The sequence below is a fragment of the Nicotiana attenuata genome, unplaced genomic scaffold (assembly GCF_001879085.1).
Source record: "Nicotiana attenuata strain UT unplaced genomic scaffold, NIATTr2, whole genome shotgun sequence".
In the NCBI taxonomy this organism is placed as follows: domain Eukaryota; kingdom Viridiplantae; phylum Streptophyta; class Magnoliopsida; order Solanales; family Solanaceae; genus Nicotiana; species Nicotiana attenuata.
This window is the reverse complement of record NW_017670248.1, coordinates 1,704,929-1,777,017: the sequence shown is the minus strand read 5'-3', so window position 1 is coordinate 1,777,017 and position 72,089 is coordinate 1,704,929. Positions and strand designations below refer to the sequence as shown.

Sequence of the window (72,089 nt, the reverse complement as noted above, 5' to 3'; positions counted from 1 at the left end):
CACTGTGTTCCTAAGGACAAGCAAATAAGAGTCATCATACTACCGCTCCCTCATACGCTCAAACAATAAAGACCGAGCGACCTACAAGCTAGAACACGACTGGGCTCAGAAATATCCAACCTCACGAACTGATTGGCCAAGGCCTGAACATCTAATGCAAGTGGTCTCTTACCGACTGAAATGTATGCAAGACCGCCTGTACTCACTGACTTCCTACTCAAAGCATCGGCCACCACATTGGCCTTCCCGGGATGATACAAGATGGTGATATCATAGTCTTTCAAATCGAGCTCTTTTTGTTTGAACAAGTACTGCAAACTCCAATGATCTGTGAATACCTCACATGACACACCGTAAAGATAGTGCCTCCAAACCTTCAACGCATGAACAATGGCTGCCAGTTCTAAGTCATGAACAGGGTAATTCTTCTCGTGAACCTTCACCTGCTGTGACCATATGCAATCACCCTGCCATCCTGCATCAATACCACACCAAGTCCAATACGACATGCATCACAATAGACCGTATAAGGTCTTGAACCTGTAGACAACACCAACCCCGACGCCGTAGTCAATGCGATCTTAAGCTTTCGAAAGCTCGCCTCACACTCGCCTGACCATCTGAACGGAGCACCCTTCTGGATCAACCTGGTCAACTGGGAATGAGAACCCCTCCACAAACCGACGGTAGTAACCCTCCAAACCCAAGAAACTCTGGATCTCTGTAGCTGAAGTAGGTCTAGTCCAGTTCTGAACTGCCTCAATCTTCTTAGGATCCACCTGAATACTCTCTACCGACACAACGTTCCCTCATAAAGCGACTGAGCTCAACCAAAACTCGTATTTTGAAAACTTAGCATATAACTGGATGTCTCTCAGAGTCTGAACAACGATCCGAATATGCTGCTCATGCTCCTCTCAACTGCGGGAGTAGATCAATATATCGTCAATAAACACAATCACAAAGGAGTCCAAATATGGCTTGAATACCTAGTTCATCAAATCCATAAATGTTGATGGGGCATTTGTCAACCCAAATGACATCACCAGAAACTCATAATGCCCATACCGAGTCCGAAAAGCTGTCTTAGGGATATCGGATGCCCTAATCCTCAACTGATGGTAGCCAGACCTCAAATCGATCTTTGAAAACACCTTGGCACCCTGAAGCTGATCAAATAAGTCATCAATCATTGGCAATGGATACTTGTTTTTTATGGTGACTTTGTTCAACTGCCGATAATCTATGCACATCCTCATCTATCCATCCTTCTTCTTCACAAACAACACGGGCACACCCTAGGGTGAGACACTAGGTCTAATAAAGCCCTTATAAGGCAAATCTTGCAACTGCTCCTTTAATTCTTTCAACTCTGGCGGGGCCATAAAGTATGGTGGAATAAAAATGGGCTGAGTGCCCTGAGTTAAATCAATACAGATGTAGATATCTCTATCGGGTGACATCCCCGGCAGGTCTGCAGGAAACACCTCTGGAAACTCACGAACAACCGGTACTGAATCCATGGAAGGAATCTCTTTACTAGAATCGCATAAGCCAAATAGGCTAGACACCCCTTCTCGACCATATGCCGAGCCTTCACATAAGAGATAACCCTGCTGGTAGAATGGCCAGGAGTTCCTCTCCACTCTAATAGAGGCAGCCCTGGCAAGGATAAGGTCATCGTCTTTGCGTGACAATCCAATATAACGTGAAAAGGTGACAGCCAATCCATACCCAAAATGACATCAAAATCGACCTATAGAGAAGTAGGAGATCTACACGAGTCTCAAGGCTCCCAATGGTAACCACACACGAACGATAAACACGATCTACAACAATAGCATCACCCACGGGTGTGGACACAGGGGTACTCAAAGAATCACAAGGTACAACAAAATATGAAGCAAAATAGGATGACACGTAAGAATAAGTAGATCCCGGATAAAATAGAACTGAGGCATCTCTACTGCAAACTAAAACCATACCTGTGATAATCGCGTCAGATGACCCAGCCTCAGTCTTGGAAAGGCATAGCGTCGGGGCTGGGCCTCAAAACTCTGAACTACATCTCAAGTGTGGGCCCTGGCTGGCTAGCCTCCACATCGAACAGCTTGATCTCCAACTCTAATGTCCTGACCTCCACCTCTAGCTGTTTGACACCTACCCCTAGCTGGTTGAACGGGCGGTGAAGTACCTGGTGCTGCAACCATGGCACGAGAACCCTGAAGCTGAGAACTGCTTGATGCTCGAGGGCAAAATCTAGCAATGTGCCTCGGATAACCACAAGTATAAGAAGACCTCAGTTGTTGTGACTGCTGACCCTGAAACTGACCCTGTTGGCCTGAGTAACCACCCTAAAAACTCTAGAGCGGAGGTGCACTAATAGGAGCTGGTGGTGCACTGTAGGCTAGCTGGTCAGAATAATTCATATGAGGGCCACGACCACCTGAAGCACCATGGAATTCCTGGAGTGCTGAATGAAACGGCATGGGAGGATGGCCCCTACCAAAAGTACCCCTGCCTCCAGATGAGGCACCACTGAATCCACCAGAATGATGAGGCCTCTTGTCAGACCCCTGACCTCCCCCTGTGCTAGAACCATCTCGACGCGCTTGGCAACATTGGCAGCCATCTGAAAAGAAATCTCACTCCCAGTCTCCTTGGCCATCTGCAACTTGATAGGATAAGCAAGTCCCCCAATAAACCTCCTCACTCTCTCTCTTTAGGTAGGAAGCAGAAGAATAGCATGACGGGCCAGGTCCACAAAGCGGGTCTTATACTGGGTGACAGACATAGTACCTTGCTAAAGACGCTCGAACTGCCTTCGATAGTCCTGTCTCAGTATTACAGGAAGGAACTTCTCGAGAAATATCTGAGAGAACTGGTCTCAAGTAAGAGCAGGCGACCCAAGTGGTCTGGTCGATACAAAGTCGTTCCACCATCTCTTGGCGGAACCCATCATCTGGAACACAACAAAATCGACCCCATTGGTCTCAACTATCCCCACATCCGCAGCACCTCATGGCAGCGGTCAAGGTAATCATGTGGGTCCTCAGAAAGCGCACCACTGAAGTGAACTAGGAAGAGCTTGGTAAACTTGTCCAATCTTAATAAGCCCTCAGAAGACATACCTGGTCCATCACCGACCTGTGTTGCAGCTACCGGCTAAACTACCCCAACGGGCTGAGCTGCTGGAGTCTGAAACTGTGGATCCATCTGCTCCGGAGTGCGAGTAGCGGGAGTCTGCGCTCCTCCCCCAGCCTGAGAGACGGCTGGTGCCATAGGGAATGTGCCAGCCTGTGCCACACTCTCCATAAGGCCCACTAAACGGACCAAAGCATCTTGAAGCACTAGGGTGGCGATGAACCCCTATGGGACCTGAGCTGGTCCAGGTGTCACAGTCTGGGCTAGAACCTCCTCATCGAACTCTACCTGAGGCTCCGCTGCTGGTGCTACTGCTCGAGCTCTAGGCTGAGCTCTGCCCCTACCTCGGCCTCGACCTCTGCCCCTCATAGGAGCCGCCACTAGGGGCTCTGGCTGCTGCTCAGCTGAAAATACAATACGTGTTCTTCCCATCTGCGAGAAAACGAGAGTAGAAGAGCTCAATTAGCAATGGGAGAACCAAAATCGCACGACAGAGAAGAATAAAAGTGAAATTTCTTCCTAAAACTTCATAGCCTCTAGAAGATAAGTACAGACGTCTCCGTACCGATTCTCCAAACTCTACTAAGCCTGCTCGTGAATTGTGAGACCTAGGCAACCTAGTGCTCTAATACCAACTTGTCACGACTAAGAATTTCCACCTCCAAGCCCACTTGGTCCAAACCCGAAATTCGGACCAAAACCCGAGTACCCATTCACCCCCGAGCCCGGTTATGTAATTTTCTTTGGAATCCAACCTTAATTTGAGGTTTAAATCCCTATTTTTCAAAAAACCCTAATTCTACCAAAAACCCGCCATTTCCAACATGAAAACTCTAGATTTTAGGTAGAAATCTTAGGACAAGTAGTGAAAGATTAAAAGAAACTAGTTTAGAATCACTTACCAATGATTTGGGGAAGAAAAGTTCTTGAAAAAATCGCCCCTAGGGTTTTCTTATTTTAAAAATTTGAAGAATGAGTGAAAATCCCATTTTTCTAACTATTTGAACAGTTGTAGGTATCGTATTTGCGACCTGGGGTTCACAAATGCGAACACCGCAAATGCGAAAGTCTTCGCAAATGCGAAGTATGACAGTGCCTGCTACCTTCGTAAATGCGAACCAGTATTCGCAAATGCGGACTACGAGGATCGCAAACGCGATCAAAACTTCGCAAATGCGAAGGTCCTCCCCCTTGCCCACTGCTCGCAAATGCGATGGCCTCTACGCAAATGCGAGGCTCGCATTTGCGAGCCAGACCTTACAAACGCGAAGTCTGCAGATCAGTTGGAGAAGCTGCCAAGTTTTCTAAGTTCAAAATATTCCGTAGCCTATTCGAAACTCACCCGAGCCACCGGTGCTCCAAACCAAACATGCACACAAGTCCTAAAACATCATACGAACTTGCTCGCGCGATCAAATCGCCAAAATAACATAGAACTACAAATTGAACACCAAATCTAATGAAATTTTCAAGAAAACTTTAGAACTTCTATTTTCCAACCGAACGTCCAAATCACGTCAAACTAACTCCGTTTCTCACCAAATTTCACAGACAAATCATAAATATAATAATGGACCTATATCGGGATTCGGAACCAAAATACGGACCCGGTATCAACAAGATCAAACATCAGTCAATTCTTAAAATCATTAAACTTTCAAACTTTTAATTTTTCATCAAAAACTCATAACTCGAGCTTGGGACCTTGGAATTCGATTTCGGGCATACACCCAGGTCCCATATTTCAATACGGACCCACCGGGACCGTCAAAGCACGGATCCGGGTTCGTTTATTCAAAGCGTTGACCGAAGTCAACTCAAATTAATTTTTAAGGCAAAAATGCTTATTGTTATCGATTTTTAACATATAAGCCTTCCGGAAAAACACCCGGACCACGCACGCAAGTCGAGAAAGGCTAAACCATTTAAGGCTTCGAAACACAGAATTGGGTTCTAAAACATGAGATGACCTATCGGTTCATCACAGTACACTTGTTCACTTAGAAAAAGATTTTGAATAATATAATCAGAAAGAAAATAGAACAAAGTATATTCCAATAATATTTTTTGTGTGCCCACAGTTGTTTGTGACTTTCCCTTTTATAGCTGTTTTGGGAATACAAATTTTTCCTTTGTCATAATAAGACAATTATGGGTAATTAATGACCTTAAATGTTACGTTATGCAATCATATACATTCAATACATATTCTCTAACATTTCTAGTTTTTAATACTCATTAAATGCTGTATCTGGGCTCTTTTTTGCTGTCAGATTCATTCCTTTGTCTCTTCTCGATCTTTGACCTTTGAATGTCTTGAATAGGTACGAGCGTTGAATTATTTGTATGACTGCTCGTGCCTTCTTCATTTAACTTGCTCGTATCTGTCGTTGCTCGTGTCTGTTGTTGCTCGTATCTGTTAACCAACCTTAATTCTTTGACTTCTTGATCAGTCTACGTGCTATGACACATCACCGTATATATAAATATAATTTTCCCCAATATAGATAGTCCCCCCACTTTCCATTTATTCATCAGTTTGAATATTTGGGAAGTGGAATTCATTAAAAGAGAATTTTTGTCACCATTAATGTTCTGACAGAGTTGACGCTTTAATTATCACTTCCATTTAATGCTTTAGACACGTGTCATCTTCTTATTGGTTCCACTATTTCAAACACTTTTTTAGGTTGTCTTTTGGGCTCCACTATTCATGAAGTATCAGTTACCATTATTGTGATCCTTCCATTAATGCGTTTTTACTTTTGACGGTCGCCCATCAGTATAAATTCAATTTTTCCTTTCACCTTTTACCACATAAAACTTTTTCCTTGAACACTTGAATTGTGCGAATCTCTGTTTACTTCTTTTTCTTCTTCATCATGTCTTCTTCGAACCCTAACCCTATGAGAGTTCCTATTTTAGACAATAATGCCCCTGTTAGACATAGAAGAGGTGGGAGACTTCGTAGCTTAGGATCCTCTCGTGGTGGTGGTTCTGCCATGCCTTCTCCTAGCCCTGGTTCTTCCTCTAGAACTAGAGGTTCTTTTACTTAAAAATCATCTTCTAAGATCAAGGAGGCCTCTGAACCATTACAGGAACCCTTGGTAGAAGAAATAGTCCCTAACGATTTATCTTTTCAGCATGATAGACAATCACTTCAGACCCAAATTTCTGGTTTGGATCGTGTTGATGCTTACCCCACTATGATTACAGAGATTTTAGCTCCCATAGTTCGCAAAGATTGTCACTGGAGTAATGATTTTCCCATTGTAATCCCCAATCCAAATCAAAGGATTACTTTATATATGACTGGATTCTCTTCCGTTTACACATACCCTTTTACTCTTGGGTTTAAACCAGCTATCGACCCAGTAATTCTCGATTTCTGTCGTTTCTTCAAAGTTTGTTTAGCACAGGTTGGCCCGCTTGTATGGAGGGATGTTGCTTGTTTAAGGCATCTGGCCAATTTAGCAAACGTTGATTTCACCTTCTCCCACCTAATTCATCTATACTCCCTTAGACTTTTTCGTAATGGCGTCTTTACCTTAGTGGCTAGGAGTAAGAGAGTTTTGGTAAGCCCAGAAGATGATAAGGATCGTGGCTGGTATGCCCAATTTGTTGCTGCTCCCACAGTTGGTGTAGTGGGTGAACAAAACGTTCCCTTCCCTGAGAAGTGGAATTTTGCACGTAAGTCTCTCATCTCTCCCGTACCTCTTTCTTTCGAATTTCTTTAACTTTGTTTCTTGTTTTTTAGCAACCATGGGAGTTGTGGAGAACATTCCCAATTTTCGTGGTTGGGTAGATAAATTGTTGAAGATCGCTCCTATGGAGGCTAGGTCTTGGAAATTTATTTCCAATCATCATGGTTGGAAAGTAAAGACTCACGGTATGAGTTTTTGTCTTTCTCGTATGTAAGATTTTTCTCTTTATTGCCTTAACTTTCAATTTTCTCTTTGTCAGGTTTTGCTATTCGAGGTGTTACTGCTGAACAGTTGCAGCTTCTCGTTTAGGAACCCAACTTTCTTTAGAAAGTGCTCAGGATATTCTTCTGAAAAGAAAAACCGCAGACGATGATAGCTCCGAAGAAGAAGAGGAGGATGGTTCCTTGGTGAAAAGGCCAAGAGTTCGGAGAGGTATCGTCTCTGATGAAGCTGAAGTTTCTCATCATCTTTCTCCAACCGGGCCTGTTAATCTCGTCTCTGATGATGATGTTACTACCCCTCATGATACTCATGAGTCGATTAACCAGCTTTTCATTAGTGGTTTTGAGAGTGGCGAGTTAGGACCCGTTTTGGATGAACCTCCCCTATCTTCTTCTTCAACTCCCATATCTTCAGTTCCTTCCCTTCCTTCTTCTGTCGTGCCTTTGGTTCCTTCCTTATCTGCTCCAACTTCTTCCGTGCCTTTGGTTCCTTCTTTATCTGCTCCAACTTCTTCCGCACCTCCCGTTGTTGTTTTCACTTCTTCTAACGCTCCTCCTTCTACTGTCCACAATGTAGAAGCGGGTTCTACAAGCAAGAGGATTTCTATGAGGAGCGTGACTATCGAAGTGCCTGCTAACAATAGCCTTTTGAGGAAATCCGGTCAGGCGGATGTTTGGCTTGAACCTTTAATAGGTCAAATTGAGAAAGAAAAAATGAATAGCCATAGCTACCTGACTCTGATGAACGACATAGTTCATTCCACCTTGAAGGTATGCCCCTTCTTTCTTTAATTTTGCCAGAATTTTTCTAGAATTCTAATTTTTCTTTCCTTATCATTTTCAGGCCAACCTTATTGGTACAGAGCTGATGAGCAGAATTTCTTTATTAGAGAAGGTGGCACGTGACTCTGAAAAGGTTGTTCTTGATTCAGAGAGGGAAGCTTGTGACTTTCAATTGGAAGCAGCTAATTGGAAGGATCAATTTGATAGTGCTCAAATAAAAATAGAAGATTTACAAGAGTGTAAGAATAACCGAGAACAGCAGGTGAGAGCATTAACTTCAGAGCTTGCGGTTGTCAAGGCTTCTTCAAGTCAAGCTGAGCAAGAAAGAGAGCGTCTCGAGTCTTCTTTCTCAGAACAATTATCTAAATCAAGTGAAGAGATTAGAGAGCTGAGAGCTCTTTTAAGTCAAAAAGAAGTTTATGCTGGAGATTTGATGTAGAATTTGACTCAAACCTAAGAAAATCTGCGAACTTCTGAAGACCAGGTGAAGGCCTTAGAAAATCTCATGCCTCTCTCCAAGCCTCTTATAACTCAGCTCTGAATGAAAATGAGGGTCTCAAAATGAAATTGCTGCTTGGGAAAGAGATTATGAGCTTCTTGAAGATAAGGTTGCAGTTGATGTAAGCTGGGCTTTTCTGAACTCCCGTCGTGATGCCTTAGTTGAAGCCAGCCAAGAAAACTTTAACCTGGAGTTAAAGTTAGCTAAGGTGATGGAGACTATTGAAAAAGCTCAACAACCATTGGACTTCCCTTCTCCCGCGATTGAAGTTTCCGAAGCTGAAGCTACCGGAGTTGATGTTCCCGTGAGTGAAGTTCCTTTAATTGAAACTTCTGCGGTTGAAGTCCCCATGACCGTTGGAATTGCCCCGGGTGATGCACCCTCTTCAAGCTCAATCGTGCCCCTTATTGCAAGTCAAGTTGAAACTTCATCTATTGATACTCCAATGGTTGGAAATCAACCCACTTTTGTTGGTGATGCTGTTCCAGTTGAGCCCGCTGATGATCCTTCTTCAATCCTTTCCTCTCAGTGAAAAAAAAATTTATATCTGTTTTTGAATTCCTTTTTGCAGGTACCTATTTGGAAAACAGTATTTAAAGCTTTTGGGTTCATTTGAGAGTTTTTGTAATCAAACCCTTGGCTACTACTTAAGGGTTGATTTTTAGAAGTACAAGTCCCCAAGTCTTGTTATGGGGCATTTTGTATAAACAATTCGATGACTAAGTTTATACTTAGTCTTTAGTTTTGAATATTAGGAAGCTTTTATTTATCATTGCACTTCCGTATGTTCTATCCTTGCCTTTTTATTTTTAAGGACTTAAAGAATAGTCTGCATTTTTGTTCTTTGAAAAATGCTTCTGTTTATCCCATGACTAAATAACATGAGTTTTATAAAAGAGGGCCCTTTTATATTTTGACACTTAATGAAGAAGACGTCTCAACTTCATAATGGTGTGATCATACGATAAAAGAAATAGGAACACACATGTTTTTTGCAATAACTTCAAGAAATTTTTACTTTTGGACTTTGACAAGTTTTGTATAATACTTTACATGTGCTTGAATTACATCTATAACTTTCTCGTAACTATTTTTTTCTTGTAACAGATTTTTTTTGAAAAAAAAAATAATAAACACGAAGTTTTTCTTTATAACCCGTTTTAGAACAATAAATGCAAGGTTTTTCTTTACAACCTGCTTTAGTACACAGCTTTTACCCTAATTACAGTAAAGATTTCTTTAGCGTTGGCTCATGACTTCATTTAACTTTTATTACTCTGCACTTGACTTTTTCCCAGGCTTGATTTTTCTTCAATCTTCTCTGCCCTCTTTATATATACTTGTGTATATTATGTAGTCCCCCAAGTGTTTGAGTGTTGAAGTATGAAGCCTCGAGCACTTGATAGCTTCCCTCATTCGGTCCTTTTCCTGAAAAGGAAATAGATACGGGACTCGGAAGTACGATTATAGATGAAGACTGCTTAACCCGTTTAAATTTCTATCAGAATAATTGCAACCCTGGGCCAGGAATTTTAGTTTATTCCATTTTGCCTTACAGGTCGTGACTCATCATTTAGTATGGGTTAGCGTTTTGCCTATCATCTAAAATCGTTAGTAAAATTTTAACAATTCAAAAATAAATATAATTTAACATGGTGATACCTGACCGTGGGTTTTTCCTTAGAAGTAATATCTCTTCAAATGAATTGCATTCCAATGCGAAGGAAGTACCTTCCCGTCCATTGTTTCCAACTCGTATGCTCCTTTTCCTGCAATATCTCGAATTCTGTAGGGTCCTTCCCAGGTAGGACTTAGTTTACCCGCGTTGGCCACCTTTGTAGATTGAAAAACTTTTTTAAGCACGAAGTCCCCAGTTTTGAAGTATCGCAGTCGTGCTTTTCTGTTGTAATATCGTTCGATCACTTGCTTTTGTGCTGCCATTCTTATTAATGCGGCTTCTCTCTTGCCTTCAAGTAGATCCAAATTGACTCGCATCTCTTCATCATTAGATTCTTGTGTTGCTTGTGAGAATCTTGTACTCGGTTCTCCTATTTCAACTGGATTAATGTTTCAGCTCCATAAACTAAAAAGAAAAGAGTTTCACCTATGCTCGTCTTTGTTGTCGTGCGATATGCCCATAAAACTCCGGGTAACACTTCAGGCCAATTACCCTTTGATTCCTCTAAACGTTTCTTCAAATTGTTGATTATGACTTTGTTCGTTGATTCTGCTTGCCCATTGCCTACTGGGTGGCAAGGTGTAGATGTGATTCTCTTAATTTGCCAGCTCTCAAAAAACTCAGTGACTTGAGCTCCGATAAATTGAGGGCCATTGTCGCATACAATCTCTTTTGGTACACCAAGTCGGCAGATGATATTACGCCAAATGAAGTCTTTGACCTCCTTTTCTCGTACCTGTTTGAATGCTCCTGCTTCTACCCATTTAGTGAAGTAATCAGTAAGTACTAGCAAAAATTTTACCTAACCTTTTGCTTGTGGTAATGGTCCCACGATATCCATTCCCCACTTCATGAATGGCCATGGTGACATGACCGCATGTAATAACTCCGCAGGTCTATGCATGTTGTTACCGTACCTTTGACATTTATCACATTTAGCTACAAAACTTTCCGCTTCTTCCTCCATTTTAGGCCAGTAATATCCTGCTCTAATCAAAGTTTTTACTAGTGATCTTCCTCCTACGTGATTCCCAAAATGCCCTTCATGTATCTCCCTCATTACATACTCCGTTTGAGAAGGTCCGAGGCATCTTGCTAATGGACCACCGAACATCTTACGATAAAGATTCCCTTATTTTAAACAGTAACGAGCAGCCTTTTTTCGAAGTGTGTGCGCTTGTTTCTTGTCACTCATTCTTATCTGGATCGAGAACTGAATGAAATAAATGTATAATTGCAGCATTTGCATCTTTTGCTATATCAGCTGCGGATGTGAGATTAGCTAAGGCATCTGCTTCAACATTTTCATCCCTCGATATCTGTATGACCTTCCAAGTTTGGAATTGCTTTATCAGTTCCCGTACCTTTTGCAAGTACTGTTGCATCCTTGCTTCCCTAGTTGTGTAAGTCCCCAGCATTTGATTAACCACGAGCTGTGAGTCACTTTTGATCACTACTTGATTTATACCAAGTTCTCGTGCCAATTCCAAACCTGCAATCACCGCTTCATACTCCGCTTCATTGTTAGTTACGGAATGACTTTTAATGGTTTTCCTAATAGTTTCAACCAGGTGGTACTAAAACAATTCCTAATCCTGCACCTTGTACGTTAGATGAGCCATCAGTAAATAAGGTCCATGTTCCAGGATTAGCCCCATTAAGTACTTGTACTTCTTTTTCTGCTTCTAATTGCATCCCTTGGCTAAAGTCAGCGACGAAATCGGCTAATATCTGTGATTTTACTGCTGTTCTAGGTAAGTATGTGATTTCATATTCACTTAATTCTATGGCCCATTTAACTAACCTTCCCGACAATTCATGTTTATGCAATATATTACGTAGGGGATATGCAGTCACTACGACAATGGGATGACATTGAAAGTAAGGTCTTAACTTCCTAGATGCCATGATTAGAGCAAGTGCTAATTTTTCCAATTGTGGATACCGTGTCTCTGCATTTAACAAAGATTTACTAACATAATAGATAGGAGATTGCTTACCCTGCTCCTCTCGAACCAAAACTGCGCTTACCGCAACTTCTGAAACAGCAAGGTAGATGAAAAGTTTCTCCCCAGCCTTGGGTTTTGCTAGCAAAGGTGGATTTGACAAGTATATTTTCAAATATCTAAGTGCTTGTTGACACTCCTCATCCCATTCAAAATGATCCTGCTTCTTAAGAGTCGAGAAGAATTTAAAACATTTTTCTGATGATTTAGAAATGAACCTTCCCAAAGCTGCGATTCTTCCTGTCAGTCTTTGAACCTCTTTCTTGTTGGAAAGTATATCTGGAATTTCTTCAATGGCTTTAATCTATGCAGGATTCACTTCAATACCACGGTTAGAAACAAGAAAACCTAAAAAATTTCCTGATGCCACACCAAATGCACATTTTTCTGGATAGGTGTGATATATGATCTTGTAACAGTAAGTCCCCCTGTCTGTTATAAAAGAAGTTTTTCTTCATCTCCTGGATCCATCTTGATTTGATTATAGCCTGAATATGCATCTAAAAAACTTAATAGCTCATGCCCTGCAGTAGCATCAATTAACTGATCTATGTGCGGTAAAGGAAAGGAATCTTTTGGACAGGCTTTATTAATGTCTGTGTAATCTACACAGACTCGCCACTTACCGTTCTTCTTAGGAACCACAACAGTATTAGCTAACCAATTAGGATATTTTACCTCACGAATTAGCAACTTTTGAACTTCCTCTTGAATCACCTTATTTTTGAAAGTTCCTTGCTTTCTTTTCTTCTGCTTGACGGGAGGATATGATGGATCTTCATTTAACTTATGAGTCGTGACTTCCGGCGGTATCCCTGTCATGTCAGAATGGGACCAAGCAAAACAGTCCGCATTAGCTTTTAAAAATTCAATCAATTTACGTTTTACCTCCGGGCTAAGATTAGCTCCTATGTACACTTTTCTCTCGGGCCAATGTACAAATAATACCACGGCCTCTAGCTCTTCTATCGTTGTTTTGATGTTCTCATTCTCCTCCGGTTCTTGAATGGTATCAGGTCTTGAATCCAGATCTGTTTGCTTTTGCTCAGGTGAGGTTGACTCCGTGTTACCCTCACCTAAACTCTGTAATTGCTATTTGTCTTCACCATTAACAATTGAATCTGCAACGGAATTGATGCTTCTAGATGTTTGTTGATCGCCTCTGATTTGGCATATTCCCCATGGAGATGGGAATTTAATAACTTGATGTAAAGTTGAAGGAACAGCTTTCATGTCATGAATCCATGGCCTCCCAAGAATCATATTGTAAGCCATTTCCATATCTACCACTTGAAATTTGGTATCTTTAACGACGCCTTCTGCGAATGTGGTAAGTATTGCCTCCCCTTTTGTTACAACACTAGAGTTATCAAATCCCGACAAAGTATGCGCCTTTGGGATTAATTTATCCTCCGCTTGCATCTCGCGCAATACCCGTATTAAAACAATGTTTACGGAACTACCTGGATCAACCAAAACTCGTTTCACATTAGTATCATGTACAAGTAAAGATATTACCAGTGCGTCGTTATGCGGAGTTATGAGTCCCTCGGCGTTGAATATAACATTCTCTTCTTCCAGTACATGTCGAGGCCGCTTCCCGTGGGTAATTGTCACTTTTGAAACCTTTTTATATGATACATCATTGATCTCTTCACCTCCGCTTATAACGTTGACAGTTCTCTTGGGCGAAGGTGGTTTTGGAGGCTTGTTCTTCATGTATGCTTGTTTACCTTTCTCACTGAACAACTCAGTAAGATACCCTTGTTTTAACAAATGATCAACTTCACCTTGTAGAAACCTGCAATCTGCTGTTTTATGCCCATGATCGTCATGAAATTCGCACCAATGATCAGGGTTTCGTCTGTTCGAATTTGATCGCATTTCCTTTGGCCATCGTACCTTATCTCCCATGCTTCTCAAAACAGCCACGAGTTCAGAGGTGCTTACGTTGAAGTTGTAACCACCGAACCTTGCCTTTAGACTTCCATCATCATCTCGTGACCTGCGTGTGTTTCGATCATTCCCGAACCTTGATGAGGAGCCTGATTCCCTGTTCCTAGGTTTGTGATCGTACCTTTGATTATCTTGTCTTGACCGTGAGTCCTTTCCCGCAGGTCCCATGTATGGCTCGTACCTGTTTTTACCGGATCTCTTTTCATTTTCCACACGCCTTGAGCTTACCTTTTCTTCTGTTTTATGTCGTAAAATAATGTCTTCTTCAATGCTCATCTTTGTACTGTATCTGTTGTAGACATCATTCTACGTTGTTGCTGGGAATTCTCGAAGGCTTTCTTTGAGTCGCCTCGTGGCTTCTGAACTCTTCTCATTCAAATTACTAGCATAGGCTATGGCTGCCCAATTGTCAGGTACTCGTGGCAGCGTCATTCTTTCCCGTTGAAATCTATCTAGGAACTCTCTAAGCAACTCTGAGTCTCCTTGCTTGATTTTGAAGATATCTTTCATTCGCTTTTCAACTTTTTGAGCTCCCGAGTGTGCTTTGATAAATAAATCTGCAAGCTCAGCAAACGAATTTATAGAATTTTCGGGTAAAAGAGAATACCATGTTAAGGCTCCTTTAGTGAGTGTTTCACCGAATTTTTTGACCAAGACCGACTCAATCTCTTGCTTAGTCAAATCATTGCCCTTGACACCTGTTGTGAATGCAGTAACGTGATCTCGTGGATCTGATGTACCATCATACTTTGGAATATCAAGCATCTTAAACTTTTTTGGAATTGGGAGGGGAGCAGCACTTGGCTTCCATGATTGTTGGGAATATTTATCTATATCCACTCCCTTGATCACGGGCGATACTCCAGGTATTTGCTCTATGCGTTCATTTTGCTCCTTAAGCTGCTTCTGCAAGGTTAGTACTAGATTTTGTAAATCAGAGTTAACTGGATTACCTGGGTCTCTCTCTTGTGTTTCACTAGGGGTTCCACCGCTGCCTGAATTAACCAATCCTGAACGAGAATTCTCCAAAGTGTTGTTGTTTGGAGTAGATGTGGGTGGAACAGCAGGTAATTGGCTAACAAAGGCTTGAAGAGCGTTATTGACTTGAGAGGCAATAAGTTTTTGCAGAGCCTCATTCATGGTTTCAACATTTTCGAATTGAGCCTGTCCATCTGTGTGAGATCCATCAGGAATGCCTTCACGAGACCGTCGTGGGGAGCCTCGTGGAGAACCTTGTGGAGAGCCTCGTGGGGAATCTCCCTGAAGTTGTCGGATTGTCTGAATTTCTGGGTTTCCTTGAGTGTTGTCATTGTTGTTCGACATGATTGATGCAATCAAGAAAATTAGGTTGAGATATGCTTGATTATCAGATTCCCGGTAACGGAACCAATTTGTTTAACCAAAAATTAGATTTTAGGTCAAAGTTTGAATTTAGAAGAACTCGGATTACTGATAATCGGAAAAGTATATAAGAAAGAGATTTTAAATAATATAATCAGAAAGCAAATAAAAGAAAGTATATTCCAGTAGTGTTTTTTTGTGTCCCCACAGTTGTTTGTGACTTTCCCTTTTATAGCTGTTTTGGGAATACAGATTTTCCCTTTGTCATAATAAGACAATTATGGGTAATTAATGACCTTAAATGTTACGTTATGCAATCATATACATTCAATACATATTCTCTAACGTTTCTAATATTTAATGCTCATTAAATGCTGTATCTGGGCTCTTTTTTGCTGTCAGATTCATTCCTTTGTCTCTTCTCGATCTTTGACCTTTGAATATCTTGAATAGGTACGAACGTTGAATTATTTGTATGACTGCTCGTGCCTTCTTCATTTAACTTGCTCGTATCTGTTAACCAACCTTATTTCTTTGACTGTTTGACCAATCTATACGTCATGACACGTCACCATATACATAAATATAATTTTTCCCAATACAATATTTATACCAAAATGCTCTTTGTAAAATTATCCATTTATAACAGCCATATAAAATCTTTAAGGTTACTATAATAATTCTAAAAATATGCATACCATCTTTTCCATTGAACAAAGTTTCTATTTTGTATAAGACATACTATAAGATTTCAAAATTTGCACATGATATCTTTTTCATTAGACAAATGCCAAAAAATATTTAGATAAAAGATTTAATTGTTGAGCTCTTAGATTGTCTTCAAGCAAAGCTATTGGATACATTTTTGCTAAAAATTTGGACACAAATCTTCGCCAATTCAAGCGTTATATTGCTCGCAAGATAATGAAATCTACGAAACAAGTTACAATTACAAAGTTCGTACATTAATCTTGAAAGAATTTATTTTCCTATGTAGCTTTAAAATATGTGCCTTAGAGTTTAAATATTTATACGTTTAGTTATTAATTTATTAATAATGTATTAACTTTGTTCAATATTTAACAAGTGAAATATGTATATCTTTTGAGATTTTAAATTTGAATAATTTCTAATCTTTTATATGTAATATCGGAAAAGGAAAATAGTTGATTTTTGGATAATTTTTATCTATAACGTCAAAAAATATTTAAATATCAAAAAGTATCGAAACAAACGAAGCAGTTATAAAGAGGATTGATTGTATTCCCATTTAATGTATTAATATGACTTGTTAATATAGAAGTTAATTCTTCTAGAAAATGAAAAGACACGCATAACTCTCATCGCCACTCATTTAAAAGGGCAATTTTAATAGTTTCTATATGTTTAGCTTACATGTCAAAAGAGGCTATCATTATTTTTTAAACTTACGAGCCAAATGTAAAAGAGTACAGAGGGAATAGGGTTATCTTAATACATATTAATTAAATTTACTTAATATTTTCTGCAAATTATGGTTGGTTTGTTGCAAAGCAACCGTTAAGATTTTAATCGAACTTTTTAGTTTACTCGTTAGTCTTAGATTATTTGTTTTAATATTACGTTATCAAGCATGAAAATTAACTTGCATTTTAATTTGAAAGTTTAAATTTGATAATTAACATTGTCTTATAATTTACTCCTTCAACTTACATCCAAATAAATTTAAATAATTAGCTTTAAATAAATTTAAATAATTAGCTTTCTCTTTCTCCAATAATTGAAGCACATGCGACATTTACCATTTTCATGCCATGACATGAGCCAATAAATCCTACCCGTGTACTAATCATGCATGCCTAGTGTTTTTCACATAAAAGTTTATCACTCCATGTCATTTTGTAATGACATCTTCTCGTGCTTGAGTTGAAGCAATCCTAGTATCTCTATTTATTTTTCCACCAACTGCCTAAGGAGGGGGGGGGGGGAGGGGGGGTAATTAACATACGAAAAAAGGAAAAAAGAAGAAGAAAGATATGACATACTGCCTTTGAAGCAAATATATTGCTGATGTCCCCACATTTTCTGCATAAATAAAACAAGAATCAGAAGTACAAAAGGGTAGGGTGTGGGATGGATCAGCATGCAACATCTTCAGCACCTGATAAAATTTGATCAAAGTAAAATAAAAGGTATAGCCACAAAAGGACATGTATAATTACACATACTTCTATTATCACTAATCAGAATCTTCAATCCAAGGAGAAAAGGGAAAACAAAAGAAGATACAACAAACAGACAGTTTTTATCATAACTTTCTCCCTTTTTTTCTATCTGAATGACGAAATTATGCCTCGTAGATACAAATGGCAAAACTTTGGTATCAGTTTTGTTTTGCCTTCCCAAATTCTTTACTCTTGCTCTTACTGCCTACTATTTCCTCTTTCCATATCAATCTGTAGTCATAGGTTGACTGATGCAGCACCTGAAACGGGCCTTTCTTACCGTTGTCAAGATCTCTGTCTCTGCAACCTCGAGCATTCTGACCACCTGAGAGAAGGGTGGTCTATTGTCAGGGTTAGCATCCCAGCAGCGCGTCATGATTTCACCTAGGACAGGCAAACAATCATTGGGGATGGTTGGACGGACACCTTTATTGACAACTGCAAATGCTGCCTGTACAGCTGTCATGTTCTGGAAGGGAAGCATCCCCGTTATGAGCTCCCACAGAACAATGCCGAAACTATAGACATCAACTTTTTGCGTGTATGGTCGGTGCTGGATCATCTCCCTGCAAAACACAGTAAAATGCACTTAAGTAACTTTTTTTCTCTCTCTTTTCATAAAGGATTGCTCATCTAACTCAAGCTGTATATCCTAACAGCCATATCAACCAAGAAACAAAATAATAAGCTAACATAAGTAGTACCTTACTTCTTCTTTTTTTACCATTTTTAATAAAGGCTAACATAAGTAATATCTAAAAAGATCAAAGAAAACCACGATAAGTTCTGATGTCTTCTGATTTGTTTAAAATTTTAGCAACATCTTAATAGTTTCCAATAGAAAAGGCACCCACGTAGTAGTAACGCACTAAACAATCAATCAAAAGCTAAGCTCAGCCTCATACAAAGTTGCGTCAGCTATATGAGTCGTGTGCAAACACTATAATCAATTCAGTCCCAAACTGAAGTGAACGTGTTGTTTTTGTCATTAAATCTTTGCCATAGTTATCAAATAAAACATAGGTGTTAATGATTTACTTGTTCTTATGTTTTAATTACTACATGATTATAAAGTTTATCTGACAACTACTAACAGCTGTCAAGTATGCAAATGCATGTATTGATACTTGACACTACGGTGTACAGAAGTGTAATACATTCTTCTTGACAAACAAATATAGAATATTCTTACGTGTGTGAATCTGCATCTTCTATACTCTGGTATGCTTTTTATGAGAATGTACACACGTGCTATATCAGCCTATCTAAATCCTTTAGAAGATTTGATGCATGGACTTCTCTTTTCCTGTTCGAGGAGATAAAATCTTATTTCCTCCAAGAGAGATCTAAAAAGCTGAAAACTTCAAGGGAAAAGGATCTGCATTCCTAAACGCTTTAGATATATTTATTCTTAGCTAATGGAGGCCGAGTGGAACTCGTTCAACTTTTTGCATAAAACAATTGACCTTAGCCTAAAAGGAATTCTCCACGTAGAAGACAGCACCACTTTTTGGCAGCCACAAAGCCACAACCATAGACAAGAATGAAAACTTTTGGCTACGAGGTCTCCGCTGCTGATTTTTGGAGATGAAACGCCCCAACGTGGTTATCAGCATTCCGCCATTTCATGTAATAAGAAGCAGGAGCAACTAACGAAGGACTCTCTGCAGGATAGATCAAATGGTGGCAGGATCCAAAAATGGATAGAAGAAGATGACCACCCCTTGGAAGTAGGAGGACCTGATATTTGCAGCTTTGCACATAAAAACATATTTGACTAAGCCTGCTAAGGAGATACTATCGAGGAATGTAATCCTTGCAAGATATGGATGTTGGAGGCAATGATGGGCATCATATAAGGTGTTCACCTCATATGGGTTAAGTGAGAGGATGGGGTTACGGGATTTGGAGGTCCCAAGATTTATTGGCTTCGCAACTGGAAATGGTAAATGAATTTTTTTGGCTTGATGTATTGCAGCAGCTTGACTCTCAAGTCTCAAGGAGGATTCCCCAACTTATTCTCCACCACAGTTGATAAGAACGCCACAGTAGCTGAATTTATCAAAAGTGAGGCAGACCAGGTGTCCCAGGATGTACCTTGTGGGAGACCAATTCAGTAGTGATTTGGAATAACATTGATGGTTTCCTACAGAAGTTATATAATCGCGCAAGTCTGGAATGAAGACAAAATTATGGAGCAAGCAACAAATATATTTCTCAATGAATCATGATATATATTCCTGCTTGGGGTGTTGAGGCAAGGCCAAGACAGAAATAGTACGGAAGTTTAATGCACCTAAGAAGGTGTCATTTTTTACATAGTGTGCCGTGTGGGATGCCATCCTAACAGCGGATGATTCGAGGAGACATTTGGTGGTGGTAAGTTGGTACTGCAGGTGTAAGATGCATGGGTGGATGGCTCCCAAGGTGTGGGCTAGTGGTCAATGAAGTGGGGGAGGCCTAGTGGTCAATGAAGTGGGTTGACCTAGTGGTCAGTGAAGTGGAAGGAGAACATGAGGTCTTTTGGTTGCCTTAACTTTTGGTTTAAAGAATTTATTAAGTCAAACCATGCATTAAAAGATTATTTCTATTAGAAGAATAATAACTATGCCTCAATCCAAAGCTATATGAATACTCAATAGATAATTTCTATTAACTCTATCATTTACACCATGAACTGTAACGTCCATTTGAAATCATTTTGGTATTCGAGGATGTGCAGTATAGTTTTAGACGAGTAAGCAAAGATATCTACTAGGAAACCAATTCATGTAGAGACAGTTGAACTCTTCGCCCATAAGGTAAAAACCTAATTTGGGAGAATTCATTCATTTTTTTTTATGGGAAAGTTAACACTCAACTCTGTAAGAATTTTCCTCATGCATTACCAAGAGCAAAAAACAATTAATTCAATGTGTCTCCCAAGAAAGGCTAGGATGATATGGGTCATCTATCACATTAAAGAGCCACTCATAGGCCAAATGGAGCTATATTTAAAAGCTATCATCAATCACGATAAAGCATATTATACACATGGCCAGATCTACAATATGAAAAAAAATACCTAAAACATTTGATTTCCACACCTAATTGTAGAAACTAAAAATAGCTAGTCCAGGTAAATTTCAAGCTGGCCACCTACATCCAAACAGTGTTTGCACCTACTTTTGCCCATTCAGGAGCTTCCACAAGCGTTAGAAGTCCTTGTCAAAATCTTGTCAGAAAGAATGTCCCAAGAAAGATCTAAAAGGAATTACAGTCTCTACTTCCGTCTTCCATGTTAACTTAACGTCTTAACCTTCCATAAGAAGCATCAAAACCAGACATATCCATACGACTCAAACTAAAAAAATCAATCTACTCTTCAGTAGCCATATTTCAGGACACATTCTCAAAGCAAAAGACAGTAAATGCTATCATCACACAAGTTGTAATTTCGACAATCTACTCATTCTTATTGTTTGAAATAAGGAATGAGAAGACAGCAGCAATTTTGGAAAACCATTCCTCTATGCATCTTTTGGATTTATGGCTGGAAAGAAACAAGCGATGCTTTGAAGGACAAAGAAGACATATCTCTAGAATTAAGAACAATTGTCTGCATAATTTGTATTTCTGGTGTAAGAGCAGTATTTGGACTTTATTGAGATGCTTGGAAAGTTATTGTAACTGGCTATTCTGGAGCCTTCTTCATGTACTTTTGTGAACCATCTTGGTACTTATTTAATGCAATCTTTACAAAAATATGGAATGAGAAGAAACAAATCTTGGAGCAAATTCTGTCAAATTTTAAGTTAAGAATAAGAGATGATAGTAAAAAAAGCTGAACTACTGCCTACAACTACCAAACAGAAATGGTTAATATATTCAGCTCGATTACTGTTCCATGGAACTTGCCCAGCCCCCATGAACAACTTATTATTATCACAGTGTTGATTAGACGAAAGAAAACACACCAAAGAACGGCATTGGAGGGACAAGAAAAAAAGAGGAGAGACCTATGTATGGTGAAGACAACAAATATATAATTAGCTTTTAACCCTTTAAAAGTTTAAATCAAAGATGACAGACGAGCTTCTGTATGTTGTTCAAAATAGAGCATTCCTTAAAATCACAAGAGTGTGAACTGTGGTTCATCTCTCTCAGACATATCCCGAAAATTAATTCCATGAGCTAGAGTGAAGTGAATCAAACTAAACTCCACATACAAAGGAGAGCAAGGAGAAAGGTGGGAAATCTTTTGAAATAAAACAAGAATACTAATTTGATCATCTTTTTGACATTTCTAGCAAGAGGCACAAACAACTAAGTTGAAAGGTTGAACAGAAGAAACAACTTCTCTCTCTTAGCAATAACAGGCATACAATAGGAACATTATCACAAGTGATCTGGTTCGTTCCAGAGGATATACAGGTCCTTAAACCCATCGTCTCCTTTCTTTTCACTTCAAATCTATTTTGTGAAAGGCAATGCAAGGTGCTTTTATTTGGATCATCAGATAGAAGACATAATGCAAAGTGAATATCAGACAAATATCATGTTGGAACATAAGCATATCTTATTGCTACCATTTCCCTGTTCTCTTTGATAAGTTAAAACAATTGCTTGCAAACACAGTTACGCGAGTATGCAAAACATATGAATGTCCTACTAAAAGAAGGAAATTGAAGTCCACAAAAGTCATGTATGAAACAGCCAAAGTAGCTCTGAGTTAAGGTTTTGCCAAAAGACAAGAGTATAATAATGGAATCACATTTAACGAGGCTGCTAAAGAGTTAAGAGACTTACGGAGCCATCCAGCGGTATGTTCCAGTCTCTGGTGTCATTCCTTCAGTCTGCACCTCAATACGAGCAACCCCAAAATCTGCAATCTTGATTGATTTATCAGCAGCAATCAGTAGGTTGTCAGATTTCAGGTCACGATGTATCAGATTCAGGCCATGCACATATTCCATACCCCTTGCCACATCCAAGGCCTGCTTTACTGCTAACTTCAAAGGCACAGATCGGTTTTGTCGCTTAGTGAGAAACTGACGAACTGATCCACCTTTTGCATATTCAGTGACAATACACCACACCATGGGTTTACGGCACGCACCGATAAACCGAACTATGTTTGGATGTTTCAACCTTGCCAACATCATGACTTCCTGCTGAAACTGTTGCTCCATCAAGTGAGCCCTCTCAAGATCATTCTCTGGCCTCTCTAAAAGCTTGATCGCAACATCCTCACCATTGTAAGTTCCCTTATAGAGTTTCCCAAAAGCCCCTTGTGCAAAAGCTGGTCCCATGTTAAGCTTCCTCAAATCAATTGTCCACTCATCATAATTCTCAAGCCCATTGGTAGGAAATCGAGGATCCATCAAAGCTTTAGCTAAGGCATCGTCACTCAATCCATGAGAAGCTTTCCCCTTGTTTACACTAGCTGCGACAGAATAGTTATTGTGGACACGCTTGAGACCCTGGTGGTTTAGAATACGAGTGTGTGAATCATTTGATCCAACACTGCTGTTATCCATCGACATTGCAACAGAACCTCCACCATTGCTCATCTGCAAGCTCCCATAACTGTCGATTGACATGTTTGATCCCTCGCCAAGCTTATGGTAAAAATTTTGTGACAGTCCATAATGTTCATGGTTTTCATTTAAGTATATAAGTCCCGCAAACTTTGGAGCTTCCAACATTTTCCCGTCAAAGCAGCTGCAGCAAAAATGCTATAGATTCTTCTGCATGAGTAATTCAAACTTTAACTTCGCAATCCTGTGAAAAAAACATGAAAAATCAGAACTCGTTTTACGAAAATTCTTCTTTCACAACTTCATGCATCAAAATGCAATAAACGAAGAGGGACAAAATAACTAAACAAAGATTAGTTTCAAAATGAACATAAACTCCCTCTACACTCTTCACTAACAGGTAAAATATTATTTAAAGAAAAGAAGTCCTCAACTCTCTGTTCATTTAATTGCCTTCAAATTAGCTAAATGACTCAGTAATTAAGATAATAAATCAATTACTACCGCCTGTCATTTTTATCCGCCATTTAAGATTTTGGGAAAACTATTCAATAGCATTAGTTCTAAGGGGTATTGACTGAATTACCATTCTCTATTCCTTAAATGAGTAATTAATGACTCTATGCCTTCTTGTAGTAGTAAGGATAAAACTGGAAAAAACTACTAATATATTCTTGGTTTTCTAAAGCAACAAACATCTTGGACCCAATTGTTTTGGCTAAAGTGACAGATAAAAATGACGGTAGAGAGTAAAAACTTGCTTGAATTACATGCAGAAAGACTTTGAGAACCCTAAAATATCTGAATCAAAATTACACACACACACATAAACTAAAAACTAATAGGACTTATAAACTGAAAGAGAAATGAATTTATTGAGAAGACATGAACAAAAAAAAAACTTTAACTGTAAGAAGTCCATTTTCCCCTCTACATTTTTCTCCCAAAAAATGAGGGGTTTAATCGTAATCACGAGCTAGCTCCGGTTTTCAAAAAAGTCAGATACTTCAAGCATAAGCAGGCAAAGATAAAGCTATACCCCTATGATACCCAGCACAGAGTTTAGCACAAAAACAAGCAGCTGAAAATTCACACAAAACCCCTTAATTCAACTAATAAAACCAAAAGAAAACCTAAAAAATAACAAAATTAGGTGATCCAGGGGTAAAATCGAGAGAAAAGGAGCTAAAATTACCTCGATCGCCAACGCTTGACTTTATCGGATCGAACTTTTTGCAACACCGAAAAGCTGTAAAGACAAAAGTCTTAACCACCAGCAGCAGTAAAAAAGACAACGACGGATGAAGAGAGGTAAAAAGCAGCGAGAAAGAAGGTAACAGTAGAAGAAGAAAGAGTAGAGAATACAAAAAGAGAGAAGAAGAGAAAATGAACACGAGAGAGAGAGAGAGAGAGAGTACTGAATGAATGTTGTCTTAGCTATAAGAGCTGCCTTTTTTCGGTCTTTGGTCTCTGTTTGGCAAAATTAATTACATTTGTTAGCTAAAATATATATTTCTAGAAACAATTAAAAATACTTTTTTTTTCTTTTTTATTTCCAGCCCGAGGAGACATCTGGTGTGGCCACTCGTACCTTAAACCTTCTGTCCTTGCATATTACTGGTGGGGTCTACCTTGATTGGACTTAAAAAACTTGTGTGTAATTATGATGGAACATTTGTAAAGGTGCATGCATTTAGACTAGTTCACTAAGGGGTCGTTTGGTTTGAATATGGTTTATGTCGGGATAAATTATACCGGTATAAATTATGTTGGGATTGTTTTTTATCAGTTGTTTGGAATATAAATATGACAATTGCATAATTTATAAGAAGAATGTATAAGTTATATTAGTGCTAATTACCCCACCCTCTATAAGGTATAAGTTATTCCGGTGTTAATTTTAATCCTGGGATAACTTATACCTGATTTTCTAACCAAACGAAGTATTAAGGTGGTATTAAATTTTTATACCAGCACTATACCTTCTTATACCTCATACCAAACGACCCCTTAATAAGTATTGAATACTAGATGGTTATATTAAAAATATATATAATAATCTAAGTTTATCGTGATTAAATGATAAATAAATATTAGTTATTAATAATTAACCGATACTCCTCCTGTTCCGGTTTATATGAACCTATTTACTTTTTGGTCTGCTCCAGAAAGAATGACCCATTTCTAAATTTGGACACAATTTAGCTTAAACTTCCAATTCTACCCTTAATGAGAAGCAAATAAACACACAAATACTCTCGACCCCTTTTTGACTTGTTTAGGACCACAAATTTCAAAAGTCTTCACTTTTTCTTAAATTCCGTGCCCAATCAAATAGGTTCACATAAATTGAAACAGATGGAGTAAGAGTTTACATGAGCACTAGTGACTTTGATGGTCTCATTTCTGTGTATAAGATTTAATGAGATAATTCTATCCCTAATTCACTTTATCTCGGGGGGGGGGGGGGGGGGGGGTTCGGATTTATAGCTTATTTTATGAGGTACGTGAGCCCATAGTTTTTCCGTCAAACTAGATATTTTATGTATATATTTTCTAGAATTTGTCTAATATTGTTTGTTGGCGCCCATGCTTGAAAGAGACTAAGTGGTGCACTTGGTTAAGTGCTAATATATTTACCGAAAGGAGCATGGGTCAATTTCAACGGGATACTTTCTTTTTTCTCCTTTTTTTAGTGGTGCATCCATATTATAAAAATCCTACGTCCTCCTCTGTCTATGACATTATCCTTAAATCGTGGTCCTGTAATAATTTCCACCCTATTTTTTTACAAAAAAAAAGGATATAATCAAAACCAATTAAGATTAAAAAATGAAAAATTCAAACGTGAACGTATTTATTCAGAGATGAAGTTGTATTGAGTTCTATCTCTTACATCTTACAGGGGGTGACAATAAATGTCTATACTCGATTAAACAAAGTGAAATAAATAAGAGGTTTTGTTTTAAAAAAAAAAAAATAGAGGTAAGAACATGAAGAAATCAATTCCTAGATCATGACATGGAATTTCTGAGTATAAAGCTTTGACTAAATATTTGACTCAGTCAAAGCTTGAAGATGCTAGTTGTGAGAAGCAAATTACTAATAATTATGGTTAGAATTATCAGGTACCTCATACTTTAATCTTGACTAGTTTCACTTTAATTGACTCAGATATGTCGAATCTTTCAATCATCTAAGAAAAAATTACCAATGTTAAAATAATAAATCCGTTAAAATCACAAATTTAGCTTTACCCCGTCCCCAATTTCGATTTTGGATACACCATAGGAATTTAAATGTGATTTTTTTTTAGCTGCGCAAATGACTTGCTACTTTGGGAGCAACGAGTTGATATAACTTGCCAAACGTAAGAAAGGGAGGTACTTTGTGGAAATGACATCAGATAGCCATTTTTAAGCATGTTGTTTTAAATTTTTTCATATTTTATAATGTATTTAAAAATTAGCTAATTCACTCAAACTTATGACACAACATCCTGAAGTTTGGACCTTGAAAATTTCAGGACGCTTCAGGAGATTGTGTCTTAAAGTTCGAACACTGTGTCCATAAATTAAAATTTTATGTCCTGAATTTTAAATTAGCAGTTCAAAAATCCTCGACATTTAGTAATGAATATCAAATTAGCAATTCAGAAATTCAAGACACTTAGTCCTGAATTAGAAATTAACAGCTCAAGAATTTAGGACACTAAGTCCTGAATTCCAAATTAGCAGCTCAAAAATTTAAGATACAAAAATTCATGATATTTAGTCATGAAGTTTGGGCTAATTGGCTAATCTTTAAATATATTTTAAATTGTGGATATAATTTAAATAGCAGGCTTAAAAGTGGCTACTAGTGCACTTTGCCGGTAGGTTTGTCAATACCGGGCTGGACCATGGGCTAGGCCAACTACCCATTTAACATGGGATATCTACACAAATAGCCTCCCATATTTACTATATATTTTCTTACCCAACATTCATAGATTATGCACCACATACTATTTTTAATTTAAATGATTAAGTGACGACTTCATTTAACATGGACTGTCAAGACCATTCCGCAGGGTGATTGATAAAAATAAGACACTTCGATATCACTATTGGTTTTTTGACTCCGCTTGCCTCATGGACATTGGCGGACACATGTGGTGGCAAACGGGGTCAACTGAACCCACTTCATCAAAAAATAATACTGTATATATGTATAATTTACGATTAAAGCTGCATAAATTTTGTATAAATATTTTATTTGAACCCACTTGACAACTACTAATTTACGACTAAAGTTATGTACTTCTAAGATTGAACCCGCTTGCACAAAATCCTGGGTCCGCCACTGTTCATGGACTGAACTTCAAGTTTAATAAGTGTTACCCCTCGCTTGCCCTATGAGCAACTTTTTCGACTTTTGACCTTAAAGGGTTGCTCATGGAGCAAGCGTTTGTATGGGTCGAAATCTGACTAGACGAGAATCCGCGTGAAGAGGAACGACAAAATGTCACTTTGGCCGAAGTCGTATCCATACAATGCTATAACGACACGCACCTCGGCCACGGCCAAGGTCGTGTATTCGGAATGCTTGAACGGCAGATTGGATGTTACGGTATTTCAGAGGGTCAACCAGTAGTACAGTCCAATGGCTTAGGTACTATGGCTAATGACCATTGTGTAAACGACAATACCTAGTATATAAACTAAGTGAGAGGAAGAAGAAATGGGGCAAAAAACAAACTCGCACACAGAAATACTCTCAGAGAAGAACAGGGATCTTCATCTCTCTCTCGCCTCTAAAGAGAAAGGAGCAAGGAAGCTCAGATCCTCAATATACATCGTTAGTCTCATCATGTCAAGTGTGCGGGGGTCAACCTTGTTAAAGATCGGTGACCCTTTTTATCTATGTATTCTTCACTATTATTAAAATGTTATGAAAGTTACCATCTTCTTCTTACATAATGGGACTCAATCATTGTTATAGTTGAATCTTATGTTTGCTTATTCTTATCTTCCATCTTAGATCTATGGTAAATTATCTTTGACTAGGATTTACCTCAAATCTTCTTATTTGATAGTTCAATAAAAAGTCTAAATCTTTTTTGTCGAACAATTTGGTGTCGTCTGTGGGGATTTTCTAGCCAAAATTTTAGTTTCCTCTAGATCTAAAGTTAGCCATAGTCCCACCCCCCGGTTGTCGTAGCCTCGCCCTCTCATTGCAAACACCAACTTGAGAAATTTGTAGGCAAGCTTCCGAAATACCCGAACCAACCGAGGTCAGATCTTTGCATGAAATCAAAATTGTCTGATATCTATACAAAGTCCATGTCTTGTTGTAGCGATGGGTCTGGCACATGACTTGTCATAGTGGGATTGTGGCCACTACGCACTGAGCACGTCCGCAATCATATTTTCTATATTAACGTTAAATACCAATTTATACTTCGTGCACGTTACCCCCTCTCTTAGGAAGAGACGATAGCCTATTGTGTGATTCTTTGAAATAACAAGCTTGTTTTGCCCGTATATACAAAGTATAACTTATGTCTCCCTTATTTTTGTACCCGTATATACGGATTATAACTTATGTCTCCCTTATTTTTGTACCCGTCTGTACGGAGTATAACTTATGTTTCCCTTATTTTGTGCACTTGGGACGGGATCGGACTGGGACTCGGGCTCGAGATTCCAAACGGGCAAAGTAAGTTGTCAGCCAATAAGAAGCCCAGACTCGAGTAACGGCGAAGCTAAGCACAAGGATATCAAATATGAAGTCGTCATTCGAGCACGAGGCAAAACGAGTCGTTCTATAGCGCCCCTCTCCCCTCGCCACCAACCAGGTCAAGGTAACAGACGGTTTCGTTTGGTTTTGACTTGTTATTTTCATTTTTTTTTGGATTGGGATAGGAACATGAGCATTCTCCCAGGTGAAACAAGGAACAAACGCCACCAAAATGACACACCAAGAAAACGTTCTGCACCATATCATCCTGTAAGCAATGGTTGAGTAAAACCCCCCGCATCGTACCATACTACGAATAACAAACGAACGGCTCAGAACAAGCCGACATAATTAAGAAACAATCTTTATAGCCTGGGACTGGGCGGTGAGCCCATGGAACGTACAGTCTCTCCAACACGCAGAATATGAACACGAAAAGCTTGCACGTATGCTCGCCATGATACTCCTACTCCAATTCATCCGACTAAATATTACGAATCACGTCCTAACTTCTTTCGAACTAATCAAGCCCCAGGGTGCCCAGAAGCCCAAGCAATAAGTTCATCGCTAGGGGTGTGCATTCGATTTATCGATTCGATTTTGACCCTTATCGATAATTACTTATCGATTATCGATTTGTACATATGCTTATCGTTATCGTTTCAATAAGGTTTCGATTTTTTCGATTTCCATTTATCGATTTTGGGGGCTTATCAATTACACCAATAAGAAAATTTACGGGATTCCACGAAAAGTATATCGCTATAAACGCGCCTAACTAATATGGATAAAAAGAAGCTAAAATAAGACGGACACCATTTATAATATAAAAATTGTGTCAACAAGCACATGCAACAAAACTAAAGTAAGGGATCAAATGTATGCCACAACACTCCAACGATATAAAAAAAACAAAACAAAACAAAACACATCATCACGACTAATTCTGTTTTCCATTAAATTGAACTTCATTCCCTTGATCTTTAAATATGATCATTCCTTAAATGTGGTAGAGGAAATAATAGGGTAAGGGACTTAGGGTAAAGGAAAGGGTATAGATTAGGGAAAATAATATTGTATAGCCGCTTTCAAAATAGTAGCGGAATATATATACATTCTGTATGTTATATTAATCTACACAAATAGGTAATTACTCATTTAACAAGTGTCTACAATCTAGGGGTGTGAATTCGATTTATCGATTCGATTTTGACCCTTATCGATAATTACTTATCGATTATGGATCTGTACATATGCTTATCGTTATCGTTTCAATAAGGTTTCGATTTTTTCGATTTCGATTTCGATAAAAAATAATCGATTCGATTTATCGATAAACCGATTCGAATGCACACCCCTATTCATCGCTCATCTCGTCCACGGTCTCTCCAAGCCGAGCAATAAAGGGACTAGATAGAGTGGGAATCACCCTGACACATACATAAATTATGCAGCAACGCATGATATTCTCCAATGAAAGCAAGATTAGATGAACTAGGACTCACCCCGACGTAGGCATAAACGATGCAGCAACAAGTGATACTCTCCAAAAAAACAAACTCACACACAGACATACTCTCATAGAAGAAGAGGGATCTTCATCTCTCTCTCACCTCTAAAGAGAAAGGAGCAAGGAAGCTCGGATCCTCAATATACATCATTACTCTCATCATGTCAAATGTGCGGGGGTCAACCTTATTAAATATCGGTCACCCTTTTTATCTATGTATTCTTCACTATTATTCAATGTTATGAAAGTTACCATCTTCTTCTTACATAATGGGACTCAATCATTATTATAGTTAAATCTTATGTTTGCTTATTGTTATCTTCCATCTTAGATATAGGGTAAATTATCTTTGACTATGATTTACCTCAAATCTTCTTATTTAACTAGTTCAATAAAAAGTCTAAATCTTTTTAGTTCAATGAATTCGACCTCGCTCGAATCTACACATTTACGGTCATCGGCCATCATTGATCGAAAGGAAAATTCAACCTCGTTCGAATTAACCAGCCAAAGTCCGACCTCGCTCGAACCCACAACGGGTTCCAATTTGACCTCGCTCGAATTCAGCCCCCACGACCATCGCCAAACAAAGTAAAGTTCGACCTCGCTCGTACCCACAAAGGGTTACAATTGGACCTCGCTCGAATCTACACCTTTATGGCCATCGGCCATCACTGAGCAAAAGAAAAATTTGACCTCGTTCGAATTAACCAGCCAAAGTCCGACCTCGCTCGAACCTACAACGGGTTACTATTCGACCTCACTCGAATTCACGCCCTTACGACCATCGGCCATCTCCAAATGAAGTAAAAAAAAAAAAAGACCTTGCTCGAACCCACAAAGGGTTACAATTCGACCTCGCTCGGATCTACACCTTTACGGCCATCGGCCATCACTGAGCGAAAGGAAATTCGACCTCGCTCGAACTAACCAGCCAAAGTCCGACCTCGCTCGAACTCCTAACGGGTTACATTTCGACCTCGCTCGAATTTATACCCTTACGGACCCCGGCCATCGCCAAAAATTCGACTTTCATTCAAGCTAATAAAGTTCAACCTCGCTCGAATTAACAAAAGTAAGGTTCGACCCTGAACTAACGAGATGAGATTCGACCTCGCTCGAATCAGCGAGTTAAATTCGACCTCATTCGAATTCCTAACTAAAAATATGGGAATCATCACGGGAAAATCTGAAGATCTACTTAAAAAAATGGATGAGAAAGAGAGTCTGAGATATGCAACCAACTATCTTATTCAGATATATATATATATATATATATATATACATAAATACACGACAACGTCTTACAAAAGGCCGAAACCGTGCCCCTGTAGAAAGAAAAAACAAGCAACAACAAAAGAAAAAAAAGAAGAGAAGAGCTAAGCACAAAAACTTCACTCGGCCTCATCTCCACCACCGTCCTCGTCGGCATTGTCATGATCATAAGAGAGCCCTTCTTCAATCTCAGCACCCCCACCGGCCTCCGGTGTCGCAGGGTCATAGCCGCAGGCAAGGCGAGTCTCGCGTGCCTTGGTCCGAGAATCTTAAAAAACGGCCTCAGGAACGCTCCCCGCCACCCACAAACCCTTAGATATAACTCGTTGGGCCTCATCATGGAGCCATAGCTCGTACAAATGGCGGGGGATGGCAACAGAGGCAGATTCCTGATAGGGGGGCCGAGCCAACAGCTGCGCCTTCTCGGCCTCGAGAGCCACAACTTGGTCTCCCAGGTTCGAAGCCTCCCGCTCGAGCTCACCGATTCGCTCCTCGAGCCTTGCCTCCCTTAGTACGGCTGTTGCCCTCTCGGCTTCCCACTCAGACCTGAAGATGCGGATAGTGTCTTCCAGTGCCGCTGCCCTCGCCAAAGCCGCCACTCGGGCTCCCTCGGCCCTCTCCAACTCGGCCACCTTCCTTTCTTGCTCAGCCACTTTCTCCATCCACTCCGCACTTAGATCGGCAACTCTGGCGGCATTCTCCTTAAGCTCGGCTCGCAAGGATAGCACCTTCGCTTGAAGATCCTCGCATTCTGCCACAACCCCTTTGCCCACCTCGAGCTCCTCGTCTTTGGCCCTAAATAGCCCCTCAAGCTCGCTACATTTACAGATAGACCGTATCAGATCCTCGTCCTTCAACTCCAACTCCTCCTTGAGGGATTGAGTACTAGTGCCCGCCCTAAGCTGCTCGTGCATCTCACGGCACCTGTTGCGATACTAGCAGTACTTCGTGGCCATTTTCAGAAAGAAATCGGCCCGCGTTTTAGCCTGACGAGCACTCTCGATCTCCGTCATATAAGTCTAAAAAAAGAAGAAGGAAGAATCAGAAAAGTAAATGGTACAAAACAAAGAAAATAGCGAAAGAAAACTCACCCTCAAGGCCATCCCAGCCACGCCGTGTGACAAAACGGAATCATTGATCTCCCGAAGAGATCTGCTTTCGGCGGCGGAACACAGAAGATCAAATTGGGGCACCAAGTCCACCGTGTCCTCCAACATGTTAAAATATTATAGAATTTCGAGCACACGGGAAGGGCCTTCCGCCCTCATATCGACCCTGGTAAAACCTTCCTCGAACATCCTCATATCCCCATCATCAATATCAGAATCAGATTCGTAGTCATCTCCCACTACGCCCTTCAACCTCTCATTAGCCGAAGAGGGGGCGCAGCCTACCGAGACGTCGATGGACCGCTCGAAACAATCGCGGCGGCCTCCAAACTCCGCCCCCCTGCCACGACAGCCTCTTCTACGTTCTAACGGGCACCGCCTCCATACCCAGTCCGGTATCATCGCCAGCTTCAGATACCGCCAAAATAGGGTCGCCCCTCGAGGGCGTTTCAACCAAAGATGCCCCCTTTGACAACCTCCGTCTCTTTGACGGGGCCTCTTCGGTACCACCACGAAAAGGTTCGTCCGCTGAATGGACTGTGGGGACCGGAATGTCCGACCGAAGAGCAACCTCCGAACGAACAGGTTCAGTCGCGGGCGCGGTCCGCCGAACAACCAGACTTTGGACGCCCCCATCCACAGTTACCCTTGGTACGGGCCGGACAGGGGAAACCGGTCGAGGGAAAGTAAGGACAGGAGCCCTTACCCTTCTCGCTCCTCTCGAACCTGCCAATGAGAAATTCGACCAAACAAAGATAAGATAAAAAAAAATACAGGGCAAAGAACAAAGCAACTAAGGCCGAAATAAACCGACTTACCAACGGAAGGTTTGCGCCCAAACCTCTCGGGAAAAGGCGCCCATTCGCGGATCTCCATCGTGTGGGGCAGAATCAAGCTCACCCATTCGCAAATATTGGCAACTTGAGGAGGAAGTACCCTCTCGACTGCGGAAACAAAAAACACTCGACGGACATTAAAGGGAGACGACCAACAATTATTTTCAGAAAGAAAATATAATATAATAAAAGGAAAGGGAGACTTACGGGTGAAATTCCACGCCTCAGGAAACCCCGCAGGGTTCGATACCACATGCTATGTCCGGACGTAGAAGAAGTTCTCCCAAAAGTAGCGATTGTCCTTGTCATCCATCTTCACCACCAAACCCTTGGTTCCTCGGTGACGCAGGTGAATCATCGTGCCCCTAAGAAAATGAGGGGCGAAGAGGTGAAACATGTATTGTAGAGAAATTCCTCGATCGGCCAGCTCCGCGTACTTGATAAGCATAAGGAAGAGCTTGTATACGTACGGAGAGAGTTGAGTCGGACACACCTCGTAGAAGCAGAAGTCCATCGCCAACGAGGGAAGCCTGGAAGGGGAAGCGAGTATCCAGTGACAAACGGATATGCATAAAACGCGCAGTAGCCGGGGCGGTGTATATGCACTTTGTCACGACCCGCCGGAACTAGTTCAGTGTGATCAGGGATTCCCCATTTGGCTTTGAACTCCGTGAGCACCGCAACATCCATCGTAGAAAGAACAGGTTCCGGCTCATCCCCCGCAGGACTATTGAAGTCAGTCATTGCCTTCCCTAGGCGGGGAACCACCTCATCTACCGTCGGAAAACTCTCGTCCTCCGCCGGACCCACTCCCTCTTTGAGTAGGGGTATATCGATTTTCGGCACCGGAGCACCAACGACTCGATCAGGGTTAGAAGAAACATTAGCCGTTGCTTTGGGTGACTATACGGGTCGGGAGTGTAAAGAAAGGAGGGTAACAACCACGAGGATTGTTGGTAGAAAAAGAAATACGAATAATTGAAGAAGAAGAAAGAACGCTTTAAGATTGTCTTGTGACAATTGGGAAAATTTCCCCTATTTATAGAGATATGAATATGCTGGTTTTGAAAAACCAAGCGCCGCCTTTTTTTTAAAAAAAATAACGGGAGTAGCACGGGAAACGATGCGACACACAAAGAACGTGTTCCATAATGACGCCTGACGAATTTAATGCCATTTCGAACTGACACAATGGTCTGACGAAGCACTCGAAACATCACATTATCATCTCGCTAAGAGGTGCTCGCCCATCGCCCAAAACACTCAGATTTCTCGAAAAGTTCTTATTGACGAGGTCCGCTCATCGAGCTCGCCCAAAGACGACCTCAATAGGCGGAGGGACTAACTGTATGGGTCGAAATCTAACCAGACGAGAATCCGCGTGAAGAGGAGCGGCAAAACGTCATTGGGCTGAAGTCGTATCCATACAGCGCTATAACGACACGCACCTCGGCCACGACTAAGGTCGTGTATTCAAAATGCTTGAACGACGGATTGGATGTTACGACATTTCGGATGGTCAACCAGCAGTACAGTCAAATGGCTTAGGTACTATGGCTAATGACCGTTGTGTAAACGAGAATACCAGTATATAAACTTAGTGAGAGGAAGAAAAAAAGGGGCAAAAAACAAACTCACACACAGACATACTCTCAGAGAAGAAGAGGGATCTTCATCTCTCTCTCACCTCTATAGAGAAAGGAACAAGGAAGCTTAGATCCTCAATATACATTGTTAGTCTCATCATGTCAAATATGCGGGGGTCAACCTTGTTAAAGATCGGCGACCCTTTTTTATCTATGTATTCTTCACTATTATTCAATGTAATGAAAGTTACCATCTTCTTCTTACATAATGGGACTCAATCATTGTTATAGTTAAATCTTATGTTTGCTTATTCTTATCTTCCATCTTAGATATAGGGTAAATTATTTATGACTAGCATTTACCTCAAATCTTCTTATTTAATTAGTTCAATAAAAAGTCTAAATCTTTTTGGTCGAACAACGTTGCCAAGAATTCAAGATCATTTATTTTCAAGGTCACTGGGCGTAATTTACTTGTTACGACGAACCTACAAAAAGTTGGGATTGCTTAAGAAAAAGGAAATGAAAACTCAAAAAAAGAAAAAAGAAAAAAGAAAAAAAAAAAGGAAACAATTTATGGCGGGAAATGCAGTAGGGTGCCTCTTTAGCGGGAAAATGATACAATCTCTGTACAAAATCTGACATATGTAAGTATAATATACTATACTATCATCTTCCGGGTTCACAATCAGTGCCGACAATTAGCCGTGATTCAACTCGCCTCTCCGGTGGCAACAATCCAATGGCTGAGATCCAATTATCCACTCCTCAGAAGCGCAAACTCAGATCCAATTCGACTCCTTCACCAATGCAAAGCTCTTCTGCTAAATGGAAATCTCCTCGTCGATGCGTCAAAGACTGCCCTAAGAGTCCTGTAAAAGTAATTCTATTTGTATTTAAAATGCATCTCCTCATTGGATTAGTAGATTCATACTTTCTTAATCTTAATCTTAATCTTTACTCAGATGCAGGGCAATTGTGGGGATAAAACAATAAATGTGACCAAATCACCAGTAAAAAAGAGATTGTCGGAGAGTTTTCTTCAAAAGCCAATGTGGAATCCAAGAGGGAAGTTTTGATAACTATTTTGATCCATAATTTGAAGTTTATAGATGCGGTATTCTAGTCCGTTTAAGTTATTGGGTTCTAAATTAATAATTTGTACATATTTAATAGATTTCTTATTAAAGCTACCGGGTTCGGCCGAACCCATAATCATTGTTCTAGCTCTGTCCCTGGGGATGTTTAAGCTAAAGTTCATTTACTCCACAAATATTATGTAGATGTGGAGCAATTAAATGTGGTGAAGGAGGCATTGCATGTGTCTACTCCTCCAGCAACAGCAACTGTGGTGTGTCGAGAAGTAGAGTACAATAGAGTTTTGGATTTTTGCAAACAATCTGTAGAACAAGACAAGGCTGGGAGTTTGTATATATGTGGCTGCCCTGGCACTGGAAAGTCTTTGTCAATAGAGAAGGTCAAGGAGGACCTAGTTGATTGGGCAAATGAGGTGTGTATATACATATATATAGCTCGTTGTTTACTTGTTGGTTTGTGATGTTCAAATCCAAGGGAAAGACATCCATGCATTGAAAAATTTGCAGTTGTTCCTTGGCCAAATCATTAACTATTTTCATCTACATTGTCCATAATTTGTTGGCCTGAACTGGGCTGAAGTGCAGTCAAATTGCTAAACTCTCATCTTATAGTGCAATTAAATCAGTAAAATTGAATGTATATGCAAGGCGTACTGGTGCATTAACAAAGCTAGAGATAATTTGAATCTTGTCTACTAAGAGATTCCCATCATAATTGTAAATGGAAGCTGCTGTATAAAGTACTTTGGAAGAGGCAAGCGGCAACTATTACAGTAGCTGAGCTTCTATCCTCGAATGGAAGCATCGAAATGCAGGAGTTGTGCATACTGTTAGTTTTTGTCTTAAGTTGAAGTCGGTTGAACCAAACAGTTTCTTTTTCCTCACTCTTTCAATGGCCAAGAACTAGTTTGTTTTTGTTTATTATTTGGAAATTGTTGGATCTTCATTTTGTGCGAGAAGCATTTGAAGGTTGGAATGTGTTGATTGATCTTGAATTAACTCAGTATATAAACTTAGCGTATGTAACTTTGATAGTTGTGTAGTAGGTAACCTATCCTTATTGGAGTCATCTTTCTAACTATTGTAATGGTTAGTTCTAACCAACAATTTATTTGCTCATTTCAGTCAGCCTTGCAGGCACCAGATTTGTTATCTCTCAGCTGCACTTCTCTGTCAAAGACTTCTGACATTTTTGGAAAGGTTCATTATCTTTAAACCTGATTCTGAAGCTGAATTATGCAATCTCCATATGCTGATGTTATGACCTTTTGACAGATACTCGATAAAATTCAACCACGGAGAAAAGCAAATGGTTCTATTTCGCCTTTGCAGTATCTTCAGAAAATGTCATCTCAGAAGCAGCTGTCAACTGGGGGGAAGATGACGTGAGTACTGTATTAAATGCTTTATATTATTAGCACCTCAAAGGTCCATTGTCTTTGCTTAACATGATTCTTTTATAGTAGTATTTATCAAGTCAAATTGCCTGACAATGTGAATTGCAATGAAGTAATTTTCACAAGATACAATTATTGTGTTTCTCATACGGATTTTTTCTTTTGAAGGCTTTCTCTCTTTAACAAGCTAAATGCTCAACAGGTTGATAATCGCTGATGAGATGGATTATTTAATCACAAAAGACCGGACTGTGCTTCATGATCTGTTCATGCTAACTACGTTTCCTTTCTCCAGATTTATTCTGATAGGTAACACTTACAAGAAAGTCAATTCTTTCTTTATTCATTAGAAATTTTAAGTATGACTACATTTTGAATTGAAAGAAGTAGCTGAATTTCTGTTAACCATTTCTCATTACTTTATTCTACTTTTACAGGAATTGCTAATGCCATTGACTTAGCTGATAGATTTCTTCCCAAGCTACAATCCTTGAACTGTGAGTATCTTTGTCTTTCATGTCCTATCATTTTCCAAATTCTGCTGTCTTGTTTAAGTGCATCTGATTTTGAAGAGAGTGCCCAAAAAGTCTCAATTTTGGATTCAATTCTTAAATGAGTGGGCTGAAATGTTGTTGTGTGTGACAATCTTTCTGATGTTTAAATATGTTGACACCAGCAAAATAGAGAGTGGAGCATTAACTTTCTTTGGTAGGGGATTCTTCCTTGATTTTCTGTAGTGAAAGCCTGTTTACTAATTTCTCCTCTTCAATGTAAAATTATGCTAGATAACCCATTCCATGTGGAAAGGAATATAATCCCTGACACATGATGCTGTACTTTCCTAGGCAAGCCTGCAGTTATAACATATCGTGCATATTCTAAGGACCAAATCATCTCCATTCTTCAACAAAGATTAGAGGTAATTCAGCTGCTTCTATTTTCAAACTCTTTCTCTATCTATTTGCTGGATTCTGATCCCCACCATTTACTCTGTACTTAACAGTCAGCATTATCTCTTCATTTTGTCATGATAAAGTTAGACTTATAGTAGATGCATTCAAACGATTTGAATAAAACTTGCAGAGGAAACAGTTTTAGGGGGTTAGGATACGAAGTCTCAGTCCATTATGTCCTAAGTTGCTCCGATACGGCAGTTTAGGTGCTGCACCCGTGTCAACGCAACACTAGTATGGGTATGGGTATGCGATCCGTACCGGATTTGGCCAAACAATTTTAGGTACTTTGACCATGACGGATAAAAAAATTCGAGACGAGATACAATTTGATTCCCGAAATCAGAACCAAAAATAGGGTAAATTTGAAGAAAATAACATACCTTATCTAGGAAATCAATCCTCTACTTATGTACAACTTGAGAATAAAAAAGAAAGCCACACTTTACAAGCTATACGTAAGTATTACACGGAATTTCTCATAATTTAGAGATATTTTATTTTTTGTATTATTTTTAGCTGGATCCCCGCACCCGTATTCATACTAGGATCCGTATCCCCGAATTTCAGAATTTACGTCTCGAAAGATCCGGCCTCTAGATCCGCCCCCGTATTGGACACCCGCACCCGTGTCCGAGCAACTTAGATTATGTCTTTAATCAATGTCTTGGTACAATAGAATAATATTGTAGAATCTTTTGTTATATCTCATCCATATTAATTTAGCACTTTTGAGCTAGTGACTTATTCTGGTGTCATTATCAACAGTCAGGAGTCTGCATGGAGAAACTTTATGTGATACATAAATTTGCTGCACAATAGTAACTTGTGGACCATCAACTTTTGCATCGTGTTAAAGTGTCAACTTTTTAAGTGTATGTTTTTCTTTGCCTTGAAAACATTTAGATGATCTAAAAGGTAGCAATAAAATAAACAATTGCATAGCAGTTAATATGTCCCAGACTCCACGGTGTGGGATAATACTGGGTATGTTGTTGTTGATTAACAGTTATATGAGTATCAGACAGGTCTCTGTAATACACATTTTTTTTGTAAGCTACTGTAATACACTTAATCTGTTAACCAATGAAATATAAGTAACTCACTAACTAGGTCAGATTTTGTTTTTTAGGAGTATTAACTAGGTTAGATTTTACAAGCTAGTGCAGCAACTAGCTGGAAAGAAATCTAATGAATGACCAAGGTCTGGCTTTCAGGATTCCCAGCCGAAGTAGTCAACGTACAAATTAGCTGATCAACTTTAAACCAAAGCTATCTGCACAAAGCATGGCTTCAGATCATTTTTCACGGCTTTATGTTTAATGAGAGATTTTGTTTTATGTGTACCCTTTATCAGGCATTTCCTTACACTGTCTTCCAGCCTCAAGCATTGGAACTATGTGCCAGGGTAAGTCCATTAGAATCCGTATTTTCTTAACTTTCATTTAGATAGTGTTGTACTGCGAGTACCTTTGTTGTGATCCACTTGTCTACTCAAACTTAAGCCTATGATGAAAGACTTATTTCAGAATATAGTGCACTTATATAGTGCTTCTAATGTGGCAGAAAGTTGCTTCTGCATCTGGAGACATGAGGAAGGCTCTCTCAGTTTGCAGGTTGGTGAATTTCCCTGCAAGTTTGACTGACCACAATTTGAGCAAATTTCCCGATTTGATATAATTTGTTGTCTTAGTAAATCTTAACTTGTTTAATTGGATGAGATAGCATTGTATTCATTGAGCTATATGCTGCCCGTAGCTAAACCTGCAGGATTTTGCATTGACATACACGTATATACAGTATCCGTCTGTATATTAGTCTGAGTTATTGGGGAAGAAGAGGGGTAGGAGAGTAATATAGAACGTTTGATTTCTTATGGCTAATATGCTAAGGTACTCTTTAGCAGCTGATTTGTACCTACATGCACTTTGATACTTAAGTTTTTCCCGTGAGCATGTGATCTTATCTTAATCTTAGATTTGTTAGAAGAGCTTCTTGTACTACTTTTTGAAGTAAACTTGTTTCCATTTTCATTATTGTTTTCAGGAGTGCAATAGAGATGTTAGAAGGTGAAATAAGAGATTCTATCTACAGCCTTCAGTTACCATCATTAAAGATGGGACTTTCTGATCAACAGAGAGGTGGTTCTTGTGATAAGTTGCCTATCCAAGAAAGTGGAGTTGTGAGTATTGATGTTATTTTTTCATCTTTTTATGCTATCAAGGTTTTTATTTGCTATTTGTGGATTTGTAAATTACGAGGGCCAGTTTGATTTTCATATATCAAGATGTCATCCTCAATTTTGTTTTATATATGATAAAAGTAGATAAGTTCACAAGAGTTCTTATGAGCAATCACTAGTAGGAGTTGCATGGATTCTACTTGTGAAGCTATTTTCTTGCTCAAACCTGCAATGCACTTGGTATACATGTATTACGTTTTCATTGTTCAGTGAATGAGCTTATCAGCAATTCTTAATGTGGTGATGAGCAAATAGTAACGTTCTTTCATGATACGTTTGGCCCTCATATAAAGTCATTTTTCTTTTGTATCATGTGCTGCTATTTTTTTAAAACTTGTGTAAAACTTGGAACTCCTTTTAACAGGTCAGGGTTGACCATGTGGCTATTGCTTTATCAAAGGCATATAGATCTCCGGTAGTCGATACCATTCAATCGCTTCCACAACATCAACAGGTAAAGTCGTGTTTGTACCCACTATGAGACATTCTTGAGTTACTTAGACATATCTTCACATTAGTTAGATAGAAGAATTTTGGAGTTTACTTTCTTTCCATATTGTAGTCATCTTTTAGTATCTACTTAGTAGAAGAAGCTATTTAGGTCCCTTTATCTAAAACTGGAAAACATTTGCTACTGCATCGTGGTAAGAATACACTCCTTCCCATGAAAAGGCAACTAGACTATCATGGTGTCTATGCAACCACCAAACAGCTCCGCCCAAAAAATAATAAAGAGGAGAGAATAAAAATTCAACGACGAAAGAGGAAACAAATTGTTTATGAACTTAAGATCATAGGCAAATTTTAGCGGCTCTATTTTTGTGGTATAAGGAAGCATACAAGTTTTTGGTGTGGAAAAAAAAGACCAGACAAGTATTTTGGTAATTTGCATCTCTGTTAATGCTCAAGACCTGCTCAATAAAGCAACTCTTCTGTGAGGTTCCCTAAGTTGTTATATAGCATAAAGAAAGCACACCCTTCCATGCCAGATAGTAACAGCATATAATTGGTATTCTGCTGCAGATTATACTATGTTCTGCTTTGAAGCTATTCAGGGGGAAGAAGAAGGATGCGACTATAGGGGAGGTAATTTTTGTTCTTTTTTAGCTGTGTGAGAATTAGTAATACAAGGAAATACACGGGGCGAGGCTTATCTGTATTCTGGTGCAGGTGAATATCTCATACGTTGATGTCTGTAAATCGACTTTAATCCCACCTGTTGGAATCATGGAGCTCTCAAGCATGTGCAGAGTGCTAGGTGACCAGGTAACATATTGAAAACGGATCATTAGCAAACAATCCTCCCCCCCCCTCTTTTGATGAGTTCTCAATAAAAGAAGAGGAAGAAGCATAACACAAGGTGATAACTAAAACGCAGGGGATTCTAAAGGTAGGACAAGCGCGAGAAGATAAATTAAGAAGAGTGACGCTAAACATAGATGAAGCAGATATCACCTTCGCATTGCAGGTAAAGAAGCTATTTCTTTGTGCTCTCGCTTCTACTCTTATTTTATAGGCATGTGGTTAGAGTTCATATTCTTTCATGAATAAAGTTATGCACTAGTAATATATTACAAAATTTTGGAGCAGGGAATACGTTTATTTCGGAATTATCTTCAACAATTGTGATGGGCGACACACAAGATTATGTATACCTCTTTATACATCTCAACACAATAAATAGCAAATTCGTGTCCAGCATTTAAGGTAAATTCATTTACTTGAATTTCTTTAGAGGCTAATGTTTGAAGGAGATATGTCTGATTCGTCTTCTGTTGCTGACTAACAGATATCGACCTGAAAAAAGCAGATCCATTATATAAAATAGCTCTAATTATGGTTACACTAGTTTAATCTTTGTACGTACACAATTTGATATATTATACACCATTTCTCGATCAAACAAGTCCTTGATTTGGCACTTTATCAAATTTGGTACTCGTTAGTCATCACAATTAAACCACAATACAACTCATAGAGAAATGATTTCATAACCTTCTTATTATGCAATTCATGGAATACAACATTAAATATATATGAGACACATATTTAGAAGTATGTAAACAAGTGACAAAACCAATAAACATAAGGAGAAACAACTATGTATAAAAGCAAAGTTATATTCTGGCAATCTTGTTTATCATGCCTTGTTGTGAGGATAGAGCTTGACCGGAAGTCCCTTCGCCGGAATCGGCATCGGATTGACGACGATCTTCTCGTCGGGAATGATTTTTTCCCACTTAAACCTCTTAACAAGATGGTGCATAAAAACAAGTATTTCTAAACGAGCATACTCTTTTCCAGGGCACATCCTAGGTCCACCTCCAAAGGGTACAAATGTGTATGGTGCAGGTCCTCTTCCTTCAAATCTTGAAGGGTCGAATTTCAGAGGTTCTGGAAATACTTCTGGATTTCTGTGTGTAGAATTTGCACTCCAGTATATCTGCAATAAATTTTCAATGCATGAAGAAAAGTTAGTCTCCAATATTTATTTATTTATTATTCCCTCCTTCAATTAATTTATGTGTCTCTTTATTTTGTTTTTAAAAAAGCCATGTTTCAGTATATACAACTTTCTAATTTCAACATTCTCATTTTGCCCTTAAATGACGCTCTCCCTTATAGGAATAACATAACCAGGGGCGGAGCTATATATAGTCATCCTTACGGATTTTGTAAAATCCAGTAGCTTTAGGCAAAATTCTGTGTTTGTGTAAAGTTCATTTCATAAGTTAATATGTCCAAATAATTTATTGAGAACCCAATAAGCAAACTTTCTAGAATTCAACCGAACAAATTCTGGCTCCGTCTCTGAACATAATTGACATGTTTAAGTGGGCGTTTGGACATAAGAATTGTAAAATTCCAAAAAAGGGTGAAATTTTTTTTTCAAGTGAAAATGGTATTTGAAATTTAGAGTTGTGCTTGGACATGAATATAATTTTGGGTTCTTTTTGAAGTTCTGTGAGTGATTTGAGTGATAATTTTGAAAAATGGTTTTTTTTGGAGTTTTTCAAATTTTGGAAAATTTCCTAAATGCATCTTCAAGTGAAAATTAGAAATTTTTATGAACAAACGCTGATTTCGGGTTTTTTTTTTTTTTTTGGAAAATAAGGGAAAAAAATTCTTATGTCCAAACGGGTACTAAGACTATAGGATTCAAAGGATTCTTTGGTATTGTTATATACCTTTAAATTACGACAGTATGATGTTTTAAAATTTCGTGTTCAGTCAAACTAAAAAACATAAAATAAAATAAATTGCTTGTACCTTCCATCCTTTTGGAATGGAGAAACCGTTGAAAGTGAAGTCAGCGAGGGCTTCCCTAAAAGCACCTTGGAGGGGTGGAGCAAGTCTTAAAACTTCACAGGCCACATTCCATGAATATCTCATCTTTTGAATGTCTTCCCAATTCAATAATTCTCCTTGAACCTTTGATTTTGCAATCTCCATTTGTTCTATTTTTGATCGAATACAAAAAACGAAAAAAGAAAAAAAAAGGAGAAGACATAACCAATTTAAGTTACTATTATTGCTTTTAAAAGAGACTGCATTAACGGTTAAGAATAAATAAAGTTACATGTAATTAATTTTTAAATATCTTAATAATGTAAAATATATTTTATGCTAATGTACAGAACTAAACTTAAACTCATATGTTAAATCTTAAATAATTTACTGTACTCAAAATAGTAAAAGTTAACAACATACAATTGAAACACGTTGATATTATTAACCCAAATAACTCTCCACCCAACCGCTTAAACTAAAAATAATCGGTGGAGGTATAATATGTACATAATTTATGTGTATAATTATGTATAATATAAACTATGCATATGGTTAGAAAAAATAAACAATGAATATGAACGGCCCTTTGTGTAAAGATCCCGGGAAACCTTTGTTTCTTTTTTAGGAAATTGGTAAAACAACAATATTCTATGATTTAGCTAATTAATTAATAGGAAATAATTTAATTTGTTCATGCGCTCACAAACTCGAAAGGGAAAGAAAATAAAATTTTGTTTTTTTTTCTGGTTATCTTATCTTCGTTATCAAATGTCCAAAAAGAAAAGAGAGAATATTTTGTAAGAGAAAAATAAACGTTCTCCCATTTAAAAGAAATGACATTTTGAGTGAGTAGGCGATTTATCCAATGAAAGTCTTTTTTAAATTTTAAAGTCAAAGGTCTGGTAGTGTTCCTAAACTAAGTGCAAATTTTGGTAAAATTCTACTTCTGGCTAATTATTGCGCTCAGTCAAGTCCACGAGAATGTTATGCAGAAGTAATTTAAAATAAAATATGCACTAATCATTATCAGTGAATATTAAAAGTGTTAGTTGGCTAGTTGCCATATCTATCATGTTATTAAATACCGTGTCTCGTAGATATTATTTGTATATTTGTAATTATATTAATAAGTGACCTGATTGTCCAAATATTTGTAATACCATCCATGCATTAAAAACATACAAAGAAGGTAGTATTAAGTCATAAAAACTGATAGTATAAAAGGTTTTTACACTATAGGGGTCGTTTGGTAGGGTGTATAAGAATAATGCTATATATGGTGTATTAGTAATACATGGATTAGTAATGCATGTGTTAATAATGCAAGCATTAGTTATGCAGAGATTATTTTTTATACATTGTTTGGTGTGGTCTATTAAAAACTATAATGCATCGCATAATTTTTTAAAAAAATAGCTGTTTACAAAAATGCCCTCTATATTTTTTTTTTAAGGGACTTTAAGGATAATTTTGTCTTTAGACATACTAATGCATGCATTAACAGCCTTGGTATTACTAATACCATGGTTTTGCTATGCATTAGCTATACACAAGATAATACCAAATAGGATGTATAACTAATGCTTGTATTAGTTATACATAAGTTGAAAAAGTGTACCAAACAAGGTATTACTAATACACAAAACTAATGCAAGCATTATTTTGTGTAATGCACTCTACCAAACAACCTCTATTAGTATAGTTCATCCCAATTATAGTAGCGCACCCTCTGTTCACACGGGATCCGGAGAAGGGCCGTATCGCAGTAGACGGTCTACTATAATGCAAGCATTAGTGTGATATAAACAGTGATCTACCCCAATTATAACAGGTTAATTATCATATGTATTATATTATAACTGACCTGATTGTATAAATAATTTTTAAATAATCAGTGCATATATAATATGTATACAATGAAGGATCAAAGCTTGTGTTACCTTTGTAAACTCCTTCATAGATCTCAGGAAGCTCAGCAAGATACTTGACAATAAAAGCACAAGCAGAACTAGCAGTGTCATGTCCACCAATCAACAACCCTAATATTTTATCAGCAATATCCAATTCATGCATAAACATTCCATTTTCATCACTTGTCAATAACATATGTGACAATATATCTTGATTTGGCAATACTTTTCCCTCAGCCAAATCAATCTTCCTTTGCTTTATAATTTGCACAAGTTCCTTTCTAATAAAATTCGAGGCCTTAATTGCACGATTAAATGGCGTACCAGGCAAATCTATAGGAATAGAAATTAAACCCGAAGCCAAAACATCGAAAGGATCAGCAAGTTTGGCGACATGATTAGGATCTTCCACACTTATAAATAATCGACATGCTAACCAAAATGTGTAAAGTTTTGCTAATGGAAAAACGATAACTTGTTCTTGATTTTCCCATGATTTAAAATGGCGTTGCGCGATATGATCCATGATTCCAATGTAACGTTGTAATGCCTCGGGTTTAAGGAAATTAGGAAGCATTTTTCTCATTTTAATAGCTTCTTCTTTTGAAGAAGTTTGTGTTGAAGATGGGAATATTTTGTCTACTGAACTTGGCCACCATGGTTGGACTAATTTATTTTCATTGGAAAATAAGAATTTATTGCCAGAGGCACCACAAAAAACAACTGTTTTTTCACCTAAAAGATGAGTTTTAAACACATTGGAAGAGTACTTAGAAATTCTATCAAAAATAAATTTTTCAGGATGACCTTTCCAACCAGTGGAGAGAAACTCGAGGCTTTCTCCGATCACCGCCCAGCCGGAGTTGCCCGGAGGAAGTTGGCCGCCGGAGAAGGTGGATTTATTCTTATTATTGTTGAAGAGAAAGAGAAAGGAGAGGGAGACTAAAAGAATAAAGAGGCAAAGAAGAGAGACATAGAACAACTCCATGTCTTTTGGTATGTTGAAATTACAATTCTTTTGTTACTTAGAGAAATTGGGAAATGCTCTTGGTGTGACTTTGTTTGAGTTTGGTTTTTGTGTTAAAGCTTAAGCATATATATATATATATAGGCACGTATACTTTGTGTGAGGTAATTGACATATTGTGCAGACTATATGGCAAGGAACATTCTTTAATTTGTCTCATCTTTCTTTTTCTTCTTCTTATGCCCCTTTTGTCCATAAAAAAAATTTCTTCTTATTTAAATTTTTTTTCAAAAATGTATTTGTCTTTGCAAGTTTTTAAAAAAAATTCGAAAACGAGTTTTTCAAAAATCAAAAAGTGGTTTTGACCACTTTTTCAAAATTTTCTGAAAAACTTGTTTCCTCACTCACAAAATTACAAAAAATTTTCAAGTGAAATATATCCAAACATAATTTCAAATTTCAAATTCCTTTTTCAACTTAACTCCAAATACTGCTTTTTTTCAAAAATTATACAATTTTTATGTCCAAAAGCATGTTTAAACTTTGATGTTATTTTGGATTTTACTTTAATACCTCGATAATATAAAAAAATTATTGTCAGTTAATATATATATATATATATATATATATATATATATATATATATATATATATATATATATATATATATAGCGAGAGAGAGAGTATGTAACGTGTATTATTTCTAGATTATTCTAATTTTCGTGAACAATAATTTGTAGTTATCATATTAGGTGATTGATAGTATAGCAGTCCTTTCATATTGTTAGGGGAAATTACTCTTTTATTTTTTTGGGTAGGCAAAGGGGGAGGGAATATCTAGCGAGTGTGTAAATACAACTTCATTCCCCTCTCTCATGCGCGTGTGATTGTCAAAAGTTTCAATTTTCATGGCGAGTATAATCCTTTGTAAACGACTTAAATACGCGATGAAATATTATAAGTGACAAAATAGACTTGCTGCCACGATTCATTGAGATTCAACATTTGTCACTCCTATTTATATATTCCCCTCTTTCTCAATACAAATATTAAATTTCAAGTTTGTCACATACGTAATTTTTTCTTTTACGCATTTATGTAGTCGTGGAAAAAAAAAAATATAGACTTTCACGTGAAGTTTAATATGCTTGTGCATAATTTTTAAATTTTGACCTACCCCATTTTGTCAAATTGCATGGAAAATTCATAATAGACAATTAAGCCTCGAAAATATGTTATAAAGATAAATTTTAATCTTGCGATTAAATCAGCTAAATAAGTTGCTTTGTTAAATTAGGCAAGCACTTTGAATTCATCAACTTTGATGCTTACAAACCTAACTTTGGCTAAAGTTAAAATAAGTGCTTCTAAGCCAGAAATTAGGAAATTCGTTAATATAGATGCAAATCCATGTAAAACAGGGTTGGGTATCTTAGAACTTATAGTATTTCTTTAATACAGACGAAACACTTTATGATAGTGTATTTTTACCAGCTAATTAATTTTACTTTGCCAACATATATATAGTAAACTTAAGAATACAGTAAAGAAGTTTGTACTTAATATTCTAAGCGGAATTTATTGAGAAATAAAGTTTTACGTTTTGGAGTTTCGATAACGTTTCTTGATTTTCTATAAAATATATATGCTATCAGTACTTCTTCCATCTTTCTTTAACTGAGGGTCTATCGCAAACAGTCTTTCTACCCTTTCAGGGTAAGAATAAGACTGTGTATATCTTACCCTCCCCGGACTTTACTTAAGAAAACTACACTGAATTGTTGTTGTTGTTGTAAATATGTTGTTACCACTCTATTCTGTTAATGGTATATACTCATGAAATAATAAATAGTCAAAGTGAAGATCTTATTTTAGGTAAATGGGCAACTCCTGACTTTAGTCAAATGAGAAATGGGTAAATTGTCAAATATATTCCCGAACTATTCAATATAGAGCAAATATATCATTATATCATCCGTTAAAACCTAACCCATTTGTATCTATCGTTACACAAGTGGCTCGGATATGTCCTTTTCAGAGGCAGAACTAGAATTTGAAATTTATGAGTTCAATATTCTAATTCTTTTAAGTTACTACTGGGTGTTGGGCTTTTTAAGCTTGGTTTAGCTTAAAAGAGGGTGAATGGGAAATGGAGGGGAAATGAAATATTTGAGTTTCCCTCCTTGACAAAGGGACATTGTCCCATATTGGAGGAAGAAAAGGCTTTTGATGGGTATATATATAATGCTCTTCTTCTAGCTCTTAAAGAGTTAAGAAGAAGTGAAGTCTCGCACCGCTTTCGTCGTCGCTCGGCTTCGGATTTGGTCAAAGATTGATTAATTAATCTTTTTGGACAATTTTTTTAAATTGTATAATAAAATATTAATTAAATTAGCCAAATATCCAACCCGAACCGGATCCGTGCGCGCCCCGATTCACTTTCTTCCCGAATTTTTATTTAAATTTCCCTCCCGTTTTTAAGTGACTGTTCTGAAGAGTTATAAACTTTCAGAAACAGTACGTCCATTGGCTATAACTTCGTTTGACTCCTCATACTTTTCCTTACGAATTTCTGAACTTCAACACTTCTTCTTCTTTTGCAAATATCTATTCCAGTGTGATTTACAACCATTAAGTGGTTCGCAGTTCATCAGAGTTTTTGGTACCAATACATTGGTGAGCTAAAATCGTTCTACCCTGGGAGGATAATATTCCAGCACCTCGGGTACTTGAGGGGAATAATTTCCTTAAGGACACACTGTGCATTCAATGGGCTCGATATATTCCGAAATTATTTTCAGATACTATTTCGATATTCTGTTGCTACTAACTTTTCGGAATACAGGTTGACTAAAACTAGATTCTAAATTAATAATTTGTGCATAATTTGTCACACCTCCTTTTTCTACCGCCGGAAGGGTATTAGGGAGTTTTTCCAATTTAAGTGACAATCGAAATGGAATTATTATTTAAGATCAGAGTCGCCACTTGGGATAGTTTATGGTGTCCCAAGTCACCGGTTTAGAATCCCGAATCGAGGAAGTTTGACTCTGTTTTAATGTCTGCGAAACACAAAAATTCGGGTAAGGAATTCTGTTAACCCGGGAGAAGGTGTTAGGCACTTCCGAGTTCCGTAGTTCTAGCACGGTCGCTTTGATCATACTTGGCTCAATCAAATTGTTTAATTAATTATTTTAGAACCTATGTGCATTTGCCTTTTTAATTAAGAAATTATCTCGAAACAGGTCAGGTGTACGTGTACCCATTTGTTTGGCACGTCAAAATTATGTCACGCGAACGTGTCCACAATTAATAATGCTTTATTATTATTAAGAAAATTTGGCCAAAGTTGCGTGAACGCATACTCCGGTTTTGTTTTTAAGAAATCGTAATCATATCACGCGAACGTGTACGCAATCACGATGGTATATTAAACGGGCCTAGAGCAACTACGAGCATTTGTAATTTTTATATCTAGGTTATGAGATTAATATGAGGGCCATGGGTGATTAAATTAGATGGCACACCTCGGACTATATACACTAAAATTAATTTAGCGGCCTATTAAAATAATTTCATTATTAAGAAGGTTTGATCGAAGTTGCGCGAACGCATACTCTGAGTTGGTTTTTAGAATCATAATTATGTCACGCGAACGTGTACACAATCGCAATTGTATTTTTTAACACGCGCCTAAATGCTTTGCTACGAGCGTTCATTTTTAATAACTAATGATAATATTTGTGAGGGCCATTGGAGATTTAATTAAAATGGCACACCTCAATCCGTTGTAAAGGACTATACTTAATTAAAAGGGTCCAAAATGTTCGGGTTTAATCTAAATTAAGGTTCAATTTACACCTACTAGTTATAAGCCCGCGTTGGATAAAACCAGGTATTTAATCACTTGAAAAAAATCCCGGGCCAACGGTAGGCCCAATGTTGTTTAAAGACCTTCAGAAAAGAATACAAGAAAAGGGTGGGCTCAATGTGAAGCCCAGCATTGGGACAAGAATGGCCATACCGTCCTTCAATATTAGAGAAGCCCTTTTCACTATACCAATACAAAACTTAATGAATTGAAACTGTTGGATATAACAGGGCTCAAAGTTAGGCCCAAGGAGTGACAAGGAGGCAAAAACAAGCATGAAAAGCCCATTGCCCAGCAAGCTGCCTCATATAGGCCCAGGCTAGGCCCAATCACCGTTAAGAATTTACAGAAAACATGATACAAGAATACTAGATATGGACACTAGATTATGAACTAAATTTAACCACCTGCTACATACAGTGGTAAGATGAACATGGATCTAGAACTACTCATTTAAACATACTAATTCTCACATCAACAAAGTACTCTAACATTGCTGAAATTAAATAACTAAACTATGTAGATTCAACAGCCAACATCAACATGATATTCAAGTTAACAATCTTAAATATGAAAGAAACCACAAAAACACATCTATTGATCTGAAAATCTGGACAGTTCATGAAGAGAGGACTAGTCTAGATCCTAATATATGAAATTCTTCCTAAACTATTATCCATTCAACAGATCCCATAATAACCATAATAAGCTGAAGGAAACCAAACTAAAATAAGTATAGTAATTCAAGAAGAACACATGTAAAAGGAACTGAAAGTCCATATTTCATCCATTGAAATCCTCGTTACAAATACATCAAAGCATTTCGCACTTCAGCAGTCATCACAGTCTAAGAAATACCTGGATATCAAGAGCAAAATGATGAGAAAACAAGGAAGCTCAGTGAAGCAAGCGAGTAAAGAAGAAGCAAATGATCAACCAACAAACAATTTCAGCTCAGTCCATATTGGAATCAGAGATCCAAAGAAAGAACTTCAGAGTATGTTTGTTTCTTATTCAGAAAATCAGAAGCGAAAATAATTCAACTCTTTCAAACAATGCAGAAACTTTGGTGTATTTTCTAGGGGTTCCAATGTCTGCCTAAAAAAGGAGGAAAATGGTCCTTATATAGGCACTTCTAAGGCAGCCCTAGCCTGGTTTGCTACTTCCCCTTCTACCCTTTTAAATTTGTTATTTCACCTCTTAGACCTTGCAAAACAGCTGAGCTGTCCCTATTTCTTGGCATACAAGCCTTGTCTTATCCTCTAGAAAATTCTATGCTAACAGAAAAATATTCCCCAATCCTCAAATACCCAAAACACCCCATGACACCCCTGTATTTTACTCCTCAATACTGACCCAAGGCCCAAAAGGAACCAATGGGCCTCTCCTGTCCAAACAGGAACAGACCAACAACCCAAGAGAGACTCAAGCAATAAAATCTAATGGATTTAACAAAAGTAAAACCTTAAGACTAGCTGATTCAATAAACAAACGAGATTGAATTAATTAATGCAAGCTGTAACTGACCATGAACTAAATTATGCTGAAAATGTATTAGTAATTAACTAATTTAAACAAAAAAAAAAATGAAAGCAGCCTGCTTGTTAAATGCCCTAACCTATCATGCAACGGAAATTAATTAAGCAGGAAAGGAAGAAAGAAAAGAATGAACAGAGGAGTTGAAAACAGAAATGAAAAGAGAGATGAACGACAGACCAAATCCCGGAGAGCATAGATAACCAAGAGCAACAGAGAGGAACGACATGGCCATGCTCGAGATGCTTCGTCGAAGCTTGAAACTGACCTTAATGAACACCCTAGTCAAGAATGATCTATCAAGGCAAGCTTCGAGCCACGACGAGCAGAAATCTTCAACAAAACCCCAATTCCGAAATTAGGTCAAATCTATATCCCAAATTCGACGAATTCCAAAGGTTATTTGGGGAGATTGCCAAGGGTTTTGAGTTTTGGAGGCTTGGTGGTTATAGGGTGTAAGTTTGGGGTCGAGGGTCGAAATGGAATTCCGAGAGTTGCAGTAGCTCCGTTAGGTGATTTTTGATATGCGTGCAAAGTTTCAGATCATCCGGAGGTGTTTAGGTCGGGTTTTAGATCAAATGCAAGTTTCGGAAGTTTTAGTTTAACTTAGGCTTGAATCCGTGGTAATTCGATGATTTTGGTGTTTATGATAGTGTTTTTATGTTACGAGCAAGTTTGAATGAAGTAATAGAACATATCTGGGCATTTGGTTGAGGTCCCGAGGGCCTCGGGGTGAATTCGGGTGGTTAAACGAGAGTTTTGAGGTGTATTGTAGGTCAGATCTTGCTGTCATCTGGTGTTTCCGCTTCTGCGGAAATGGACCGCAGAAGCGGGTACGTGGTCGCAGAAGCGGTCGTTGGCCGGCTAGGGAAATTTCCGCAGAAGCGGAAGGTGGCTCGCACCAGCGGGTCCGCATAAGCGGACACTGTACCGCAGAAGCCAAACTGGACTGGGCGACAGAGGGGTTTTAAAATAATATTTCATCCGCGACCCTTTCATATTTTTCCTCCATTGTTGACGTTCTTAAGAGCTTTGAACAAGGAAATTTGAGGGTTTGACTGAGAATCACTTGGAGGTAAGTTCCTTGGCCTAAATATTCGAATTTATGGTAGAAATTACATGTAAATTGTAGAAATTTCATCAAAAACGGGTCAAGCTAGGGCTTGGAAAGCTGTGATGTAAAAATGGAATTTGGAGGGTCAAACGAGCTCCGATTTTGGTAAACTTTATATGCACGGACTCGTGGCGAGACGAAGAATCTGTTCGTGTGATTTTCGAAATTTTTCGAGAAGTGGGCCCGGGGCTCGGGTTTTACCAACTTCGTGAATTTTAGTACTTTTCGAGTATTTCTGATTGGGTTATGTTTCTTTAACCCATATTTATGTATTCGTTGTGATTTTGACTAGATTCGACGCGCGAGGAGGTCGATACGAAAGGAAAAGGCATTGATGGCCTGAGGGTTTGAAACCACGGCTTATCACATTGTGACGCTATTATAGGGCGTGACTCGCACCCCATGGCAGGTGCGGGATTTGGTTATGACTGGGGATTGAGACTTAGTCCATCCCGAACAAGAATATTTCTATATTGGCGACTGATACGCACCCTGTATTGAATATATCTGGGCTTATTGCCGTGTTTGGGGCCTTGTGCCGATCTGTAGCATCCTTAGAGGATGAATGTCATTGTGATAGCATGCTTTGTATAATCATTGATCTCAGTCCTGTGTTTAATCACTGTTATGAAATGATAAGTCACTTTCTCCTGAAGTTAAGTATCTAAAGTATATTCTTCTTAATAAATTGGAAATTGGGAAATTAATTGAACCTGTTACGAGACTCATATGCATGTTGTGGACTGAGTATGGATCGGGCTGCATGCCGCAGCGAATGGTATGATTATATTGCGCTTGGGCAGAAGGAGCCCCTCCGGAGTCTGTACACACCCCCAGTGAGCGCCGTCGACGTTAAATGGATCGAGCTACGCGCCGTAGCGGTCATGTGCATTGCATTGCATCCTTACATTATACTTGACTGATATATTTGAAGTTGTTTTGCTGTTAGTTCGTAGTTAGGTGTTGGACTGTTAGTTTTAGCTTTGCTTTGTGGCATTTCGTGGATTTCTTATCTTCAGACATTTTATATGCTTATTACTCACTGAGTCGGTAGTACTCACCCCTACTCCCTGCACCTTGTGTGCAGATTCAGGTACACCGGAGGCTTAGCTGAGCAGTCTTTGTTTTCCAGAGCTTATCAGAGTTGTTGAGGTAGCTGCTTGACGTTCGCAGGACCTGACTACTCTTCCTATTTCAGTTTTATTTATATATACATTTCCAGACTTGAGTATTTCCGTTCAGTATATTGTATTTCAGCTTGTTTTAGTAGGCTCTAGACTCGTGACCCCAGTATCTTTTGGGGTAGTGTTTTTTTAACAAGCTTTCGTAATTTTTCNTTGATTTGGGAACGACTGTGGTCAGGCTTGCCTAGCAATTTTGTTGGGCGCCATCACGACCGGGTTTGGGGTTGTGACATTCATATAGGGCAAAAATCATGTGCTCACATAATTCAATAATTTTTAAGACAAATACAAGGTTTGGAGAAAAGTTACTAGCTTGTTTTAATTTAATATCTATTTATACCACACTCATTCTAATATAATATAGATAAAAATTTAAAAACTTTCTCAANTTATTATTCTATTTTCTAAATTTGACTGCATTTTCAAAAAAATTATGTTATACTTTCAAACTTAAACTAACTACACTCAATTCAAATACTAATCACAAAAAAATATTTTCTTAATTGTTTTAACCCATTATATCTGAATGTTGTACTAATATTTACGTATAAAATATTCGTTTTCCTGATTTTACCAATATTAATATGACATTATTATTCTTGTTATTAAAATATTTTTTACTAATTATTTATGTTTTTTCTTACCTTATAAATAATTTATAGCAAATTAGATTATGTGATGAAAATGAGCTCAGTTAAGTGTATTCCCTATAAAATGACAAATAATTAAAGAAAAATGTATTTTCTTGTGTTTTATAGGAGTAATTTATATAGGGCAAAAATCATGTGCTCACATAATTCAATAATTTTTAAGACAAATACAAGGTTTGGAGAAAAGTTACTGGGTTCAGCCGAACCGGTATCCGAAGGGCTAGCTCCGCCCCTGACGGCTATTATGTGGAAGACATGCGCTTTACATAAAGTAAAGGGTCTAAGCCCCACTCCTTCGACTGATTGTTCGCATTGAATTTCAAGTTCCCTATTGCACTCCCTAAATATTTTTTTTTTAATTTTTTTTCCTTACGGTACTTGTATGCTGGATGGATACTTAGGCTTAGATGGTGCATGGTCCCCCTTCCTCGCATAAAAACGAAAAATTCGAATATGCCGCGTTTTATTGGAAAGGATCGAACCATGGGAATGAATCTGCAGGATTATCACCTTCTTTGGCTAGATCTTTTAATAATTAAAGTTCACTGCGACCGCTCACAGGTACTACTAGATAACAGGTCTTAATAAGAACATAATCTACTTAAATTGAAACAATGATTAATCTCGTGTGTTATATAGATCCCAAGCCAACATGTGGGCAAACTGAAAAAGATTGATAAATTATAAATCCAGATTAAATAATCCTTTAGGCTTGGTGGAGGAAGACCGTTGGCAGGAACAGGCATTGGATCAATAATGATTTTCTCATTAGGAATAATTTTTTGCTGTGTTTGAACTCCAATATAGCTGCATTCGCAGACAGATCCAAGATTAAATTTAATAGTTTAAATCTTGCATAAACTCATTATACTGTTAAAATTATTAGTTCAAATCAAATATTTATTGTGATTTTAGTATGTTTAACAACAACAACAACAACAGATACAGTAATTTCTCACAAGTGGAGTTTGTGGAGGGTAAGATGTACGCAGCCTTACCCCTACCCTGGAAGGGCAGAGAGGTTGTTTCCGATGGACCCTCGGCTAGAGAACGACTGAAAAAGAAAAGGTAATTGCAACAAGTAAGAATAATAGCAAGATGAAATAAGATTGAATCCAAGAATGCAGTCAAACTCTAGGTAGTAATAGCCATATCATACTAACACTAATACTAGCGAGCTGAGTAAGACAAAGAGAAACGTTCGACTACCTATGAACCTTCTACCCTAATCTTTGACCTCCATACCCTCTTCTCTAGGGCCATGTCCTCAGTCAGCTCCAGCTGCGCCATGTCCCACCTAATAACTTCTCCCAAGACTTCTAAGGCCTACCTCTACCCCTCCTGCTACCCACCGAGGCTAACTGCTCGCACCTTCTAACTGGGGTTTCTCAACCTCGGCTCCCGCATCTTATCCTCCACAGGGGGCCACTCCCATCTTTTCCCGAATAACTTCATTCCTAATTTTAGTATGTTTATATATAACGAATGCATTACAGTCAGACCTCTCTATAACATCATCACTATATAACAGTCATTTACTATAAAAGCCAAGTTTTTTCGGAATCAATTTTTATATAATGTTATAATATATGTCCTCAACAGTACTTCATTATAGCAGCCAAAAAATATTAAAACAAACGAAATTGTTATAGGGAAGTTTGACTGTTTATATATTTCGTGTCTGGTTCACATAAACCCATAGTCAAAAGGCTACATCAGCCTCTGGCTGCATTGTGAATTGGAGCACATTATTATTTTCTAAAATATTTGTAGTTTTTTTGTTGCAAAAGTGTGTTAAAGGAATTAATTACAAGAGATTGTGATTATTTTTATACCTTTTGATATTAAGTAACAGCTTTTGATATAACATGTATATTTATATTTTAGAAAGACTACACTAATTATGGATCTGATACTCTGTGATCAATTCGGGTTGTAAAGACCGACCTTCATTTCTCATTTCAATAAATATCTAGTTTTCTTTAACAAAAAAAAAAAAACTATTGTTTCTTAGGTGTAAATAGGGGTGGTAAACAGGCGGATCGGATCGGATATGGACGAGTCAAAAACGAATAATGCAAAAACGGATAAATTATCTGACCCGATCCATATTTAATATGGAGAGAAAATGTATTTTCTTAGTCTTTACAGACGTAAAAGTTAAACTCATCAGTTATCCATTTTCTAAGTGGATAATATGATTTTGATCCATATTTAACATCTTTTCAAAAAGTTCATTATTCAACTCATTTTTAGTGGTTAACATGAATAAATAACGATGTTTATTCACTATGCCACTGCTAGGTGTAAACATTCGTCCGGATAAGTTTTTACCATAAATCTTTTCCTCTCTTTTTAATTTCTTCCGGACTATAGGGATACATCTAAGTTTTGCCGGCCAATTTCATCTCACCATTCATAGTAATTGGGCGTTTGGACATAAGAATTGTAAAATTTAAAAGAAAAAGTGAAAAGATTTTCAGATGAAAATGGTATTTGAAAATTAGAGTTACGCACATCATTCTTAAGTTACGCACATCACCGGCAAACATCACTGACACTCAAACTCCTCAACAAAATACGCTTGATTTAACATATGAAAGTGCTACTCCTGATACGGATGAGGAGATTTTATACCCCTTACGACGGACGATAAATCTCGACTCTACAACCCATGGAAATTTTCAGTCATTGTTTATTTATTATTCCCTCCTTCAATTAATTTATGTGTCTCTTTAGTTTGTTTTAAAAAAAGCCATGTTTCAGTATATACAACTTTCTAATTTGAACATTCTCATTTTGCCCTTATATGACACTCTCCCTTATAGGAATAACATAGCTAGGGGCGGAGCTATAGTCATCCTTACGGATTTTGTAAAATTCAGTAACTTTAGCCAAAATTCTGTATTTGTGTATAGTCCATTTAATAAGTTAATATGTCCAAATAATTTATTGAGAACCCAACAAGCAAACTTTCTAGAATTCAACCGGACCCATAAATTCAAAATTCTGACTCCGTCTCTGAACATAATTGATATGTTTAAGTGGGCGTTTGGGCATAAGAATTGTAAAATTCCAAAAAAGGGTGAAATTTTTTTTCAAGTGAAAATGACATTTGAAATTTAGAGTTGTGTTTGGACATGAATATAATTTTGGGTTGTTTTTGAAGTTTTGTGAGTGATTTGAGTGAAAATTTTGAAAAACAGCTTTTTTGGGGTTTTTCAAATTTTTGAGAATTTCCAAAATGCATCTTCAAGTTATGAACAAATGTTGATTTCAGAATTTTTTTTTTGAAAAAAAGAGAAAAAATTCTTATGTCCAAACGGGTGCTAAGACAATAGGATTTAAAGGATATTTTGGTATTGTTATATACCTTTAAGTTACGACAGTATGATGTTTTAACATTTTGTGCTCAGTCAAACTAAAAAACATAAAATAAATTGCTTTTTGCTTACCTAGCATCCTTTTGGAATGGAGAAACCGTTGAAAGTGAAGTCGGCGAGGGCTTCCCTAAAAGCACCTTGGAGGGGTGGAGCAAGTCTTAAAACTTCACAGGCCACATTCCATGAATATCTCATCTTTTGAATGTCTTCCCAATTCAATAATTCTCCTTGAACCTTTGATTTTGCTATCTCCATTTGTTCTATTTTGATTTAAAATAAAAAAAAGGAGTGAGAAGCATTAGCTAATTTAAATTACTATTGCTTTTAAAAGCGACTTCATTAACAGTTAAGAATAAATAAAGTTACATGTAATTAAATTTTAAATATTTTAATAATGTAAAATATATTTTATGCTAATGTGCAGAACCTTAAACTCATATGTTAAATCTTAAATAATTTACTTTACTCAAAATAGTAAAAGTTAACAACATACAATTGAAACACGTTGATATTATACGTATATATCTATGAAAGTCACCCATATAGCCCTCCACCCAACCGCTTAAACTAAAAATAGTCGGTGGAGATATAATATGTGCATAATTTATGTATTAAATGTGAATAATTATGTATAATTAATGTAAAAACTATGTATATGGCTAGAAAAATAAACAATGAATATGAACAGCCCTTTGTGTAAAGATCGCGGGAAAACCTTTGTTTCCTTTTTAGGGAATTGGTAAAAAATATTCTACGATTTAGCTAATTAATTAATAGGAAATAATTTAACTTGTTCATACGCTCACAAACTCGAAAGGCAAAGAAAATAAAATTTTCTATTTTTTCTGGTTATCTTATCTTCGTTATCAAATGTCCAAAAGGAAAAGAGAGAATATTTTGTAAGAGAAAAATAAACGTTTTCCCCATTTAAAAGAAATGACATTTTGGGTGAGTAGGCGATTTTTCCAATGACAAGTCGTCTTTTTTAACTTCTTAAGTCAAAGGTTTCGTAGTGAGCCTACACTAACAGGGGTCGTTTGGTATGAGGTATAAGAAAGTATAGTATTGGTATAAAAAAATAATATCATCTTAATATTTTGTTTGGTTAGTAAATTTGGTATAAATTATCTCGGATTAAAATTAGTAGCGAAATAACTTATACCTTGTAGAGGGTCGGGTAATTAGTGTCGGAATAACTTATACCTTCTTCTTAGAAATTATGCAATTGTCATTTTTAATACAACATATCAAACATTGGATAAAAATTAATACCGAAATAACTAATCCCAGCATAACTAATCCCGACATAAGCCGTACTCAAACCAAACGACCCCTAAGTGGAAATGGTAAAATTCTACTTCTGGCTAATTGTTGCGCTCAGTCAAGTCCTCGAGTATGTTATATGGAAATAATTTAAAATAATATGCACTCATAGTTATATAAATTTTCTTCACATTATCAATTAATATTGAAGTATGATAGCAGGTTAGTTGCCATATTTATCAGGTTGTCAATTACCGTTTCTCATAGAGATTATTTTATTTTTGTAATTATATTAATAAGTGAACTGACTGCGCAAATATTTTTAAAACTATTAATGCATTAAATGTTGGTATTATTGTGTTCAAAATCAGAAAATCAGAGAAACAAACAAACGTTAGTTCAATAAACAAATCGTAAAATAATTCCGAGCCTACTGAATTCACAGTGTGTCCTTAAGGAATTTAATCCCCTCACTGTTGCCCAAGGTATACAGATTAATTCCTCCCAGGATAGAACGGAATAACTATTCTGTGATAGCGGCACTTCAAATCACAGAACTTCAGCGAACTCAACAAACGGAGCAAATCACACTTGACACTTAAGTTTATTTAAAAAATAATGCAACAATGTAGAAAACAAGGGAGAAGATTTCAGATTTTCCATCTCTAAAAAATGAGGCCAAGCCTCTAAATTTTTATAGACAAAGAAAGGGTGAGATGGAGAGGTGCAATCCAAAAGGTGCCTCTTCCGTTTCCCATTCACACCCCTTAATAAAAACGCAACAATCCCCCACATGAATGGGGAATGGAAATATGTGAAAAAACATGCATGAAAATACTGTGTGATTCGCAAGTAAGGATTAATCGCATTTGGATAAGTAGGTTTTCCTTTGAACTTTCCGTAGTGAACTTATGTCGGATATACTCGGTCAATCGGTAGATTTGATATCTTTGAACCGTCGAGCTTTGGTGTATACCTAGACAACCATAAGTCACACAATCAATTCTTAACCGTCTTTGGTTCTCACGGTTGTGTTCGTTTCAGGCATGAACACCGCCTGGTTTCATGAGTGCTTAGAGAATGGGCCTTTACTTTCATTCCCCTTAAAGCAGCTTACACTTCACACTCACATAGGTGATTTCTAAACGTGTAATCCTATAGACACACTATCTGGTCATATCCTGCCAGACTTAGCAAATCATTAAAAAGCTTTAAGCTTTATTGACTCATAAAAAACCTTAGTGCTTTACCTTGATTTCTGAACATTGTCTTCATCACGAGAATGGGTTGAGTTATTTGACAATGTTGAACCGTCATTCATAACTTTGTTTGATCTCTTTGAACCTAGCTCTTGGGATCTCCAGTCTGCTAGGTAGAGTTACCGCCATGATAACCTGTCCTAAGCCTTAGCCCCATTCCCTTCGACGATCTTTTAACTACCTCTCTAGATAGGTCTTTTGTAAGTGGATCCGACACGTTATCTCTTGACTTTACGTAGTCAACTATGATAACACCACTAGAGAGTAGTTGTCTAACGGTATTGTGTCTCCGTCGAATGTGACAAGATTTTCTGTTATACATAACGCTCCCTGCCCTTCCTATTACCGCTTGACTATCACAATGTATACATATAGGTGCCAAAGGTTTGGGCCAAAATGGAACATCTTCCAAGAAATTCCGGAGCCATTCAGCTTCTTCACCGGCCTTGTCTAAGGCTATAAACTCAGCCTCCACCGTAGAGCGGTCAATGCACATTTGTTTGGACGATTTCCAAGACATTTCTCCTCCACTGACTGTTTAGAATCGGTTGAACCAGTGATCTAATTTGCATCACTATACCCCTATATTATCGCGGGATACTTATTGTAGTGCAAAGCATAATTTGGAGTATATTTCAAATACTTCAAAACTCGTTTCATTGTCATGAAAGTTCAACGCAAACTTCCTTATGTTGTAGACTAATACGTATCGACTTTCGATTGCATATCAGATTATTGACTACACTTATTGTAGTAATAGTATATTATAACAACACCTGGAATGATTGGCATCGGTAATGGTCATTATGAATTTCTGGTGATGTCTTTTGGCTTGACTAATGCCCCAGCGGCATTTATGGACTTGATGAACCGGGTGTTCAGACCTTATATTGATTCCTTTGTCATCGTCTTCATTGATGACATCTTGATATACTCACGTAACTTGGGGGAGCATGAGCAACATTTGAGAGTAGTGCTTCAGACCTTGTGGGAGCAGAAGCTATATGCTAAGTTCTCTAAGTGTGAGTTTTGGCTAGAGTCAGTGTCATTCTTGGGGCATATTGTGTTAGGAGAGGGTATTAAGGTGGATCCCAAGAAGATTGAGGCAGTTCAGAGTTGGCCACGTCCTACTTCAGTGATCGAGATCAGGAGTTTCCTGGGGTTGGCAGGTTATCATGGGCGATTTGTGCAGGGCTTTTCATCTATTGTATCACCTCTGACTAGATTGACCCAGAAGGGTGCTTCCTTCCGCTGGTCCGATGATTGTGAGGCGAGCTTCCAGAAGCTCAAGACGGCTTTGACTACAACACCAGTTCTTGTGTTGCCTTCCGGTTCGGGGATGTATACGGTATATTGCGACGCTTCACGCGTTGGTTTGGGTTGTGTATTGATGCAGGAGGGGCGAGTTATTGCATATGCCTCGCGTCAGCTGAAGATTCATGAGAAGAATTACCCTGTGCACGATTTAGAGTTAGCCGGGATTGTTCATGCTCTTAAGATATGGAGGCATTATCTGTATGGGGCGTCATGTGAGGTTTATACTGATCATCGCAACTTACAACATTTGTTCAAGCAGAGGGATCTCAATTTGAGGAAGCATAGATGGCTTGAGTTACTGAAGGATTATGACATCACCATTCTTTATCACCCGGGGAAAGCAAATGTGGTCGCGGATGTCTTAAGCAGGAAGGCAGAGAGTATGGGTAGCTTGGCATTCATTCCAGCGGAGGAGAGGCCACTAGCTTGGGACATTCAGTCCATGGCTAACAGACTTGTGAGGTTGGATATTTCAGAGCCCAGTCGAGTCCTTGCGTGTGTTGTTGCTCAGTCTTCATTATTGGGGGAGATCAAGGCCCGACAGTTCGATGATCCGCATTTGGCAGTTCTCAGAGAGACAGTGCTACAGGGTAGTGCCTATGTAACGACCCGACCGGTCGTTTTTAGAATTTACGCCCCGATCCCCTACTTTTATTTTTCCCGTGTTTATTTCTGTTATTTTTGAATTGCCGGGATGTTCGGTTTTGAACTTCGGAGAGTCTTGGGACACTTAGTCCCCTAAATGAGAGCTTAAGTCTTGGAAATTTGACCATAGTTGGAACAGTGTGAAGACGGCCTCGAAATGGAAATCCGATGGTTCCGTTAGCTCTGTTGAGTGATTTCGGGCTTAGGGGCGTGTTCGGATTGTGTTTTGGAGGTCCGTAGCTAATTTAGGCTTGAAATGCCGAGAGTTAGATTTTTGAAGTTCCGATTCGATAGTGAGATTTTGATCCGAGGGTCGAAATGGAATTCCGGAAGTTGAAGTAGCTCTGTAGTGTTGAATGTGACGTGTGTGTAAAATTTCAGGTCATTCGGACGAGGTTTGATAGACTTTTTGATCGAAGGCGTATTTTGAGAAATTTGGAGTTCTTAGGCTTGAATCCATGGTTAATTTGAGGTTTCGATGTTGTTTTAGGTGTTTTAAGGATTGGTACTAGTTTGGATAGTGGTATTAGATTTGTTGGTGCCTTTGGTTGAGGTCCCGGGGGCCTCAGGATGATTTCGGATGGTTGTCGGGGACTTTGAAGGGTGTGTGCAGCTGCTGAACTTTGCTGCTTCTGGTATTTCCGCACCTGCGGTTTGGGGACCGCAGGTGTGATGCCGCACATGCGAAAGGGGAGTCGCAGAAGCGGATTTTGAGGAATTGTCAGGGGACTGCAGATGCGGTAATGGGACCGCACCTGCGAAGCCTCAGGTGCAGAATGATGGGCGTATGTACGGTTGGCCCGTTAAGTGAAGAACTGCAGAAGCGGTCATAAGGCCGCATATGCGGGACCGCAGAAGCGGTGCATAGGCCGCAGATGCGGAAACTGCTGGACAGTTGATTTAAAAGGGGTTCCATGACCTTGGGGTTATTTCTACCATTTTTGTCTCGGCTTCGGAGCTTTTTGGGCGATTTGAAAGAGGGATATTAAAGGAACTTCATTGAGGTAAGGAATTTGGACTTAAAACTCGTCCTATGTCATTATTTCACGGATTTAAGCTAGAAATTTTGGAAATTAAGAGTGAAAATTTGGGAAACTGGGGCTTAGTATTAGAGACCTTTGATTGAGGATTTGATGGACCATTTGAGGTCCGATTTTGGTAATTTTGGTATGAATGAGCCCGTGAGAGTGTGAGGACTCTGGAAATGTAAATTTCACCTGTTTCCGAGACGTGGGCCCGAGGGGCATTTTGGTTATTTTACCTAATTTCACGTATTAGCTTAGAATTTAATTGTAGAATCAGTTACTTGAAGTGTTATTTACATTATGAAATTTAATTGAATAGATTTGGGCCATTTGGAGTCGGATACTCATGGCAAGAACGTGGTTTGGGGGACCTTTCCCCTTAGGATTGATTATGTGATAATTGAAATGCCTTGTACGTGAGGTGACGAGCGCGTACTTGTGCTAATTGTTGGAAATCCGGGTTTTCATTAAAAATAGCCTTGAATTGAGTTCTTCCTTTTCTTGCTTACACTATTTGGAAATTTAGCCTGCTGTTAGTCTAGAGAAGCATGTCTACTTGACTAAATTGTTCTATTTGACTTAAGTGCCTTATTGTATTACGTGAAGCATGCTAGGTTAGAATTATCTGCCTTACTTTGGTATGAAATTGATTGAATTGAGTTCTTGTTGCTACTGTGTATTTACTTTGGGACTACGGGACGGTATCGCGGGAGCTCCCCTGTATGTTTACTTTGGGACTAAGGAATTGCATTCCGGGAGATCCCCCTGCACTTTTACATTGGAACTACGGGATTGCACCCGGTAGATTCCCCAGTACTGAGTATTTATATTTAGGACTATGGATGTGGTATTCTGGTAGATTCCCCGCGCATTTATGAGTTGGACTATGGGACTGCACCCGAGAGATCCACTGGATATTTGCCTTTGGGAACTACAGGACGGTATCCTGGGAGATTCCCCGACTGTCTTCTGTGTTGAGCTGTATTGGTTTTTTTCGTGATTCTTGTTTCTGTTTCAGTTGTTGTTATTCTCTACGTCCTGTGATACTTTCACTGCTGCACTTATTTATACTGTTCTTATCTACGCTGTTAAATTTTTATACTCTATTTAATCTCAGTAGGGCCCTGACCTTCCTCGTCACTACCTAATCGAGGTTAGGCTTGGCACTTACTGAGTATCGCTATGGTGTACTCATGCCCTTCGTGCGTATGTTTTTCATGTGTAGATCCAGGTACTTCGACTCAGTCCTACCATCCCTGAGGCGAGGCGACTGCTATAGTGACTTCGAGGTATATCTACCGCGTCCGCAGACCGAGGAGTCTCTTTCTATTCTTGCTGTTTAGTATTAGCCCTTCTGTATTTCAGTTCTTGTTAGATATTCTGGAGTTAGAGCTATGTAATATTTCTTAGCTTGTGATTCATGGGTTTCCGGGTCTTGGATTCATGTATTAGTTTTTGAGAGATTAATGTTGTGTATGCCAGGCGGCACTCTTAGACGTTGTTTATTCACTCTACCTCTGATTAAGCTTGTTTTTCTTCCCAAATTTGGTTTATTTTCCGCGTTTTAGGCTTACCTAGTTGTAGAGACTAGGTGCCGTCATGATGGTTCACGGAGGGCGAACCGGGGTCGTGACAAGTTGGTATCAAAGCTCTAGGTTCATAGGAGTCATGAATCACAAGTCGGTTTATTAGAGTCTCGCTGATCGGTACGGAGACGTCTGTACTTATCTATGAGAGGCTATGTAACTGTTGGGAAAAATTCTGTTTTGTTTGATTTCCTTGTCGTGCGAGATTTTTGATATCACAATTCTAAACTTCTATCTTCTATTCTCTCACAGATGGTGAGGACACGTGCTACTCGAGATGACCAGGAACCTGCGCCCCCTACTGGAGCCGTCAGAGGCCGAGGCCGGGGTAAAGGCCGAGGACGCGCTCGTGGTGCGGCCAGAGCACCGCGCGAGCTGCCACCGAGGTACCACCAGTAGTACCAGCCGGATTCCAGACACCTGAGGCATCTGCTACTACTACCCTAGCACTCTAGGAGACTTTGGCACAGTTTATGACTATGTACACCACTCTAGCTCAGGCAGGGTTGCTTCCCCTTGCTGCAGCTACATCCCAGGCCGGGGGAGGAGCACAGACTCCCGCCGCCCGCACTCCTGAGCAGCGAGTGCATATTGATCAGGTTTCAGAGGCTATTCCTGTACAGTCGGTAGCCCCAGCTCAGCCCGAGGAGAGGGCAGTAGCTTCAGAGGAGGAGCAGAAGAGGCTTGAGAGGTTCAAGAAGTATCAGCCTCTGACTTTTAGCGGACTAGCTTTAGAGGATGCCCTTGGATTTCTTGAGGAGTGCTACCGTATCCTCCGTACTATGGGCATATCAGGATCGAGCAGGGTTTCTTTCACTACCTTCCAGCTTCGAGTAGCCGCCTATCAGTGGTGGCGTGCTTATGAGTTAGACAGTCCGGATGAGGCAGCTTCCCTGACTTGGGCTCAGTTTTCCGATATGTTCACGAGGGAGTATGTCCCCAGAGTCTTAGGGACGCCTGGCGCGCGGAGTTTGAGCATTTGCGCCAGGGTACTATGAGCGTCTCGGAGTATGGTGTCCGCTACACCGATTTGGCTAGACACACACCAGCTTTGGTCTCTACGATTCGCGAGAAGGTTCGCCGGTTTATTGAGGGGTTTATTCCCAGCATCAGATCTAGCATGGCTCGTGAGTTAGAGATGGATATATCTTATCAGCAGGTGGTGAGTATTGCTAGGAGGATTGAGGGTATGCATGCTAGGGACAGAGAGGAGAGGGAGGCCAAGAGGTATCGAGAGTCGGGCCATTATTCTGGTGCCCGTGCCCCAGCTGCAGGTCGTCATGGTAGGGGTCATATGAGTTGCCCCATTCATTTAGCCCTTCCAGCAACCAGTGGTATTCCAGCCCCACCTAGGCCTCAGGAGCCTTATTATGCACCTCCAGTAGCTAGTGCGCCTCCTACACGGGGTGCTTCTAGTGGTCAGTCTAGCAGACCTGGCCCGAGCCAGTTACAACTGCCACGTCCTCCCAGAGCTTTTTTTGAGTGTGGTGACACACGCCATATGGTGAGGGATTGCCCCAGACTTAGGAGGGGTGCACCTCCACAGACTTCTCAGCCACAACATGCCCCGCAGAGTTCTCAGGCTATGGTCCTAGCCCCAGTTGCTACCCCACCGGCCCAGCCAGCTAGAGGTGGAGGTTGGGGAGGTAGAGGTTGCCCTCGAGGGGGAGGCCAGGCCATATACTATGCTCTTCCCGCCCGTACTGAGGCTGTCGTCTCTAATTCTGTCATCACAGGTACTATCTTGGTCTGTCACAGAGATGCATCGGTTCTATTCGATCCAGGCTCCACTTATACTTATGTGTCTTCTTATTTTGCTTCGCATTTGGGTATATCTCGGGATTCTTTAAGTTCCCCAGTATTTTTCTACTCCTGTGGGAGATTCTCTTGTTATGGACCACGTTTATCGGTCATGTTTGGTTGTTCTTGGTGGTTTTGAGACCATAGCCGATTTATTATTGCTCAACATGGTTGATTTTGATATTATCTTGGGCATGGACTGCTTGTCGCCCCATTATGCTATTCTTGATTGTCACGCCAAAACTGTGACCCTGGCTATGCCAGGTGTGTGAGCACGCGATTTTTGCCCTAAGCAATAATTCCCAAAATTTCAAACAAAACAATTTTTCTTGTATTTTATAAATTCTTGTGAATTTTGTGGCGTTCTTTGGTAATTGTTGCATTTTTATTTGTGCATTTTAATTCATATGAAAAATATAAAAATACATTCCGCATTTGTTTTAGGTTCTAATTTCACATTTTAGAATTAATTAGTAAAGAAGAAAATAACAAAAATTGTTCTTTTGCATTTATACTTTTAATTTGTCTTATTTTACTTTTGAATTAGGAATTAGTGTAATCTTGGAGTTAATTTGGGGTTTTTACTTTTAATTTTGCATTTAACAAATTTCAAAAAATATATAAATGAACAAAAATCAAAAGAAATAAAATGAAATTGACTTGAGCTTAAATAAAAGAAAAATCAGGCCACCAAGATTGGGCCACTGTCAAATTAATCCCAGCCCAATGCCCCAAGTCTTTGCCCAGACCAGCCCAAATCATCAATCCGGTCCAGTTCCCCCCCATGGCAAAACGACGCCGTTTTGGCGTCACTCAATCCTGTCCGTCCATTCCCCATGATCCTACGGCCCTCATCAACCCAAACCATCCCATAAAACTGTCCGAAAATTAACCCAAAATCTAAAACATTTTTTCATCTTCCTCGTACCTCCCCTGTAACGCCGGCGTTACCACCACCCTCCTCCGCCCTAGCCCCACCGTCTACCACCGTCCCTCCGCCTCCGCCGCCGGCCGGAAATCGTCGCCGCCGGCGGCGATGCTCCGATCAACCCCAAAATTACACCCCAGATTCCCCTTCTCCTCCTTTACCCGAATCCACTGTCCTTTGCTTTCAAATCTTACTGGAACTCGTCGAATATCCGTTCAAAATTTTCCGGCCAAGTCGCCGGTTATGCCAAACGGTCCCAAATTAACACCATGGGACCGCCTTGACCTCCTCTACCCAACCCCCATAGCCACTTGTCTCGAACATGGCCGGAATTGCTCAAATATCCGATCGAAAATCCGGTCAAAACCCTAAATTCTCCAAACCCCACCAAATTAATACCACGTGACCTCTTCACTTCCCTCATGAGGAATTTGTCATCATTAGCATTCAAATCTCACCAGAAATAGTCGAATTTTGAATCTAAAGAGCTATGCGACTTTGGGAGTTGTACAGATGAGTCCTCTTCCTTTTGTGTTTGATTTTTTGCGTTGATTAAGATTAGATTAGTTTACAATTAGTGTGTTAGGTTCTAGATTAGGTCTGTAGTTACTGTTTCTGAAATCGGATAACTGTTAATTGTATAGCTTATTTCTCTTCACCTGTTAAACGTTTGTTTCGTTTTGATCCTCCATCTGGTTTAATTCTGTTTTGTAATTTCCATTTATTTGATTAGGGAATGCATGTTTATGATTTGGTTTAATTTTGTTAGAGACTCGACATGTTCAGTCGAATTAGTGTAGTTTGACATAGGGACTAGCATTTCTGCCTCCGTTTAGTGTAGTTAACAGTCGTTGCTGATTTGATAATCCAATAATTTGATTATTAGCCTATTTTCTTTTGATCAGTTTCAATCAATCTTGTGTGTATTGTTTGTTTCAGCTTTAATGTTTTAGTATTTCTTTTGGTTAATCAGTGATTGTTGTTAACAATACTTCAGTGTAATGCCCGGTTCAATTAGTTGTTAATTAGATGAATTTGGCCATAGCAAATGGATTCAATTAGGGTAGAAAGAGGACTAAAATCTTTGGGTTTGGGTAGTAATTTCAGGAGATTTCAAGGGTAGTTTAGGCATGGGAAAAGGGTACTTTCATCAGATTTGGTAATTTTTAAAGGGGGGTAAGGATAGAATAGGGATTGTAACAAGTATAGAACTTTCTAGGATGGACTATAGTGTAAGTTCTAATAAACTTAAGTTAGTTGCTTGTGTAACAAGTCAGAAATAATGGGGTAAACACTGAAATTAGAATAGGGACTCATCTGTGTATGCTCACTTTGGATATTCACAAGCTTTTCTAATCATGTGTGCATGAGACTTACTTAGTCCAGGTTGATTTGTTGTTTGATCACTGGGGATGGCAGTCCTGGGTTCATTTTTAGCTGTTTGGTGCTGTTTGGGTTAATCTGTGAACTCTATTGGCTCTCTAATTTATTCTGAGTTGTTGGGTCTGTGCTGGACTGTTGTTGAGATTTTAAACTGGTTTTCTGAGCTGCTACTGTAGTTGTTACTGCTGCTAATCTCTCCCTTTTCTTATTTGCAATTACCAGGTACACATTCGAATCTGCCCTGCTGTAACATTAAGCTTGAAATGGAATACAAATGTTCATCTGTTTGGTTTTGAAGTGTGTTGTCTGGACTGTGATGTATTGATAGTTAAATAGGTGTTAGATTCAATCAGCATAGTGTCGAATCAATTTTGTAATATGTGTGTAAATGCTGGACTGTTAACTGGACTGTATAACTGGACTATTCATATGAACTGTGCAATGGATTTTAATTCTGATTATGTAATTAATTGCTGGGAAGATTGCATCCAATGATTAATCCTATATAGTATAGATTGCATCCAATGTTCAATTTCTGTATCTAAAACTGGGCAGTATTAGGTTGATGTCAATAGGACAGCTTAAATAAGTTCTAGACTGGTTCGATTTTTAGTTCGTAACAATAAGACTGCATACTGGAATCTGAATTGGAATCTGGCCTGGCTTAACAGTTTGGGCTCCGTAATTTTATTACCAAAGAATAGGTTTCAGGGCCTCAATGAACGGCCCAGGCTCGGTTAGATGCTTGTGTACGTTTGGGCCTGGGCCTAGATTTGCTTGATCAGTTTATGGTGTGCACATAATTTTAACCTTTTCTTTTGTTGGGCTCGTCCTGGAGCCCAGGGGCTGCGACATAGTATAAAGTCACTATTAGGTCCAGTAACAAATAGTTAAGACGATTAAATATAGAAAATCATAGATTGCCTTAGGATTTACCCTTTTAAAATGAACAATAGACGAGACGAGCCTCGCCAAATAAACACACAAATTGCGGGGCCCTCATTAATTGCTTATATCAAAATATTTAGACCTCGGGATGTGCCATTTAGCGAATTTCATGGCTCCCCACACAGTTAATAAACGCGTAGTTGCTTTAGGCACGTATTTTAATAAATTTACCTTCCTAAATACGGGTGCACATTTATGTGACCCAAATCCAAATCTCAACGAAGTCGAAATGTGTTAACAATCACGGGTGCACTGGTGCGACGTGGTTCGAAACGCATTTTTACGACGTTGCAATTCTTATTAAACATAAAAATAAAAGCGGTTTACTAATAAAAGCATAAACTAGAACATGTTTTGAAATCAGATAAATCAAATACAACAGTTGAGCGACCGTGCTAGAACCACGGAACCCGGGAATGCCTAACACCTTCTCCCGGGTTAACAGAATTCCTTACCTGGATTTCTGGTTCGCGGACTGGTAACAGAGTCATAATCTCCTCGGGTCGGGATTTAACCGGTGACTTGGGACACCATTAATTTCCTAAGTGGCGACTCTGATAATTTAATAATAAATCCTGTTCCGATTGTCACTTCAAGTTGGAAATAACTCCCTTTATTATACCCTCTTCTACGGGCGTAAGAAAAAAGGAGGTGTGACAGCTCTAGCGACTCTGCTGGGGACAGAACCCAGAACTTCGGTTCAGGGTTCAGAATTCGAGCTTGGATATATTGTTGTATTTGGCTTTATCTGATTTTCCTACATGTTTCATGCTAAATGTGCAAAATGTTGTTTTTTACCGCTTTGATATTATCTGAACTGTATATAAACTGTGTCGAAACCCTTCTCTTCTCACCTCCGGGGATGTGCTTACTGGTTGAGACTCCCTATTCTGTTAATGTCAATACCCTGAAATAAGAAAGAGGCCGGACAAGTTACTAAGCCGGATGACCTTTTGGTTCCCGATACGTAGCCCCCTCCTCGACTCGAGTTGTCCACTCGGGTGCACAGTCTAGAACACATACCCAGGTTTTGAACCTAGAAGAACTTGACTTCATGCCGGATCCCTAGTAGGACGTTTATCTGCATCACGTGCATTTTGACTTAGGGGACTCAACACAGGGGTTGGGTCCGTCTAGGACAGGTGTACCCGGAATAATGGACCATCCTTATGCATCCTACTTGTGCATTTATCTGTTTTAGACTCGCATGCTGACCGGCTTTGAATATCTGGGCAATATCGGAAAAAA

The 72,089-nt window shown here is 38.7% G+C and overlaps 3 protein-coding genes across 3 annotated transcripts; 1 reads left to right on the top strand and 2 right to left on the bottom strand.

Moving 5' to 3' along the window:
• Window positions 1-17,373: 17,373 nt before the first annotated feature.
• On the bottom strand, window positions 17,374-24,522 carry LOC109236646 (serine/threonine-protein kinase HT1-like). The gene is made up of 3 exons (XM_019402837.1): window positions 24,251-24,522; window positions 22,325-23,299; window positions 17,374-18,102 (listed from the first exon to the last, which is right to left on the bottom strand). The coding sequence occupies exons 2-3, from the start codon at window positions 23,221-23,223 to the stop codon at window positions 17,763-17,765; spliced, it is 1,239 nt and encodes a 412-aa protein (XP_019258382.1). The 5' UTR covers window positions 23,224-23,299; window positions 24,251-24,522; the 3' UTR covers window positions 17,374-17,762.
• An 11,682-nt stretch (window positions 24,523-36,204) lies between these two features.
• LOC109236640 (cell division control protein 6 homolog B-like) lies at window positions 36,205-43,172 on the top strand. Its single transcript, XM_019402832.1, has 16 exons — window positions 36,205-36,235; window positions 36,343-36,602; window positions 37,315-37,389; window positions 37,465-37,574; window positions 37,789-37,895; window positions 38,024-38,083; window positions 38,432-38,505; window positions 39,897-39,947; window positions 40,106-40,155; window positions 40,586-40,721; window positions 41,146-41,235; window positions 41,805-41,867; window positions 41,952-42,047; window positions 42,160-42,249; window positions 42,372-42,488; window positions 43,086-43,172. The coding sequence occupies exons 1-15, from the start codon at window positions 36,205-36,207 to the stop codon at window positions 42,408-42,410; spliced, it is 1,332 nt and encodes a 443-aa protein (XP_019258377.1). The 3' UTR covers window positions 42,411-42,488; window positions 43,086-43,172.
• LOC109236645 (beta-amyrin 28-oxidase-like) lies at window positions 42,757-47,074 on the bottom strand. Its single transcript, XM_019402836.1, has 3 exons — window positions 46,013-47,074; window positions 44,052-44,239; window positions 42,757-43,224 (listed from the first exon to the last, which is right to left on the bottom strand). The coding sequence occupies exons 1-3, from the start codon at window positions 46,968-46,970 to the stop codon at window positions 42,922-42,924; spliced, it is 1,449 nt and encodes a 482-aa protein (XP_019258381.1). The 5' UTR covers window positions 46,971-47,074; the 3' UTR covers window positions 42,757-42,921.
• Between the last annotated feature and the right edge of the window lie 25,015 nt (window positions 47,075-72,089).

Bases quoted from the DNA above. Each gene is read 5' to 3' on its own strand.
- LOC109236646 (XM_019402837.1), bottom strand. From the start codon at position 23,223: ATGTTGGAAGCTCCAAAGTTTGCGGGACTTATATACTTAAATGAAAAC. The intron at 18,103-22,324 runs GTAAGTCTCTTA...TGTGTTTTGCAG, and splicing joins ACATACCGCTGGATGGCTCC to GGAGATGATCCAGCACCGAC.
- LOC109236640 (XM_019402832.1), top strand. From the start codon at position 36,205: ATGCGGTATTCTAGTCCGTTTAAGTTATTGG. The intron at 37,896-38,023 runs GTAACACTTACA...CTACTTTTACAG, and splicing joins CTCCAGATTTATTCTGATAG to GAATTGCTAATGCCATTGAC. The intron at 38,084-38,431 runs GTGAGTATCTTT...GTACTTTCCTAG, and splicing joins CAAGCTACAATCCTTGAACT to GCAAGCCTGCAGTTATAACA.
- LOC109236645 (XM_019402836.1), bottom strand. From the start codon at position 46,970: ATGGAGTTGTTCTATGTCTCTCTTCTTTGCCTCTTTATTCTTTTAGTC. The intron at 44,240-46,012 runs GTAACACAAGCT...GATCAAAAATAG, and splicing joins CTATGAAGGAGTTTACAAAG to AACAAATGGAGATTGCAAAA. The intron at 43,225-44,051 runs GTACAAGCAATT...AATTTATTGCAG, and splicing joins CCATTCCAAAAGGATGGAAG to ATATACTGGAGTGCAAATTC.